General features: G+C 33.5%; 5 protein-coding genes across 7 annotated transcripts; 2 read left to right on the top strand and 3 right to left on the bottom strand.

Moving 5' to 3' along the window:
• Positions 1–22,105: 22,105 nt before the first annotated feature.
• LOC132613634 (uncharacterized) lies at positions 22,106–27,638 on the top strand. The gene is made up of 4 exons (XM_060327743.1): positions 22,106–22,884; positions 24,888–25,034; positions 25,134–25,793; positions 26,280–27,638. Exons 1-4 carry the CDS (start codon positions 22,552–22,554, stop codon positions 27,372–27,374), a joined length of 2,235 nt encoding a protein of 744 aa, XP_060183726.1. The 5' UTR covers positions 22,106–22,551; the 3' UTR covers positions 27,375–27,638.
• Positions 27,639–28,591: 953 nt separating this feature from the next.
• On the bottom strand, positions 28,592–39,220 carry LOC132614414 (uncharacterized). 3 transcript variants are annotated; one of them, XM_060328867.1, is made up of 11 exons: positions 39,083–39,214; positions 38,250–38,340; positions 36,875–37,025; positions 35,080–35,140; positions 34,812–34,944; positions 34,427–34,550; positions 33,863–33,919; positions 33,653–33,749; positions 31,797–32,004; positions 29,275–29,335; positions 28,592–29,170 (listed from the first exon to the last, which is right to left on the bottom strand). In XM_060328867.1, the coding sequence occupies exons 3-11, from the start codon at positions 36,983–36,985 to the stop codon at positions 29,105–29,107; spliced, it is 918 nt and encodes a 305-aa protein (XP_060184850.1). In that variant the 5' UTR covers positions 36,986–37,025; positions 38,250–38,340; positions 39,083–39,214; the 3' UTR covers positions 28,592–29,104. The 3 variants fall into 3 exon arrangements, with proteins under 3 accessions (XP_060184850.1, XP_060184848.1, XP_060184849.1); XM_060328865.1 differs by lacking the exon at positions 38,250–38,340 and having other exon boundaries at positions 39,083–39,220; XM_060328866.1 differs by lacking the exons at positions 38,250–38,340; positions 39,083–39,214 and adding an exon at positions 37,521–37,723.
• Positions 39,221–42,437: 3,217 nt separating this feature from the next.
• Positions 42,438–44,126, bottom strand: LOC132614316 (uncharacterized protein At3g28850-like). The gene has a single exon (XM_060328727.1). The coding sequence runs from the start codon at positions 43,816–43,818 to the stop codon at positions 42,676–42,678; it is 1,143 nt and encodes a 380-aa protein (XP_060184710.1). The 5' UTR covers positions 43,819–44,126; the 3' UTR covers positions 42,438–42,675.
• A 6,383-nt stretch (positions 44,127–50,509) lies between these two features.
• Positions 50,510–51,769, top strand: LOC132613543 (mavicyanin-like). Its single transcript, XM_060327605.1, has 2 exons — positions 50,510–51,003; positions 51,365–51,769. The coding sequence occupies exons 1-2, from the start codon at positions 50,826–50,828 to the stop codon at positions 51,628–51,630; spliced, it is 444 nt and encodes a 147-aa protein (XP_060183588.1). The 5' UTR covers positions 50,510–50,825; the 3' UTR covers positions 51,631–51,769.
• A 3,723-nt stretch (positions 51,770–55,492) lies between these two features.
• LOC132614976 (RING-H2 finger protein ATL70-like) lies at positions 55,493–56,635 on the bottom strand. Its single transcript, XM_060329533.1, has 2 exons — positions 55,998–56,635; positions 55,493–55,822 (listed from the first exon to the last, which is right to left on the bottom strand). Exons 1-2 carry the CDS (start codon positions 56,481–56,483, stop codon positions 55,754–55,756), a joined length of 555 nt encoding a protein of 184 aa, XP_060185516.1. The 5' UTR covers positions 56,484–56,635; the 3' UTR covers positions 55,493–55,753.
• Positions 56,636–72,089: the final 15,454 nt, after the last annotated feature.

Raw genomic sequence — 72,089 nt, 5'->3', positions numbered from 1 at the left:
GTTGGATTCCCCCCTATTTTTCCTTCCCCTAGGTATAGTAAAAAAAAAAATTAAAAAAAAAATTAGGAAAAAAGGTAGAATGGCCCAACCATTTCATTTTTTGCGGTACATGAATGATGTTGAATTTGTTTTAATTAAGAAAAAAAAAAAGAGTGGGAAAGGAAAGTGGGAGTATTGCTCCATTCTGGTGGCCTTTGAATTGAAAATAATTGAGTTTGTTCTTCTTCTTGTTTCTTGAATAACAATATAATGCGTTCCATACAATTTTGGAAGAATTATTTTTGAAAAGACCAAAAGTTTGATCATGTTTTTTTTTTCCCCGAATGAAAACAAATTTGCTGGCCATAAACATTACCTGGTCGGCCTGATTTTTTTTGGTTCAGTGTTCACCTTTTTGTTTAAATGACTTTCTAAGATTCACTAATCTATTTTTTAATCAATGAGGACATGTGTCATAACTTAGATTTAGTAATCGAAATTGAAGAATCGATTTTAAAGCGTAGTACATGGTATACTTTATTAATTTTATTAAAATCTGGAGTGTTTGGGGGAGAACGTGGGAGGTTATAGATTTACGAAAGTATGTGTGTGGATAAAATGTCGGTTATATATTAGTAAAATATTTTGTTGGTGTGAATTTTTCAATTAAAAAAAATGCTCGCTTTTTAGATAGTGTTTACCTACTCTTTTCTTTAATGCTCAGGTAGAGCAGAATGTGAACAAATGCATAAAAATTTACCATATGTACAATATCTATTTATTTTCGACTTTTAGTTTATGATCCCTCAGGATTATATTGTGATGTGAGCAAAATTACCATCGTGATGTAATTTATTAATTTTTCACTTTTGGCCAAATGATGCACGTGAATGTACACTAGCAAATATACCTGAAACAGACACAAGAAACAATTTCTTTGGAATGTGCGATCATTATTTAAAAAATATTTATACATTGGACCACTTAATTATAATGTAATATATGTGTATTTTTATGATAAACGTAGTAATTGATAACCTGATAACATAACAAATAATGTACTAACACAATTTGACTAATTACAATTCATTAATAATGCATAAAATTGTTACACTGTCAGTATACTATAACTCAATATATAGTGACCATGATTATAGTCTATAGCTTTCTATAATGAAATGGTCCCCCAATTAACATCGTTTTCTCATTTAGGCAAAAGTCAATTTCATATTGTTTCAGGATTTGCCTTTGTTTATCATTATCTTTTTTTAACTGTAAACTTTATTGAAAGTTCAACAATTTTAGGCACATCACCAATGGCATCTTATATTCCTTCCTTTTATTTATTTCTACAGATTTCATTCTATATCTTATTCAAACTTTTCTCATCATGTTTACGTAATAAATAGTGCTTCTAATAGCATCCCGTAAAATGTATTGCCTACTCATGTTGCATATGTAGATAATGATTTCATAAAAATGAAAGAATAGCTGGACTGGGAGTTTAGAAGAAACTATATAAGATCCAGATAGGAAAGAAAAATACATGGTATTGCGAGTCAATGGGACTTTTTTTTCTGTTTAACCATCAGGTATTTCAAGCTCACTTATTTAATTAATAAGGTTTTCTTGTCGGGTTAACCCATTAAGGGAGTACGTGTTTCCTATCAAAAAGTTCTTAGAGTTAGAATCCGAAATCTTTAGACTTGGTTAAGAGCCTGTTTGGATGGGCTTAAAAAAAACAGGTTATAAGCAAAAAAAAAAAAAATATTGAGGTAGTCCAACTTATTTTTTTTTTGGCTTATAAGCTATTTTTTTAAGTAAAATTTTCACAAATAGCTACCTTTTAGCTGCTTCTAACAAGCTATAAATACAAGTTTATTATTTACAATTCGTAGATGGTTTTTCCTATATTTAGGTCCTGGACGCGTCACATAAATATAGCCAAAATATAGACTAAATACACGGAACTGTTGAGCAAATAATGTCTCTATTTAAGGAAAACAAATCTTTTTCAAACTAAACAGAAATCTGTTTTTAATGTTCCATAAATCACGCAAATCTTATTCTCTTCCATATCTAATCACATATCTCATTCAACATCTAATTATTCACATAAAATTTGAATTCAAAAACTCTCTTCATATTTTTTCCCAAAATATAACTAAAAAAAATCTCTTTTTAATGTTCCATAAATCATGCAAAGCTTGATTTGTTCAGCAACTGAATTACACGTTTCACCGTGTAATTGCAACTTTTTTATTTTTTATATTTTCTGAACTTTTTAGTTATTTTTCACATATATTTTGGCTATATTTTTAATTGTATTTTGATTATTATGTTCAATATTACTTATTCTGGTTTCTGTTGACTATATTTAAGATATATTTTTCATATATTTTGACTATATTTAGAAAAATTTCAGGAAAAAAAAAAGTTGCAGTGAAAACGTTGCTACCTCAATTATGAACTCAATTATGACTATATTTTGGCTATATTTTTTAATTATATTTTGATTAATATGTTCAATATTACTTATTCTGGTTTCTGTTGACTATATTTCAGATATATTTTGACTATATTTTTCAAAATTTCAGAAAAATAAAAAAAATAAAAAAGTTGCAGTGAAAACGTTATTACCTCAATTATGAACTCAACTTGAATTCGATATTTCAACAGATGAATTTAAATATATATTCGTCGTTTAAAACGCAAAAATAACAGAGAATCTTACATATTTTAGGAAATAGAGTTGAATTTTGGGGGTAAAAGGTTGAAATTAATGAGCAGTTAATACAGAGTAAAAAAAGGAAGTGAAAGAAATCAAAAACTGATTTGAAAAGCACGAAATTAGGGGAGATGGGCAGTTAGAAACGTGTATATTTAGGAAAAGGGGGGAGAGAGAAAGTGTGCAACTAAAAAATAGGGCTGTGAGGAGTGGTAAGTTAATTGGTAGAAAAGTGGGTAGCTATAAGTTGTAAAAATATAATATTATAGCTACTAAACTTAATTATTAAAAAGTATAGTTATGTTCCATAAATATGTAACATAGTAAGCTATGCCAAGTAAAAATTACTTTTTTTTAAGCTAAGCCAAACGGGCCCAATTATTTTTTTGGGCTTATTTTAAGCACTAAATGACTTTAAATTGGCTAGCCAAACACTCAAAAAAGCAGAAAGCAGCTTATAAGCAACTTATAAGCCAATTCAAACGGGCTCTAAGGTTAAAAAACTTAAGTCAATCAATTCCCAAAAATATGGATTTCATGATTTCAACAGTTGAAAGGAAATTATAAGAATACTAATGAAGCAAAGCTTTGACAGGTATTGTCATTATTTGTTATTTGAAACGGAAAAGGCTCAAATATGCCATCCAATTATAAAAAAATGGCTCAGTTATGCCACTCGTTAATAGTTTGGCTCATTTATGCTATTGAACTATAGGAAATGACTCATTTATGCCATCGAACTATAGGAAATAGTTTATTTATGTCACTCATCAATAGTTTGACTCATTTATGTCATCGCCCGTTACCAAAATGACTCATCCATGCCATTTTTCATTTACGCCGGTTTTATAATACCAGATATGACACGTGACCTCCAATTAGAGGTCTACGTCGTTTAATTAAATCAGCCCAATTTTAAATAACAAATTAATAAAAAATCCGACCCATACACCTTATCCACACACAACCAAAATCTAGTTGGAGGCCACGTGTCATATATGGTATTGTAAAACCAGTTTTAATGAAATATGACATGGATGAGTCATTTTGGTAACATGCGATGACATAAATGAGTCAAACTATTGATGAATAGCATAAATGAGCCATTTCCTATAGTTCGATGGCATAAATGAGTCATTTCCTATAGTTCGATGGCACAAATGAGCCAAACTATTGACGAATGGCATAAATGAGCCATTTCTGATAGTTGGATGACATATTTGAGCCTTTTCCGTATTTGAAAATGGTCTGCATAGATAGCACATTGATAACTTTTAGGGTCCCTAGATTCTAATAATCTTGTTGAGAAGGTAACAATGAAATAATAATCCATGTTTTTTGTCACATGTTGTACCTTTGTTCAGGATTCCTTGACTTTGGACAAAATTATTTTGTAACACATCATATGCATTGTTCTTCTCCCCTAACTCCCCACAATAGAGAAAGAAAAGCAAAAAAAAAAAAAAAAAAAAAAAAAAGGAACAAAGCTACCATTTCATGTTTTGTGCATGAATGATGGTGGAATTTTTTTTTAATAAAAGAAAATTTGGAAAGAGCCACATGCAAATGCCATAGAAATTATATTTTTTGATGTTACAAAACTGACCTAATGTGAAATTTAAATCAAAATAAATAATATATCTCTATAGAGAAAAAAATACATTCCAAAGTTAAAGAAATTAAACATTTGGAGAAATATGTTGATCTATGAAAGCTTAAATTATACCGATGCAAATTTCTGCCCAATTTGAAAAAACATAGAGACGTTTATGCTCTTAAAAAAAAAGAATACAATTTGGAAGAGGGGGAGAGGAAATGGTTTCAATGATCACTTACAATTTTGACTAGAAGAAAATAACTTTTTTAGGTCTCTTTTATGTTACTTTTAGATTTCTTATGTCTAAAAATGAAGATATCTTATAAAAAAGACATAAAATTAAAAAATATTCGTAAAAAACTACAAACTAATTGACTCAGAGTTATCTGCGCAAAGATAAATTTCTTGGATTAGCCACTTTAATAGATCTTCTATTTTGGTAGGAAGAAATTACCTGACGTCTACCATTTCCTTACACTTAACACCTAGGTATTGATATGAAAAAAATTATATTTTTTTTATTAGATTCTTTATCAAGATGAGACAAAGGGATATTTTTTATTTTTTCTTATCTACCGGGTGTTCAGTTCAGGTTGACTCTAGAATTTTATTAATTTCATCAGTTCAACTTTTAAGTTTTTACCATTAAACTCAATATACTTTTAATATCATGCATTCAAAATGTAATTCTTTTCTATAGTTTGAGTGATTTTCACACATATATTTATATATGTATATTTCATATTTAAAATATTAGGTTGGATTGAACCGTTTAAAATAGTCCACCCGCAAGTGAAAGTACCTGAAAATGACGTGGATTGGGAATCTTGTAGAATTTGGACAGGTTTGTCAACATGCCAAACAGTACCGGTCTTAATCGGCACTTTAGGGGTCACATTGTATATATGGAATCAATTATATGACTTCCAAAAACCTTATATTCTATAGTAAAGTTTTTGGCAAACGCTTCAATAATTTGTGGAAAACAAATTTGCCTAACACCCACAAATGTCCACAATGACGTGATTCCTTTTCTTTTTCTTTTTTTCCTAAGTTGCCAATTGAAATAAATGACTAGATTTGGAGCCCGTTTAGGATTAATTCATTTAAGGTAGCTGATAAATTTAAGCGTTGAAATTTACTTTTGGTGCTAAAATTGATTTTATAAATAAACTGTTAAAATATGTTGAGTTCCATATTTTTTTATTTTTGGCTTTTAAAATCAAATCACGTCATTAAAAAGTGGTCGGATATATCATTTCCGAATTTAGTGATCTTTAGAGTGAAATATCAAAAGATAAATATTTTTTTATGCAAAAGAAAGGAGAGTAACGTTGTTCACCTATTTCTAATAATTCAGTGATCGTTTAAGCTAGTGGCGACAAAATTAGCCCATGAAAAAAAAAAAAAAAAAACTCGCCCAGTTTGAGGGGTCTGAAGGAATTGAACTCGGAGATATATGTGGAATAATACATACCTTCTTCTCTAGGATCGATGTGTGCTACTACCATCAATCGCCGAACGATTTCTTACAAAATCACTTGTAGAGTCTTGAAATTTATCCACAACAACAACACTGTAATCTAAAAGAATTTTCAGCTCAAATGTGATGGATAGAATGACCTCAAGTCCTTATGTTTTTATAGTAGAACCAAATGAAAAATAACTCTTACTTCATAAAGAGTTTCATAATTGACTCCCACTTTATGGTAGATAGCATAACACTTATCTTAATTAGAGAGTTACATGTTGGTTCATTCATGAACTTGTAACTTATGTATCCATTATGGGTGTACGTTAGTTCAAACAGGGTCAATGACCCACCATTTATTGGCTCAACTCATTCAGCCAATCTAAAAATTGGGTTGATAACTAGCCCAAATTTTGACCTATAAGAAACCTTATCAAAATATTTTCAAAGAGGACAATTATTTTGTTTGAAATGTTATTTATAGTCATAATAAAAAAAATAGTAGGTACTTCAAAAATTATAAGATAACAAACAAAAAAAAAAAACTTAGTAAGAATTGAGGGGTTAGTTATGACCTGTCTTTTAGAGGGGTTAGTTATGACCTGTCTTTTAGCTCATTTCAACTCAAGTAACTTTGGACATATCATTGACCAGCTCATTTATTAACCCAATCCCTTTTGACACCCCCCCCCCCCCCCCCATGCTGGCCAACCTACCCATTTTGACACTCACTGTCTTTATCAATTTAACTAATATACATCACATATATCTTTTACATACTCTTTTATCGCTTAATCATGAATACATGGTATATATTTTTTATCTTAATATACCACTTAACTTTTATTGACTAATATGATTTGGTTTAACCACAATTTGTTGGTAGTTCTTTCTCAAATTGAAATTAATAACTATTATCAAATAAAAAAGTAAATATAAACAATTTGTATCTCTCATTTTTTTTTTTTAAGGAAAAAAAGGGATTTTAATGGAAGTGGCCCCCAAAAGTGGGGTTAACTTAGCATGGAAGAGGAAGTCTTTAGGCATACATGAAGACAGACAACGACATAAAAAACATACAAATTATACAGTAAAATAGAACACCCGTGGTCGTGTTGATTTTAATTTAATATTCATATATTACTTAATAACTCCCTAAATTTAATTTAGTGGCCTATTTAATAATCCTTCGGGGTGCATGAATCAAAACTTGGATTTATTAATCAAAATTGAAGAATGATTTTAATTTATAATATGATATACTTTAGGGACATGTTCAGGTACATATGTTTTACATAATCGTGTGTGGATAAAATATTGGCTATATTTACTATTTTGATTAAAAATAAAAAAACTCCGTATTGGGTGTTTACACTAACCCAATAAATATATGGTATATTTTTTACGTATATTGTTATTATTAAATTATAATTAATTAAATACTATTTTCAACTTAATTTCTCGCTTAACCATGATAAATTAGTGTCATTTGGTATAAATACTGAGTGCAGATACTTTTTTATCGAATATTTTAATGATTTGGTATTCTTTCAATTTACATTACCTTGATCTACTCTTTTTCCTCTTTCATTTTCTCGAGGAAAAAGCTCAGAATAGTGCAGAATGTGAAGAAAAACGAAGTTAGCACTTACCAGTTATATTAGATACGTGATTAACAGAGAAAAGAATTCTTATGTGATGGCAGCAAAAAGCACAAGTGAATAAATTAAAGAGTATATATTAATATTTTCAGATAGAATTAAAAAAAATAGCATTTATTTCTTTTTTCCTTTTAACTAAATGATGTATGTGAATGCAATTGCAAGAATCCAAATATACCAGAAACTGACATAAATTAATCAGCAAGGGAAAAAAAACAAATATATCATTTTCACAAACTACACTGAGAATAGATCTTCCCCGGTTGCAAACTTTCAATCAAATTGATAAAGTTATACCACCAAGGATGTAGTGTAGTGGATGAGACTCCTTCTCTCTTAACCATATATCTCATGTTCGAGCTTTGAGTATGAAAAATTTCTTAATAGGGAGCGCTTCTCTTAAATGAGCCCTATATTTGTATTTGGGTATGATTAAATTTGAATTTGCGGAAAAGTCCCATAATGGAGGAAAAATATCGACATCAACGATTCAATTGAGATAACCCTTTGTGAAACTGGTTGCAACTAGATTAACGTGTTATTGCTTCAAGAGAAGATGCTTCCATCAAAGTTCACTATGAATAATGAATCTATAGGTATTTTCTATGAGATTTGTGGACACTATCTAATAGTAAGATATCTAGAATCCACTTTGTTTATGTCACGACCCAACCCGTCATGACTGGCCCCCACACTAACTCCTAGTGGGCGAACCAACACACAATCATCTATTCATTCAAGTCCAATTTTATATTAACCAAGTTAGTCATTTATTACTCATTCAAGCATCAATAAACAAAATAAGTCATGCCATAAAATACTGAAATAAGTGCGGAAGTTCTAACTATTACAATTCCCCAAAATCCGAAAGTCATCGTACCGGGACTCTAATCTAAAACATGTCTAAGAATGAATCTATCTAATAAATATCCATAATGTCCAGAATAGGAAAAGACATCATAAGAGGAAGATCTTCGGGCGGCCTGGCATGGATAGAAGCTCACCCTAAATCTGTCAGCAAACGTCCTCAACGCTAGATGTGAGGGCGGGTAGCAGTCTTCGTATCACAATCTGCACTAAAAAAGAATGCAGTAAGGTAGTATCAGTACAAACACTATGTACCGGTAGACATCATAGGCCGACTATGATTAGTATCATGCATATCTCATAGAATCAATAGAATAAACAAGCCAACCAACAGACACGAATATCAATAGACCATAACAAGTCAACCAAGGATAATCACAATCAAGTCACCAAGACATCAAGAATCACAATCGACGGAAACCACAACAGAAATAAGTTTACCACAATAACCATACTCACTGTACATACATGCTAACTGATGTCATTGCTCAGTAGTCATGACCTGCAGGGGACCCATAGTGTTCATGTACCACTTGTTCCGGATCCACTCCTCGGACCCGAGCATAAACCTCCGCTCCAGAACGAACCTCGGACACGGACCATATCATTATACCTCTCGTTTTCGGAACTAACCTCGGACCACGAGCCCATAATCTAGGTCACATTTGTGCCTTACCGTGCCTCTTAACAGGACAGTGTTTCTTACCTTCTCATTATCAATGTTTAAGTCACCATTTCATATCACAATATCACCGAGAAGATTATATTAGCTTCTCATCACAAATACATCCACTGCAGATTTAATACACAGGAATAGTGGCACAAAGCCTACACAATCACTCAATCGCATTCACATAGGAATTCAACCACACAATATCATGCATGAAAACTAGACATGCTTTCTCCTAAAGAATTCACAAAACATACAATCAACTAACCAAAGTCTAACTCAAGTAGACCGTAACCTACCTCAACCGTAAAGCTGGAACAACGCAAATCACTCCGCTACAACTTTTCCTTTCCTTAAAGCCTCAGAACGCTCAAAATCTAGAAATAGAAGGCTCAATAAGTCACAATATCTCAAATCACAAGTATCAATGCAAGAATACCCTTCCCTTTACCCCCATTCTAATTGGTGGATGATTTTCTAGGTGTAAAGTAGCCTATCAAGGGCCTTAGTAGTCACTAATCACCAAATTATAACAATATTATGTCAATATTCCCACTACAAGCAGTTTTCATGGTCAAGATACCATTTTTATAGAACCCTAGGTCTCAATTCACTTGGTTTATGGCTCTAAGGATTCAATTCATTATTAAGAGGAATTAACCCAAGCCTTTAGATGATAAATAAGAGATAATAACCATGACCCATCAAGTTTAGAAGGTTTAATAATTTCTAGGATTTCTGTTACAATTCCACCATTAAAGACCCACAAGAGTGATGATAATCATGAATATGATACGGAATGGTTGGAAGGAATAAATGAAAGTTACTTCTCAAGAGTTTTCTTCCCCTAGCTTTAAATTTCACCCAAGGTGTTTGTGGGGAACTGTGTTGGGGTATTATGAATAAAGAATATTAGACTAAATCTTTAAAGCATGGATTCTGTCCCACCGTCGACCGTTGCAGCGGTCCCGCTATAGCGGACCCAACATAAATCCGCTCACCGTTATAGCGGTCCATTCCCCGCTATTGCGGTATCGCCGTAGCGGGCAATCGCCCGCCACAGTGGCCACAAGAGAAATGGCTGGCCGCTGGGAGCGGTTAGCCCACCGCTACAGCGGTACCGCTGCAACGGTACTCCCACCGCCGCAGCGATGCCATTTGGGCAGTGAGCTCGACTTTTGTCCAGTTTTCCCCCCTTTCACTCCACATTTCATTCGAGGCCTCACAAACACAAACAAAACATGCACACAGACATAAAAACATCCTACGAATCCACCCATAGCCTCAGAATTCCCAGCGGAGTTCTAATTTCCTACGTCACCCCCGACAGACTCAATCAAAATTAAACAGCAATCACAAGCAAGTCAAATTTGAGCTCTTAAGCTTAAAAAAATCTAGTTCTTACTGGTTCGTTCTATCCTTGGGAAGGTTCTGTTTGGTGGGATGACCCTACCTTTCCCATAACGATCGAAAGGGTCGTTATAGTTTATCTTGACGAAATGAGCGAAATAACTATTCCAACACAATCGAGATTTTTTTTTAAAAAAAAAATGGAAGGAGTTACTATAATTCATGATCTGGCATGTATAAAACTTCCTAGCAAATGTGGCTTAATAAATAGGGCTGGAACCCATGACTTCTAATTAAGAATTAAAATATTTGTATCACTCCACCACAATCATTGTTGGAGATTCACTTATTTAATTTGTTTGAATAAATCTCGTCTTTCTTTTGCCTCCTTTTATCAAAAAATCCACCAAAAAGAAAATTGAATCTAATTAGGCCAATATAGGGGGTAAAGAATATGAGATAGGGAATATGAATTCTTTTGCATCTCGATTCAATTTTTGAAAGAAAAAAAAAATGATTCATCGAAGAAAAAAGTCAGAAACAACAACCACATTCCAGCTAACATTTCGATTTTATCTTTATTGTTAGCCCAATAAGCTATTCCATATTGCTGTAGGCTCCTATTATTCTTTATCCCATACTTGGGAATATTCTTTTCAGTAATAACCATTTCATACATGTCAACTACTTTATCGACGTTTAATTAATATTCCTTTCATTAAATTTTATATGTCATAATTTTGATTCGACGCAACACAATCAAAGTTTAAGAAAGTAACGAAGTTTTTTTTAAAAAAAAAATAAAAAAAAATCTTGTTCTTTTAAATTAGTTACTAAAATAACTTTTGAATTTTGTGGTCTTGTTAAACATGTAGAAATATGTAATTAAAGAGTTATTAAATATGTAATTTAATGAATGAGCTTTGAAGATGCAATATTTTCAAATCTTGAGATATTTTCCAAATGGTCATCAAATTCGTGAGATATTGTCTCACCTATTGACATATATGGTTTGTGAATTTTATCGTCAAAAGATGCATCATGTTAGAATTCATCGACCATTTTAAGGACCGACATCTTTCTTTTAAGATAACAAATCAAAAAAGGATTGTTTCTGACTTTGAGTGTATATATATATATATATATATATATATATATTAATCTCATGTATAGAACTAAACACAATTAATACCTACTTATACCAGTGTCATTGTGTCAATAGGTTAATCATGTAATTTATGGAATTCTTGGTAACCTAATCCAAATTAACTTCCCTTTTTTTCTTTTTTTTTTTTAAAATGAAAGTGGGACACTCAAAAGGCAGAGCAAAAATTTAAATTTATGGTTTTGAACTTGCTGTCAAACCCATAGCTCATTTTAGTTACTAGGTTTGTAATTAAATTTTAGGGGCCGACATCAATAATAGTCAGCAAATGTATATTAATTATAATTACAAAAAATATACATAATTAATGTATATCTTTTGTATATTTCTTAGAGGCTGTAATTATTTTTGGCCAAGCGATCAAATATGTAAAAGCTCTAAATTTTATACATACATAGATCCGGAACTTAAACTCTATGATTTTAACATTTAAAGTTTTTATCAGTGAACTTATTGTATTTCTAAAGTTATGGGCTTAAATCTATCATATGTTGCAATTTTAATGAATTTTTACTCAAAAAATTACCCCCCCCCCCCCCCCCCCCCCAAATCCATTTTTACTTGTCCTGTATTGACTTGATACTCCCCTTAAGGAGTTACTTCCTCCATTCCATAATAAGTGATTTTTAGGTTTTTCAATTTAAAGAAGTGGTGCTTTAGGATTTCAAGAAGACTTTGGGCAGATTCTTCCAAGATTACCCTTATTTATATAGTCAAGATTCATTAACTATCTTTTTTTTCTCTAGAAAGAAGTAAAACTTAATTAGGGGTAAGTTAGTAAAAACATTCCTAATTTTCTAGGAGTGAGCAATATGTAAGGAGTGTGCATGAGCTTAAAAAATAATTTATTATGAAATGGAGGGAGTATAATAGAATGATAATTTTACTATATCACCCCTAGTTATTACTAAGTCATCTAATTATTGAAATCAATAAAACCTACTTTTAAAAAATGAACTAACATCACTATATCCTCTAGAATTCGGTGTTTTTAAACGAAAATTCTGAAATCCTTACAATAAAACCAAAATCAAAAACTATAATATATTTACAAATAATTGACCTTTTTTTATTTTTTTAAAGTTTCTGCATTTAGAAAATATTATTTATCATAAAGTTTTTAAAAAAGCGGCGTGGCTTTTTTTTAAAAAATATTAAGGAAACATAATTTTTTTTTTTAAAATACATAAAAAAGGTCAACTATTTGTAAAGATATTATAGTTTTTGATTTTGGTTTTATGGTATGGATTTCAGAATTTTCGTTTAAAAACACCGTGTCCTAGAGGACATAGTTATGTTAGTTCAGTTGTGGGCCACTAAGAACCTTGAACTTTTCAACTCAATAATTAATAATAATGGTAAAATTGCTATGATATGGTAAATTATATCTTGGTTTTCTAAACTGGATAAGTAAAAATAGACAATTATTTTTAGTATACAGGACAAGTAAAAATGAATAGGCGGAGTACGTTCTATATTAAAAGTATTTAATTCAGATCAACCCGACCCTACAATTCTAAATAAAAGTTATAGAACCCTCGTCCGAACGAACCTAAATGTGTACCTCCGGCCCTAGGCACAATAATAATTTTGTTATATAAGGAGTAATTTATATGAACAAACTGAGAGAGGATAATTGAATTTATCTGCATACATATATTACTATCGAGGATATTTGACAAAAGATATACTCCCTCCGTCCCAAAATAAGTATCACATTAGCAAAAATCACGCTCATTAAGAAATTAATAAATACAATGCGGAAGTTACTAAACTACCCCTTTTTATTATTAGATGTTTTTTGGGAATTGAGCAATATTAAAGAAGACTGCTTCTTTAATGCTAAGGGCATATTTGAAAACACATGTCAATTTTTATCTTAAATTCCTCAAGTGACACTTATTTTGGGACAAATTATTTTTGTTAAGGTGCCACTTATTTTGGGACCAAGGAATTTGCAATAATTCGTTAATTACTTCGGACAGCACATAATAACCCATCTAGAATAACTGCTTTTTTCTTTTCTAGTTAAACATTAACGAAATTGGCATTTAATTTGATGCCTTATTAGTGGAGTCCCAAGTCTATAATAGCTGTTCTTTTTATTTCTAAGTTGACTTTGGAAAAATCCCATGAAATAAATGAAGGAAATAATCAAAAGTCTCTCATTCATTAATATATAGTCTATTTAGTCGCTTTCCATTTAGGAAATGGCCCCCAAATTAAAATCTTTTTCTCACGTAGACAAAAGTCAATTTCACATTATTCCAGGATTTGCGTTTGTTTTTGTTGTTTTTAATACTTTTCTGTCTTAAAATAAGTGTCACTTTCAAAAAATTATTTGACCCAAAATAAGTGTCATTTTAGAAATTCAAGACAAAAATTGAGAAAAATGCCTAAAATGCACCCCCAATATTGCCCAAATTTGCTACGACACACCTAAACTTTACCGGTGACCTATTATCCCCTGGACATATTTATAGTGTGTTTTATTGGCCTTTTTTGTAATGAGCTGGACCTGAACGTGAGGACACGCACAAGGGGCGCGTAAGGTGCATATTAAACTTGGCTGACTCGTTATTTTTTTGCCACTTGGCCCTCCCAACGGCTATTAGTTTTAATCCTCTTTATTTATCCATAATTGACCCATTTCATCATCACTTTGCCAGATTGGAACTCCATTGAAGCTAAAAACTTGAAACTCTATCTTCAAATTAAGCGATTGATTCAAGAGGTAAGTTACAACTTGTGTAAATTTCTCCTCTTTTTTCATTTTTTATCTTATATTTAGTAGGTTAGGGATTCTAAGTTCCCCCAAATTTTGTATACATTCAGTTATGAAAGGGGTAAAATCAGAGCTGAACAGGCTCTGTGCTGATAATGATGACCCAAAAATGAAGCTCGAGGTGCGATGTCATTACGGTGAATTGCTGAAAATGAAGATTTCTTGGTCTCCCAACAATCCCGGACGAAGATTTTGGTCTTGCCCCTTCTATGGTGTAAGGAATCGTAAAAATTGTTTGCTTATGTTTTATGTTTTGTTATGACATTGTAATTTCTTTGAGTGGAGAAATTATCCAATTGATCAAAGATCTAAGTTCATTCTTCACAAATTGGTGAAAAAAATGCAAGAAGAATTTGTTTTGAAAAAGAAAATGGAAGAAGAACTTGCTTTGAAGAAGAAAATGGAAGAAAAATCTTGCATTGAAGCTGCAATGGAAATGAAAGGTGAATTTGGTTGCATTGATAGTGAAATGGTTTTTTGGAATATGTTTTTTGTTCTAAGTGTAAAAGATTAAGAAATGGGCTGATATTATAATGGTAAGGGTGTTTTAGGATTTTCCCAAGGGCGTGGGGGTGCACCTGACTTTAAAAAACTAGAGGTGACATTTTAATGGCCAACAAAACACATTATAAATATGTCTAGGGGGGTAATGGGTCAGCCATAAAGGTTAGGTGTGTCACAGCAAATTTGGGCAAACACTGGGGGTGCATTTTAGTCATTTTCCCCAAAAATTGTCAAGTGGTTACAATTATGCCTTAGCATTAAAGAAGTAATCTTCTTTAATATTGCTCAATTCTCAAAAATCGTCTAATAATTAGGAGTAGTTTAGTAAACTTCACATTGTATTTATTGATTTCTTAATAGATGTGATTTTTGCTAAGGTGAGATTTATTTTGGGACGAAAGGAGTAGCATAAAGTGTGATAAAATGAAGTCTCCTTGCTGAAATTTGATTGGAAAGTTCAAGAATGAGAACATATCAAGCCTTCTTTTCCCCCTTGGACAAAGGTGCAAAGATACACCTCATCTTTGCAATTTAGAGCAGATATATCCCTTATTAAAAAAGTAGTGCATATATATCTTGCCGTTACACATATGATGCAAATATACCTCTATCATTAAACAAATGTGCAAATATGCCATTTTCGCTGCCATAATTTTTCTAAAAATCAAATACGTAACATCTGACCAGAATTTTACCTATATGAGATTTGTCTACATTGATGTATAGTTTGTTGCTTCCTTTGAAATATATGGTATTACTTTTTTCGCGTTTTGCCAACGTGAAATTTTCAGTGAGTGTCACATAATCACCTGAGGCTGCACAATTGACTATACTAATTGTAATAGTCTAGCCACAGTAATATCATCTGATTTGACACAAACTCATGAAAGATAAAGCAAAAGCACACACTATGTAATTAAGATAAAAGACTATCCGAAAAAGCAAGAAACTAATCAGTCTCCACAAATATTAAACATTGTTCTAACACAAACTCATATCTGTAGGCATGAATGGTTACTCAACCAAACTATCTTTTATAATGAAATAGTCACTCAATCTTGACTAATTAAGTATCACATAAATTATCTAAACAAGTTTTTTTTTTTTTTTTTTTTTAACGAAAGTTCACTCAATTTTACATAAATATCACAGTAAACGTCTCATTCTTTCCTTCTAGTAACCTACTGTAATACTTATGCGAAGTTGAGTAACTTTTTTGTTACAGAAAATAGTTTAATAATTTTTGTAATACTTGATAATTAAAGTAAAATAGTATTTTTGTTAAACAAAAAAGTTTAACAACATTCATACAATAAATTAAAAAGTCGAGTGACCTATATTTGACTTATCTTGCTTGACGGATTGAAACAGCATGTAAAGCTGAACTTGCTTTTTGGCATATTTAATTGTTAAATAAACATAAGTGTTAAAGGTGTAACGCAACCCAATAAATAAAGCAAGACTCACATTCCAGTTTCAATACGTTTTTTCCTTACGTAGACATTAATGTACCAAATTAATATTAACGTACCACAAGATTGAACAAATTTGAATCTATTATTTATTTGAATTAAGTGCTGATTTACCTAAACCACCATCCATGTTTTTTGTTTGTTCATATCACTCGTCCAATTCCATCCACTAATACAGGAGAAGAAAAAGAATACTCCCTCCGTTTCAATTTATGTGAACATTTTCGGAGTATGAGGGTCAAATTTTATAATTTTGATTGTAATTTTAACATGAATTTTCAAGTTTGTAAAAATAAAAATTATATATTCAGAAACTACATAAAAAGTACAATAAGTCAGGATAATCTATAATTTAAATAATTTAGAAAAAAAGTAACGAAAACGTGATGAACGAACTACCTCAAAGACTCCCTAACTAATAATAGGTAACCGATGGAGTATAATTTATCAATATCCGATATAGTACTGAGTTTTAGTTTGTTTGGTAAAGCTTTTGGGAAGTCATTTTCTTTTATTTAAAAAGTGCTTATTTTAGAGAACTGAGGTGTTTAACCAAGTTTTTAGGAAAAAATAAGCGCTTTTGAGTCATAACAAAAACATTTTTCAGAAGTTGAAATGATAATTTTCCGCAAAAGTACTTTTTGAACTTTGGCCAAGTACGAATTATTGCTTTAATATTGATAAAAGTATTTTTTAAATTGAATAGCCAAATATAAATTGCTACTCTTCAATTTTGTCAAAAAACACTTGCAACAAAAAATATTTTTTAAAATACTCAAATTTTGGAGGATTGACCAAACAAACTAAAAATCTCACTAATTATTGCTCACAGAAGAATGTTTACTATTTAATTTTAAATAATTAATTCTTAAAGCATCCCTGCAACAAATTTAATACGAGCACCTTTTGATTTTAAATATGTCAGCAATCGGACACATTTAGACTATTGTTTATAAATAGTAAAATGTAAAGACAAATTCGGCACATCATATCTGAAAGTCTTGTATGAACAAAAAAAAAATAGTCTCATCTATATCTCTAGCGCAAAAAAGAACGAAAATCCAAACAAGTCCATGGTACAAGAATCTGGTAAGATTTCAACTTATCTTAAAAAGATATGATTTTTAACATATAAAAAATTGAAGTAATCTTTAAAGTTTACATGAATTCTCCATATATATGTAGTTCAGCTCACAAAATGGAAGACAACCGAAAAAGAAAGAAAAAGAAAAACAGGAAAATATGTGTATCTTTCTTTTTTCTAAAAAGAATGGCGAGTTGAGGGAAACTTAATTAATTTTTTTTATATGAATCTAGATTTTTTTACAAATTCTTTGAGAGAAAAATTTATATATTTAAAAATTACACAAACCTCTTAAAATCAAATATTTTTACTTGAAAATTCTAGTAGGAAAATTTGACTATTTAAGTAGTAGTAACTAGTAACAGCATAAAACAAAACGAATTAGGATAGATGAAGTAATTAAGGATAAAATGTGTCCAAAAGGAGAAAAATGTTTAACTACAACAACAACAACCTACCCATTGAAATCCCACAAAATGGGGTCTAGGGAGGGTAAATTGTACGCAGACCTTACCCCTACAATGTAGTATTTCTTCCGTTTCAATTTATATGACACCGTTTGACTAGTCACAAAGTTTAAAATAAAGGAAGACTTTTGAAATTTGTGATTTAAAATAAACCTTAAACGTTTGTGTGACATTAAATCATTTCATTATAAGGTAAAAAAGTAATTTTAAAGTTAAGTTATTTTTAATTATAGAAAAGTGAATTTTATTAAACAGACTAAAAAAAATTATGTCACATAAATTGAGACGGAAATAACACATTTACTAGAAAGAATTGATTAGGTAACTTTAGTGTACTTCCTTAGAGTCCGGAACCAAAATGAACCAAAAAAAACATAGTGAACCAAAATACCAAAAAAAAAAAAAAATTAGTACCAAAGTACCTTTAACTCAGTAAAATACTGTGTTATAGGACTTAACTGTAACGGCTCAGTTAAGTCCAATACTAGGTGTCTTTTTTTTTTTTTTCACACTTTTTCCGTAATTTGGGTATAGATTAATCATGCTTCAAGATTCCGGAACTTCAATATTTTATATAGAACCCTACTTATTTTTGTGTGATTATTAAGGTAGGCTCAATACATCAACGATAAGCAAAACTTCGGGTCGTCGTTTTAGTGGTTAAAAAGTGGTCGAAGTCCATTTTTGTTTGAAGACTTGTTGTCATTAGCTTAAAGTTTTTTATTTTTAGGGTTTAGATTTAAGTGTGTTATTTTTTAATGCGTAACTTTATTTCGAATATGTTGCGATCTTTTTAAAATAAGATTTATTATTAACGCAATAGATTAGGGTTGTGGGTAGGTCGGGTGTATGACTCGAATTTTTTTATTAATTTGAATTTAAAATTGGGCTGGTTTAATTAAATGACGTAGAGCTCTAATATTAAACAAGCCCAATTTTAAATCCCAAATTAATAAAAAAATCCGTGCCATACACCCAGCCCATCCATAACCATAATCTAGTTGGAGGCCACGTGTCATATATGGTATTATTTAATACCGGCGTTAATGAAAAATGGGCACGAATGAGTCATTTTGGTAACGATGATGGCATAAATGAGCCAAACTATTGATGAGTGGTATAAATGAGCCATTTCCAATAGTTTAATGGCATAAATGAGCCAAACTATTGACGAGTTACACAAATGAGTCATTTCCGATAGTTCTATGGCATATTTGAGCCTTTTTCATAAATATTATAATACTTAAATTGACTAGATTTTATGCACATGATTCATTTATTGAAATAAGTGAAATTTCAGAGTAAATATTCTCTCTATCCAAATTTATCTTATATTTTTCATTTTCAAATCCTTGCTTTAAGTGTTTTTTTGGGGACCAATTTTCGAAACTAAATCAAATTTAGATATTTCAAAATTATAAGAAGAGTATTATAAGATTGTTTTCATCAGGTTGATTTTTGAGAGGCAAAGTGCGAGAAGAAGGATCATTTGAGTAGCATGTACATAAAACATTATCATATTTCAAATTATCGGCCTTTGGTTGGTCATACCCACGCTTATAAATGTATGTGTGTGTATTTATATATACTAACCCTTATACACCTTCAATATACATGTATGCGTGTTAATAATTACTCAAATTTAAAGAAGATAAAATAACAAAGGATATATACTATTACATGTTATTTTTATAAAAGATCTTATTTGCTTTCTTCAACAAATACAATGATCCGTAATATTAAAGTTTAAGTAAGTAACTTTTAATAGAAAGTTAAGTTTGAAATTTAGAGGTATATTCATAAAGATGTAAAGATTGTTCGTTCCTATGTGAAATAAAATGAACTTGTTATCTTTTCGAGAAGGAATTAATTTATATGCAAAAATCCAAAATATTAATAAAAAGGGATAAAAGAACATCCCTAAAGTTTCTATAAATAAAGGAAATACATTTTCAAAATGGATTGTCTTCCATCCTAAAATCTAAATTAATAAAAGAGGAAAATGCTAAAGGAATCAAACATGAAATCGACCATTTTAAAAGAAGTTTCTAAAATTAATTGCAGTTACAATTCAATTCAATACGAAATTCACTTATAAATGATAAAGTGATCGTTTACCCCTCGTTCCCTTTTACTTGTCCAGTATACATCTTACACTTCCCTTAAAAAAGTACTATTAATCAGTACTTATTTTGCTAGATTATTCATCTTTATTGTATTTTGAAAATTTAAATTTGTTTACTAGTACTCCAATAAGTTTGAGGGTGGTTATTCAATGATAATTGGAGGAAAAAAAAACTACTTATTTGTTGACTTGCTTCAAATGAAGAAGTAAAAGAAAATTTTATTTTTAATATACTTGACAAGTAAGATAACCGGGAGTAATATTTTGTGTTGAATTTTGTGTTTTTAACCTAAGAAATAAGAATCAACATAGAATGCATTAATTTTGATGAACACATCGAAGACTATAACAAGTCTCCGTTATCAACTGGACTAAACAGATTCCTATAAGCTAGGTTACTATCATGCTTTAGAGCTTTAGGACCACTTATCGAAGAGTCTCCTTTTTTAGATGCTACTTACTAGAGTAACTCCATATATAAATCAGTGTTTTAAAAGGCGTTTTTGGGGCGAGTCCTGGGGTGGGGCGTACCAAAAATGCCCCGGGACGATGGGTCGGGGCGAAAGTCCCAAAAGGCGTACGCCCGGGCGTTTGGGGCGAGTGTTTTTTTGTTGGGGCGTGTTGGGGCGTAAGCCCAGAAAACTTCTTCAAACTAAAACGAAATTTGTTAAATAAGTCCTTAGTATAATGCCCAAATTCTCAAAAGTCAACATGTAATTACTCAAATGTTTTAAAAAGGAACTGAAATATTAAATTTAAAAGTCAAGACCTTTTTTCATTGCTAGAATGCCTAATATATGTTCTTTTCCAATTATTTATCTTGTCTTCTACTATATCAAAAAGTAACGAGCAGTCACTTGTACTTATAAGTAGCGTATAATAGATTGTTCTAATTAGTTTTTTTGTGGAGGTGGAGCATCTATATATAAATATATATATATATATATATATATAGACGTATAATAGATTGTTCTAATTAGTTCTTTTTTTGGGGTGGAGCATATATATATATATATATATATATATATATATATATATATATATATATATATATATATATATATATATATATATCACTTATTTATAGTTTTCTTCAAATTTTTACGCTATTTCACCTATTTAAAAGTATTTATTATAATTATATCATTTTATAAAATACTAAAAATTAAAACCCCATGGGACTTACGCCCCGTGCCTCGGGGCTTACGCCTCACTGAGGCAGACGTAAAATGTCCCGCCTTACGCCCTCGCCTTTTAAAACACTGATATAAATAAACATATTATTAAGCAAAAATAAAATAAAATAATTTCATTAGAATTCTACCACAATTCTTTTTTTTTTTTGTAGGTCAACAAAAATATTTCATACAATAATATGTATTCGCACGGAGGAATCACATAATTTCGCCTCCCCCTCCTCCTCCCTATGTTGCTAAGCAGTAAAAATTCATTGCTAATTTTATTTAATAACGAATTAATAATAATTATTCATTTTTTGAATTAGTGACAAATTTTACATCTAATTCTTGTTTTATCTTTTTGTAGCCGGGAAGTTGAAGTACTCTGACTTCCTTTAAGCGAGTTATTATATCTTATCCAAATGTGAAATTAATATTATTTCTCAAATCTCAAAATATTATTAATTTTATAAACTCTTATGTCTTTTTTTTGTTTTTAATTCTAAAATCCCTCTAAAACTTTGAAGATACCTAACGCAAATAATACCGGGAACCCAATGAAAGTTCAATGTACCTTTGTACCTAAAAATTTGTTACTATATTTTAACCTTATCCTAAAAATATGAAACGTGAATCCAGTTAGAATTCTTTGGAAACTGTTATCTTAAAAAGATTAGTTTTTTTTTTTTATTATATTTACATTTGAAGTAAATTAATCTTGATATTAGCAATGGGTGTAGTACTTAATCCAAATCACAAAAAAAGGGAAACTCATAATTATAGTACCAAACAGGAACAATAGAGGAAAAGTGGTTATTTGACGCTTTACAATTTTTTTTTTAATTTTATAATTTTTGTACGAAATTTTTATTTTTTACATATAAAAAATCTAATTTTTTTTTTTAATTTAAATTATAAAAGTCTAAGAGATTTTATTTCCTCAGACACGAGCGAACACTCTTGAAATTCTATTGTACTATAAGTCTATAAGAGACGTTACTTCTTAGGTGTTTTTACAAATGCAGGCCTCTCTCTCTTCTTTCTCTCTCTGAAAAAAACACAGCGTGGTTCTGCATAACTCAAAAACAATTCTTATGTTCTTATTCCAAACCAACTTTCAAAAATTCTTTGATAAACACCTAATAACCCTTCAAAATCTTCTCTTGTTTTTTTTTTTTTTTAAATTCTTGATCCCAAAACTGTCAAAGAAACCTCTTTTCTTCATTCTTGTGAATCTTTTTTGTGTTTCTTGAGGACCCTTTTGAGTATTTATTTGTTTTGTGTCCCAAAACTTTCCAAGAAACCTTCTTTTTTGTGTTTGTTGAGGACCCTTTTGAGTATTTGTTTGTTTTGTGTCCCAAAACTTTCAAAGAAATAATCTTTTTTGTGTTTCTTGAGGACCCTTTTGTGTATTTGTTTGTTTTGTGTGAATTTATAAAAACAGAAAGATGGTTGTGAAAATGATGAAGTGGAGGCCATGGCCTGAAATATCTTCAAAGAAATTTGAGGCTAAAATCACTGTTAACTGTCTTAAAGGTCTAAACTTTTCTCAAGATTTTCAAAGATTGGCTGTTGAAATTAAGTGGAAAGGCTCAAAGAGTAATCCATTGACTTTGAGTTCACTCAAGAGAAAAAGTGTCAAGAAGAATTTCACAAAGGAAGAGTGTTTGAATGATGATGGTGTTGTTTATTGGAATGAGGAGTTTCAAAGTCAGTGCAACTTTTCTGTTTCCAAAGAGAAGTCATTTCATCCTTGGGATGTTTCTTTTACTGTGTTTAATGTAAGATATCTCATGCTTTTACCTCTATTTTTTTTGGGGGGGGGGGGGGGGGGGGGAGTATGAATGATTTTGATGTGGTTGTTGTTCTTTTCTATCATGGGATGTTTGGTTGTTTTGAGAATTGAAAATTTAATCTTGGAATAGTGTATGAGATAAGAAGAACCTAATTTCTTAATCTAACTGATGTTACTGAGAATTGTGTCCCATCAACAAGTTGTTGAGAATTGATCAAAGGCCTTGACTTCTTGTGTGGAAGTTTGACTTTTTATTGGCTATGAATTTGTGTCTTTATTGTCTTGTATGTGTAAGGAATTGGGAGGAATTAAGCCTTTCTTGATCAGTGTCCTTTAAATTATCCTATCATGAATCTTGATCATATAGCATAATTTTTTTAATCTCCTTAAATTAGTAGAATTCTTTTTTTAAAATTTTTTTTTATGGTGGTTCTGTATATATCAAGAGTGTTTGTGTTTGCCTCTGCAATAATATGTTAGCAAGAGATACCTGATGAAATTCATCACCAAATTTGTTTTTCTTTGAGTTTGATCACAATCATAGGAGTGAAATTTTTGGATTAGAAACAAAGTTAATAAATAGTGAATTTCCCCTTGATGTTCTTTCTTTAACATTACAGTAACCTATTTTCCAATGAATTTCTGTCTGAAAAGTTAATTTTATTTAACCATGAATAGTCTGAGACTCAGATAATGAGTATACTATTCTTGAGTCTTGACATGCTATGGGAGTAAACCCGTCAACCGGTTCGGGTTAACCGGTAAAACCGGAACTGGAACCGGTTAACCGTATATTAACTACCGGTTCCGGTTTCTATTTTTTTGGAACCGGAATCGGTTAAACCGGTAAAACCGGTCGAATATTTTTATTTTTTTTTTAATTGTGTAGCCGTTGGGCTGTTATATATAGTATACTTAAACATATATATATATATATATATATATAAGTTATATAACCTAAGTATATTGATATATATAAGTATATTCTTACTATATTTTAGGTATATGTAGTATAACTTAAGCATATAACTTAATATATATAGTTATAAGTATATATAGTATACATCTAACTTAAACATATATATATATATATATATATATATATAAGTTATATAACCTAAGTATATTGATATATAAGTATATTCTTACTATATTTTAGGTATATGTAGTATAACTTAAGCATATAACTTAATATATATATATATATGCTATATTGCTGACTTGCTGTTAGCCTGTTAGTAAATATATAAAATTTACTTATAAACTTATATAACATATGTAAATATACCTACAATATACTAATATATACTATACAAAAAAAAAAAAAGAGGTTTTGGATGTGTTTGAACCGGACAGGTTTCGGTTTCGGGTTTTTAACCGGTAAACCAGAACCGGTTAAACCGGAACCGGTGGCCGGTTCAAATTTTTTAACCGGAAACTGGCCAGTTTGTTAACCGGTTACCGGTCCGGTCTGGTTCAAACCGGTTAACAGGTTTATATGGGAGTCAAAAAAGCTAATTAAGCTTTCTGGGGTTTAATGATTAGCTTTGTTGGACTCACCTTAATAGCGTGTGGTGTGTTCTAATAGTGATGTGTAATATAATTATATAAATGGTACTTACTAATTTTCAATCATATCAGTATTAACTTTTCTACATATGTGGCTGGTACATTTTGTGAAAATATAATAATATTGGCATATTCTGTATACTTTCTTTACCATTTTGGAAAATTATAGTTTAAGACTTTGGAGAATATGCCTTTCTTTAGTTGCTTTGTTTGTTCATCCAGCATATTTCCTTTTCTAATTAAGAAGGATGTTTGATTCAATCCAAAAAAGGAAAACAAAAAAGTTGAGCCTTTGTTTAGTTGCTTTCTTTGTTCATACAGCATCTTTTCTTTTCATTCATTGTTATATTTAATTCCATACTTGTAATATTCTCTCTGTAAGTTGCTTGACAGTACTTATTCATGTTTCTTCTAAAACAGGTTACAAATAAAAGATCAAACCATAAAGTCCCCATAGTTGCTGCTGCATCGTTGAACATTGCAGACTTTGGTTCAGCAGCTAGGGAAAAAGAAGAAAATGAAATAGTCATTCCCTTGGTTGGCATTAAGAGCGACCTTTCACTTTGTGTAAGCAAAACAAATTTGCTTGACTTACTTTTGTTCCTTTTTCTACATCATTAGTCCCTTTTTTTTGGTTAACATGGTAGATATATATATATATGACAGGTGTCTCTCAACCTTGTTGAATTGGGAAATGCTAACGAAGCCTCAGAAAGGATGCCAAAGTTTGCCATGTCTGCCCCAGTATCTCCTTCGCCTGCAGAGATTTCATCGACAGACAGAAGTGAGCTTTCTGCTTTAAAAGCAGGCCTGCAGAAAGTTAAACTTTTCAAGGGATTATCTACTATGCGACGAAAGAAGGTGTGCCATGAAGAGGAGAGCAGTGATGGAAGGAACTCGGTCAGAAGCGAGGATACTGATCTTGGTTACCCAGTGGACACAGATTCACTTGGTGATTCAGAGGAAGGTGAATCAGAGGAAGTGAAGGAGGATACGAGCTTGCGGAAGTCTTTCAGTTATGAAACACTTGCATATGCAAACCATGCTGGTGGATCATGCTACTCAAACACTAGTGGCAGTGAAGATGAGGAATTGATCTATTATAGCCATCACAAATCTGGTGCAACTGGAGGTCATAATCAATATTCACAGCAGAGTTCAAAACACAAAATTCTCCCTTGGAGGAAGAGAAAGTTAAGCTTTAGATCTCCTAAAACCAAGGGCAAGGGGGAGCCATTGTTGAAGAAACATTATGGAGAGGAAGGTGGGGATGATATAGATTTTGATCGCCGACAGCTTAGTTCCTCCGATGAGTCTTCTTCAGGGGTATGTCCCTATCTTCTCTTTTATTTTTTATCCAAGATCGTTCCTGCATCCAAATAGATTTGCACGGTTGAATATTATTCGTCACCTCATAATTAGCTTCCAGAGATCGATAACTTTCTTCACTACCTCACATACTTCTATAGTTCTAATACTCCCTCCGTTACAATTTGTTTGTCTTAGTTTGACTTGACACAAAGTTTAAGAAAGTAAAGAAGACTTTTAATCTTGTAGTCTTAAACTAAAGGTATGTATAATGTACGAAATGCCCTTTAATCTTGTGGTCTTAAACATGCCATGAGGGATGTTGAAATTAAAGAGTTGCCAAATAATGAAAAATGCATTATTTTTTAAACCAACTAGAAAGGGAAGTAAGACAAACAAATTGAAACAGAGGAGTAACTATCTTGGCTAAGTTGACCCAAACCAATTTTCCTACATTTGATGTAGTTTGTATCTCTATTAACAAAACCTCTCCGTTGCTTGCAGTGGAACAAATCTGAGGAAGGTTCAACTGCAAATCGATTTGCAGTCTCCGAGTTTGGAGATGAAAGTTTTGCTGTTGGTAGTTGGGAGCAGAAAGAGATAGTAAGCCGTGATGGGCAAATGAAGCTGCAGACCGAAGTCTTTTTTGCTTCAATTGACCAACGAAATGAGCGAGCTGCAGGTGAAAGTGCATGTACAGCCTTGGTTGCTGTGATTGCTGATTGGTTCCATTCCAACCCTGAAGAAATGCCCATCAAGTCCCAACTCGACAGTCTTATCCGTGAAGGTTCACTAGAGTGGAGAAATCTCTGTGAAAACAAGACGTACATGGAGCGTTTCCCCGATAAGCATTTTGACCTCGAAACTGTGGTCCAGGCTAAAGTACGCCCGCTCTCAGTAGTCCCGGAAAAATCATTCATTGGTTTTTTCCATCCGGAAGGAATTGAAGATGAGGGATTCGATTTTCTCAAAGGCGCCATGTCCTTCGACAATATCTGGGATGAGATTTCCAAATCTGTTCAAGACGGTCCTAGTAATGGCGAGTGCTTCGTTTATATTGTGAGTTGGAATGACCATTTTTTTATCCTCAAAGTTGAACGAGATGCATACTATATCCTTGACACACTTGGTGAGAGGCTTTATGAGGGATGCAACCAGGCTTTCATCCTTAAATTCAACAGAGACGCTACAATTTTGCAGCTACCTAGCACGAGTCAACTATCGGATGATAAACGGGCTAGCACTAAAAAGGAGCAAACTGATACGAAACAGGCTACTAACGAAGGAAAAATTGTCGTTAGCACAAAGAACACCAACGAAAAGATGGAAGAATCAACCATTCCTGAAAATGAGGAAGAATTGAGCGTTGTTTGCAAAGGTAAAGAGGCGTGTAAAGAGTACATTAAGAGTTTTTTGGCGGCGATCCCCATTAGGGAATTACAAGTTGATGTGAAGAAGGGGTTGATGGCATCTACACCCCTTCATCAGAGGCTGCAAATTGAGTTCCATTACACAAAGAGCTTTAACACTGAGTTGGAATCACCCTCGGAAGAATTGACTGATAACAGCTTGGCGTTACCATCGTCAACAGCAGAGTAACCGCTGATCAGTAAAATCCGAGTATATACTTAACATCACTAATCCTTCTTTTTGTGTTTCTACATCTAATTTAGGAATGAAGGGCATGTCTTATATCCTTTTTTTTTCCATACATGATTGCTAGTTGCAACTTGCAACTTGCAACTGGCTTAATGGCTCTTCTTAATGTTATCTTAATGTAAATTACTATGGAAATGTCCATGAGTATAATACTCTCTTGTTCTCTCAAAGAGGGGAGGACATAAATAAAAATTAGTTTCCTTATATTGCATGTAGAACAGAGGATTCCACTCTGGACACTAGTACTGGCAACTCTATTTTACTATTACAGTATATTGACTTGTGCACATGAATTGGAAGCTTCAACTCAACTCCTCTCATATCATATAAAATGAAATAATTCTAGGGTGCATAGAACATTTGTTTTATGGCCTATAAACTAGGCTGGAGTATGAAGCATGAAAAGTCCACTATGCCAACAATGTTTTCCTATCTCAGAGTTTATTCCTTGTCCTGTTGTCCACAATCTTCCTTATCATCATAAGGATGGCCCTTCAAACATAAAAAAGGGTTTACATTGCTCACCCTAAAAAGTGTTCTTGAACGGATAACCATCTTTCGGCTAATTTCAACATCCTCCATCCCTTGGGACCAACAAAGGTAATACAAGAATATTCACTTGTTTTCCATCAACTACGACAATATCAGTCGAGGGACATGTATGGTTAGAACCTTCTGTACTTGGTGAAATCTGACATATTTTAACCAAACCGTTCGCATGGGCTCAACGTGCACTTCCTTGGCATCAAAAGGATAGCCCTTGACATATTAAAAGAGGTTTATATCTCTCACAGAGTGTGGTGTGACGATTGAAATTTTTTTTTCTAAAGAAACTCTTTGTCGGAAGCACTTTATCTCCCCTACTGGGCCTATGCAGCGTGACTTTGAATTAGTCGAACTTCAGCCATACATTTTGATACTGATAATGAGACGGACTGTTAGGATGAATTGGGTCTAAAGAGCACGTCTCGCCAATTTTTAACAACCAGGAACTAACATTTGTTATTTGGACCATCAAACTCATATCATCTGCCAAGGGTAGTCCCCTTGCATCTCATTGCTCTAACAATGAAATGCTAAATAAAGTGTCTAACTTAACCTGAATATTTTATGGAAGATAAATTCACACAGAAACAAAAACAATAAACGAGTAAATGGGAGGGAGAGCGGAGTTACGCATTCATACTCATTCAAGGAATAAAATGGCAGATAAGAATTATACTAGATACACTGGTCCTCACAGCAGCTTAGAGGTATCAATATTACCTTGTAAGATAGGTGGTCTCTAAATGTTGCGAAAAAGGTTCTAACAATCCTTATAAAAGGAATGACCACTTCATTGTGAATTGCAATAAGCTACATTATCAGCTATGGAGCAATACGACGAGTTCCCAAATAAATTATTTCCTGAGGTAAACCAGTGTTCTTTAAAGCGGAGATTTCACTCCATTCTCTGCATGTGAAGCCTGTAAACATGCCTAGATTTAGGGTAGTGCACGATGGTAACAACAAATGTTGAGAAGCTGTCGATATTAGGAGTGTTGCTGTGGATGTTGAATGGAGATTTTCTTGACACGATTCCTTATAAGAATGTAAGGAAATAGAGGTCATTTGTGCTGTTTGTCAATCCAAGAAAGGGAAACAGTGTTGCGAGGAGCAACGCATGCAATTCAATCGCTTTCTGTTGAACAGAGATGAGAGGCAAGCTTGACTACTCCGTGCATGGATGCATCATTCTACAATTTAACAAAAAGATGAGAGGACACAGGACAAGGCAAATGACAAGCAATCTAGAGTAGGTGAATGAATCAAACTAAAAGTTTATCAAAGAAATTCTTACCAGATAGAGAATGTCAAAAGCTTTTCGGTAGCTTTCTAGAGAATTTTCCACTCTGTCATTCCTGCAACAATCACTTTAAGTTCAGCGACTATACATATTAATATCTGTCAGAATATCCTGCTTGGTCTTAGATAAAAGCAGGATAATTAGACATTAAGGGTGTCTTTGCTATGATGGAGAACATTTTCTACCGATATTCCCATGTTTGATTGGTCAAAATGTTTTGGAAAACATTTTCTCAAGGAAAAACAAGCTCCTTAAAAATGAGGAAAATGACTTCCCTAATGGAAGTAGAGAAATCTCTATGCAAAAAGAGGGGCTTTCACCATTTGTGTTTGTCAAAAGCATTTATCAGGAAAAGATAACATATTGAGGATCTGTAAAGTTAACCCAATAACAAGTTAACTGAAACATGTCTGCAGTTGTTTCGTTTTACCCTTAATGACATGGAGGTCAGTTCAGTGCACTTTCTATCACATGTCCTAAATGAAGTTGCAAATAAGTTGAAAAGCATAGCCAAACCAAAAGTCCCATATGAATTGCTGTTTATTTTTTTTTATTTTTGAGTGAAAAAGAAGAAACAATGTTACAAAATGTTTTAATGCAAAAATCTGGAAGTTCTTGATGTAAGAAAATATGTTGTCAAACCATTAAGTCAAAGATTCTGAGAAGGTATATCTATTCAAACTTCAGCAGTCAATCAGTGAACAACCTCCTAATAATCTCAAACTCTACGAAATCCACAATTTAACAATTTTCTCATGTTTCCAAAAGAGTGAAAAGTATTATATTGGAAGCTTATTGACCTATGAAAAAGTTAAAATATGAGGTATGATTATGAAGCCTATATTAGGCTGAAGACCTCTTCCACACTTGACTACAACATCACAACTTGAAAAGGAGAAGAAAAGTAGGTTAGCCTGTCAAGGGTTGAATCCTAAAGAAAGCTGGAACAACATAGGAGCTTATGATATGGATCCAAGCTGCACGTTGAAAAGCAGCCACTGAAAGCTTTATATGAGTAGTGTTTAGGCTACAACATCTCAATTCACCTGTTACCATATATTTCTTCAACACCAAGATGATTTAAAAATGGATATGCATGAAAAAGGACGGTTTAGTTAAGAAGTCATATTTTGCAAAACTACTACCTGTCGAAAATAAGGGAGTGTTTAGCCTAGAGGCAATTATCCTCCACCCCCAGCCATCAGGTTGGGGGTTTGAGTCACCAAGAGAGCAAGGTTGAATAAAAGGCACTGTTGGCTAATAGGTTTTGACTGTGGAGTTTACCATCTCAAAAAAAAAAAAAAAAAAAAAGGGACGAAGAAGAAGATTCTGCTGGACATTGAATTAGAAAGACTAACATCGATAAATAATTTGATATTGTTCTTTTCTTGTGAAGGGGTATTCTATCAATTCACAATAGATTAGGCAAAACTAGTCACTCCAATCCACTCTTGCTATCCTCACCCTACCAACGACTACTTTGGTACCCACCTTCACTCCTACTATTACACATATCTTCATATCTTATGGCAATCTAATAAGTATTACTGAAAAAAGTAATCTGTTGCAAATTGTCCCCGGAGATTTGGTTCGTGATGGTAGTACATCATGGGATGTGTGTTAGGCGCAAGTTACAAGTTTGAATCCCGTTGTGCATCAAGTCTGGTATTTCAGTGGAGAAGGGTAGAGGGGCTATCCATCAAGTTTCAAATTTGGATATAACAAAAAGTAATTAGTTGCAAATTACTACTTTGTGGTCTGATAAAATCGAATTTATAATTGAAGGCGAGCCTTTGAACAACAGTAAAATTGCTCCTTTTGTAGCTTGTAAGCCACGAGAGTAGAAACTATCTCTTCGTAAAAAAGCAAGGGGAAGGCTTGGTACTATATACCCCCCTCTCTCCCTACCCCAGACTAGTTAGGGAGGGCACTACATGCAATGGGGTAAGTCCTTTCTTTACCATTGAATTATGTTTCGTAGGACAAGGAGTTGTCGACCATCTAACTAGAACTTTTCAAGATTTCAGAGGATAAAAAAGTGTGTTGAGAGAGAATTGATGCTCACCAGTGTATTTCGTGCGGTCGCAAGTTCCTTTACTTCAGCTTTTAGGACTTGTCAATCCGTAAGAGTTAGGCTAAATGTTTGTAGTTGGAATAAAGCTATGTATGTCATCGATATCAACTCATTTCATCTTAATATTAATGACTTGGAAATTTTGAACAAAAATCTAAATTTGGAAACTTTTCTTGGAAAATCTCAAAGCCTTATGACTGAAAAATATTTCAAATCCAATTGATAGTGGAACACCATTCCTACTTCAATTATGGGATGTGCTTACCTAATTTCTCTAACTATCGGGTTTCAACAATTATAATTACAATCCATTTAGCTTGCACCAACTTGAGGTGAGATGAAGCAAAACAAATATGTCTTCATTCTATAAGCCGTGTCGTGTTCTCTGATACCTCAGTTTGGTTTGAATTTGATGAATAAGGAGACATGATGAGACACTTACAGAAAACCTACGGATATTCTTGTTTCATAGTCTAAGCCGTCAGACATTCCCAAATCTCCAATGTGGTCACCAAGAAGTAGCACATTAGTTCTCTTCTTCAATTCAGATTTCTCATCACCCAGTCCGTTCACGTTATCGCAGTGATCATGAAGTGGTGCAGCCATGTCAAGTGCATGCTCATTCTTGTTGAGTACATGGATTGTCTTACCTGTAGGTATCAGTTAGCGTTCTTAATTCTAGAAACAAAGATGTAAATGACCAACAATACAAGAAAAATCCGTGAAATTTGCTTGTAAGCCTCCATGTTCCAGTATAGACCGAATATGTCTAAAAGCTCAGTATCTAGCAGTAAGTACTAGGATCAAGATGTTCAACCAATGATCAGATATTAATCACTTCGTTACAGGGCTTGGACTCCACTCCTAAACTAACCTATACTACATACAGAAGTCCTAATTATATAGTCCTTTAGTGTTCAGGTGATTTCATGTATTAGATTTCCACACTTACGTTACCCTTATGAATGTTCAAATATATGGAGGGCCAAATCGTATTTATTTAGTCCTTTTATGTCGAAAAAGTTAAAACTCAAAAAATCATAAAATAACTCGTCTTTGTTTGTTTCAATCAATCAAATCAGTCAATCAACAATGCCTTAATGGCTTAATGTCCTAATCTACTTGGGGTCGTTAATTAGAATCCTCTGCTATTTGGACACATTTCATTGCAATATTTGGTAAGCGGTTTGGCCTTTAAGGCAAATTAGGAGCTCTCTCAAACTAGTGGCTCTCTAAATCTAACACTTACCCCCTACCAAGAGTAACAACAATAACACCTTCTCAAAAAAGAGTAACAACAATAACAAACAACAACTATGCCTTAATCCCAAACAAGTAAAGGAGGATATGTGAATCATCATTGACCATGTTTCTCCATTTCAGCTTAAAAAAAGTGAAAAACAAATTAAATAATAATAATAATAATGACAATAGTAAAAGTTCTCTATATTTTTAGAGGCATATAAATCTATGATAAGGTCAAAATACTCCTAAAAGGACTGGTTCAAAATCAACGTATTAACAGGACTAAAATCTATCTTTTTCTTCGATTGTGTCCTATCTTTAGCTAAGTCTGTATTGATTCCAAGAAATCTTAGGTCTTTTGAGATTACTTCCTTCCATATTATGTTACCTCGTCCTCTTTTAACACCTTCACTCACTATAATTCTGTACCTACGTACCGTGTCAATATGTAGGTCATTGCAGGACATGACTGAACTATCTCAAGCGACCTTCTCTCATTTTATCTTCAACGCGTGCTGCTACATGCACCTTCTGGCGAATGTGATCATTTTTAGTCTTATCTAATCTTGTATGACCGCACATCCATCTCAGCATTCACATCTCTGCAACACATCTTGTGGATATGTTAGATTTTAGCTTTTCTTGATGACTTTAGACTTTCGCTTTTAAACTTGACCTTATCAAAAAAAAAAAATGTTGGACTTTATCTGTAATAACAAGGATACCCTTTTTCTAAGTTACTAATCCACATTACAGAAAATAGCTTGTGGTTGGCTGTTTTATTACCCTTTTAGTTTAAGCTCTTTATATTGTCAGTGTATATGAAATTAAAACTCTTTATCGACTTGTTCTTGCACGGAGGCATAATTATAGCAAACTATACCTCCATTGAAGCTTCCACTTACAGCCAGTAGGCAATTCCCAAACTTTAGAGGAATGGCTAAAAGTTGGTAGGCTATGCAGATTTACACATAATGAACCAAGTATCAGCAGAAACTGCTTCGAGCACTTTTTAAGTAAGTAAAAGCACCTCTAAATGGGGATAGGTGATACCTTTAAATAACTGCAGGTGACCATTTTCGTCAAACACCATCCTGTTGGAGACAATTCTAACATTCTTGAAAGATCTATGAAGTTTCTGCTTCAGCACCTGGCAAATCAAGAAGATGAGAGACATCATATCTAAAGCCAAAGTGGACAAACATAACAGGATCGCGTACACCTATTATGCATCAAGACCACTGACAATCCTTAAGAACTAACCTCCTCTATTATGTCAGCTAAACCTGCAGAGAATATAAGAACAGGAACACCTTTTTCCTGCATATCAAACAGTGCCAACTCATTACCAAAGCAGTACATGAAATCGTATAAGGTTAAAAGGAAATTCTTCTGAAAAGAACTATTCTGGGATAATTTGACTAATAACTTCGGCATTAGCATGAATTTTGCAACTACAGAAAATGTAATCCAAAGCATCATTTTTTGTAATGTAATTGTTCAATTTCACTTTCTCTAAAACAAGATTTCAGCTATGGTTGAGCCTGACATTCTAGGAGTTTCAAAGGTCAAATAAACAAAAACAAAAACAGAAGAAAAGAAAATAATCAAGGCATGTCCTCTAAGGTTCTTAAATGCTCAGAATGGCCCTATTATTTATACTCTAGGCTCTAGCTCTTCGCTAAACTAATACCATCAAATTTCTTTCCAATAGATATTTTAGATGACACGAGAAAATGCCAATGGATCATATTTGTCTCATTGTCCTTCATCAACATCATCCCAAGATGTCTCAGAAAACAACAGCTGATAGTGGTTATATTGTACCTCCAAAAGTTCAAAGAGTTCAGTTACACCATCCCTGAATGCAATTGCGGCTTTAGTCACGGAATTTTGAATTGCATTGTATGTAAGGCCTCCTTCAATGAGAAGAGCATGGGTTTTTCCCCACCTGAAGAAAATAAGTTAGACATTAATCAACACACAGGCCACGGTACTACAATCTCTTTAAAATTCACCAATCCGATGATGGTCTCCATTTGCTGATACTAAGGGAGCTGGATATACTACTACTCTTACAATCTCCAAGAATATAAATATTATCCTTGAAACTTCATATTATGTATTTCACTTGTCAAAAACTCAAAATTCAATATATCACACGAGTCTGGACCCAATTCTAGGCCTATCAGTAAAAATTCATAACACGTACCACTCTTCCATGAGCTTGGTTTTCTCATCAAGGGGAATAGCCGGATCAAATTCTAAGGGATGATAATAATCGAATAACTTCTGCCTCCTGTCATTGAACTCAGGATCCTCCTGCTGTAAAAGGTTGTGACTGCCTACAAAATTTGTTTTTTTGACAAGTCATTCACTTGGAACTAAGAAACATATATCAAATTGTATTCTATTGAATAGCAGTCTGTTCCAGACAAGCTATCGTAATAGGATAATGTTGTATGAAGTGGATAACCTACTTTGGCCTCGACAACCATCGATCCAGTATTTTGTCAATGTGGCATCAAAATCTGCAATTACCTATTATGTTGAAACAATTCAGCAAGTAAAAGGAAAAAACAATTAGAACAACATGAAATAAGCATGGGCATGTGTGTGAACATGTTTGAGACTGTAGCTAAGACAAGTACTTTACAGTAATAGATGCCAATAGTTCTGGAAATAGGTCATACAGCTGTTCCTTGAGGTGTTAGTTATTGGACAGCTGATTTAGTTAGTGCCAACAGTCAGTTGTGATATGTGAAGAGGACAAGATGCGGGAAGCGCGGCTGAGGTGGTTTGGACATGTGAAGAGGAGACGTACGGATGCCCCTGTGCGTAGGTGTGAGAGGTTGGCTATGGATGGTTTCAGGAAGGCAGAGGTAGGCCGAAGAAGTATTGGGGAGAGGTGAATAGACAGGACATGGCGTAGTTTCAGCTCACCGAGAACACGATCGTAGATAGGAGGTTGTGGAGGACACGGATCAGAGTAGAAGGGTAGTAGGTAGTTGAGCGTTGCCACACTTTGTATCTTTCTTGTAGCTTCTTCTTCTTTGATTTCTGTTATTATCTGGTATGTCTTGTACTTTGACTGTCGTATGATTTTGTGGTAGTTTTATCGTTGCTTCTTTCCTGACTGCTTTGTCATGCTTTAGTTTGTATTTTGTCATTGCTTCTTTACTTTTACTATTTCCTTTTCCGGTCTGCTTTGATTTGCTTTTCTCTGAGCCGAGGGTCTGTCGGAAACAGCCTCTCTACCTATGGTAAGGGTAAGGTCTGCATACACTCTACCTCCCCAGACCCCATTTGTGGGATTACACTGGGTATGTTGTTGTTGTAGTGCTAACAGTCAGTTAGTTGAAGTTAACTGTAATTAGTTAGACTGGGTATGTTGTTGTCTAGGTGACAGCTCATCTCTCTTGGAGTTGTAGTAGGTTGGTGATGTATATAGATACACCATACATGTAATTACAAAGCTATGAGAAGATATTTTCAATTCTGCATTTTCAGACTTGGACCTCACATTTCTCTTCTTCTCCTCTTCGATTACTTACTCAGTTCATAGATTAGACCATGTTCATCTGCAATACTCAGCGATTGCAATTGAGATTGGTAAAGCTAACCACTTTCATTGTAGTTTCCATAAGGATCCGTAGCTTAATATATGTCAGTACAGGCTCAATTAGCCACTTACAAGTTTTACTAATCGCAAATTTAACATCGTAGCCAAGAAGCAGGAGAATGTTAAAGCTACTTCATCATCACACACAAGATAAAGAATGAAGCTTTAACCATGAAAACAATAAGTTATTTAACAAGCAATACAACAATGTCTTCAACTCAAAACTCATCATTCCCCGCGCAAAATATAATAGTCCCTCCGTTTGAATTTGTTTGTCTTAGTTTGACTTAGCACAGAGTTTAAGAAAGTAAGGAAGACTTTTAAATCTTGTGGTAAACCCAGATCCTATGTAATAGCTCGCAAACCACACAGGAGAGATAACCTGCACTAGGCTAGCCCCGTGCGACAAGCTTGACCCAGAAGGAAAATCTCCTGCTGCCGTAAGCAGGGGGTTTCGAACCTGAGACCTCCATTATGAAAGCTCCTGCTCAACCAATGAGCCACCCTTGAGGGGATAATTACATATACTCTAGAAATTAGAAATTCAACCAAATAAGTCATATGAACAAACACATGTAGCGCATAACTTTGCATTGCTCTCAATATAATTCATCACCCAAACAAAACACAAAAACAGAACAATATAAGAAAACCTGGAGCTTTGTAGGACCGGCTTGTCGAATTGCAGATATTTTCTTTTGCAACAAATTAGTATTATCCACTACAACTTGTGACTCTGATCGATTCACAACTACTTGCTCCATTTTTGCCTGATTTTTACCGCTTTGACTGCAACACCACACTCTACACACACATACACAAAATGGGTAATCAATTAAACCCGAAAAAGCTCAAGAAAAACTGGTTATTCCCAGGGTTCATCCTAACTGTATACATATGGCGATTTTTTTTATTTTTATTTTTTTATGTATATACAGTAGACGGTCGGTCTTCTTTTTTATATTTTTGAACGCCCTTTATTAAAATCCCGCTTCGCCACTGGTTACTCCTTCTGTCCCAATTTATGTGATATAATTTAAATTTCGAGAGTCAAATAAAAAAATATTTATTGTATGTCCAAGTTGCTAACTATGGTGAGTTATAGTAGTAGTTCTTGTATGTCCGAATCACGGTCAAAATAAAAGAATTTGACTATTGAAATTTGAATTGTGTCATGTAAATTGGGATAGAAGGAGTACATGCATTTAGGAAGTGATAAAACCGACAAATGTATTGTAATTCGTGTGTTTTATTGTGGTGATAACATTAGGGTATGTGTATGTGAAAAACTTTACTCACCTGGGATTGAAGGGTAAAGAGAAAAGGGGAGGAAAAGGGTTGGTAAAGGAGGTCCTATAAATGGGGAGAATGTGATTATAATGATGAAGTCGATAACCCATAGAGAAAAAAAGGAGTGACTGAAATGTTCACTCTGTTAACAGTTGTAGGCTAGTAGTACATTAGTTTTGTAGAACCACTTTTATTCCACTCTTTTTTCACGATTTTTGTCAATTACTGTAGTACTAGTATGTTTTTGGAGGATTGGAAAATAAGAAAGGGATTTTACACAAATACCTATAGTTGAATTTATTATTTATGAGGATATCCAAAAAAAAATCAGCTAATGTTGAATATAATACAAGTATTTTACTGCCTTGTACACTAAACGAAACGAACCCTTAAGCCATTTGATGCATATGCTAGATATGGGGAGACTACGATGCAAAGAACGTTTATGTGGTGAATAATAAAAAAGGGATTGTTCTGCGTTGAATAGTAATATAAAAATTGTTATGATTAAGCTCACGGTGGATTCAAGATTTTTACTCAGAGGTTTCGAAAAAAACAATAAAAGCTAAATAATGTTGTTCCTGGAATTAAACTTAGGATGCTAGAGACAATTTTGAACACCCTGGACTACTTGAGTTAACGTTTTGCATTTGTTTAGGGTATTTAAAAGTATATATATATATATATATGTACATAAACACAAAAAATTTATCCTATATAGACATTGTAATTTTTTACCGAACACCCTCATTGGGCTGTAGATCCGCCCCTGATTAAGCCAGGATACATAATTTGCCCTTGAGCTTGAGTTCAAATTTCTTTAACATACCTGCCAAATGCTAAAAACTTACTAGCACCGGATGTTTGCATCAAACCAATAAATCACTTAACCTTAGTAATGATTAATGCATGTATATATTCCCTTCATCAAATTATTTAACCCAAAAAACTCAAGGAAAAAATGGTTACTCCCTCCGTTTCAATTTATGTGATACAGTTCGGATTTCAAGAGTCAAACAAGAAAATATTTGACCGCAATTTATTCGTATGCCCAAGTTGTTAATTATTGTGAGTTATAGCAGTAGTTTCTACATATGTAAATTATTTTTCAAGAAACTTATAAATTGTATGTCCGAATCACGATAAACATAAAAAAGGTTTGACTCTCGAAATTCGAACTGTATCACATAAATTGGGACGGAGGGAGTACATGCATTTAGGAAGTGATAAAACAGACAAATGTATTGTAATTCGTATTATGTTTTTATTTTAGTGATAGCATTAGGGGTATGTGTATACAGTGGTGAATTTAGCATTTTCATTTGGGTTACGAAAAAATAACAAAATCTAAATATAAAAAATAATGTTGTCCCTGGGAATCAAACCTAAGATGCTAGTGACAATTTTAAACACCCTAGACTGCTGACCTAACCTTTTGCATTTGTTTAGGGTATTCAAAAGTTTATATATACAACATAAATACCGAAAATCTACCGTATATATACAATGTAATTTTTGCCGAACACCCTCTAAATCCTCCCCTGTGGGTATGTGAAAAAATAATTACTCACCTGGGGTTGAAGCTAAAGGAGAAAAGGCTATGAAAAGGGTTGGGAAAGGAGGTCCTAGAAATGGGAAGAATGTGATTATAATGATGAAGCCGATAACCCATAGAGAAAAAAAGGAGTGGCTGAAATGTTCACTCTGTAATAGTTCTAGACTAGTATTAGTTTTTTAGAATCACTTTTATGCCACTCTTTTTTCATCATTTTTGTTAATTAGTACTCCCTAATTTAAGAATGAAATGAAGATTTTCAAAATTTATTATTAAAAACAAATTATAGATATTTGTGTGCTTATAAATCATCTTATAAAGAGTAAAATGAGAAGTTTAAAGTTAAATTATTACTATAATTCACTTTTACTTGTCCAGTGTTTTAAAAATAGATTTTCACTTTTACTTGTCACTCTTTAACATATCAAGAAAAGATAATTACTTTTTTCCAGTTTTACCATAGTATTAATTACTAATTTCAAATCATCTTTCAAATTCATTAAAAATATACACCAATTAATATGGACATCATGGTAAATTAAGCACTTCATTTATTATTTCTTAAGGGGTGTGCAAAGATCATAGCGGACAAGTAAAAGTGAACGGGGGGGAGTACTAAATATAAAAATGTATCATTCGTTTTTAGATTGACGAAAAAGAAAAGAGTGTTACATAAATTGAAATGACATGAGTGTTATATTTTTGGAGGATTGAAAAATTTATAAACTAAGCAACAAGGGTTTTGGTGGAGTCAGAAGCGATAGTTGGTAAGTATTTCTCCATCATTGATTAGAGGTCTTGAGTTTTTGTCTTGGGTGTGAAACCGCTTTTCGTAGGAAGCCCTTACTTTAGAGCCTGTTTGGATGGGCTTAAAAAAAGCAGTTTATAAGCTGGAAACAGCTTATAAGCCAAAAAAAAATAAGTTGGGTAGTCTAACTTATTTTTTTTTAGCTTATAAGCTGTTTTCAGCTTATGAGCTGCTTTAGATAAGCTAAGTCAAACGGGCCCAATTAATTTTTTGGGTTTATTTTAAGCACAAAATGACTTTAAGCTGATCAGTCAAACACTCAAAAAAGCTGAAAACAGTTTATAGGCAACTTATAAGCCAATCCAAACAGGCTCTTAATGTGAGACTTTTCGAGGCAAATTTGAATTTAATTGGGTCCAATATAAATACTCGATGCACAATGGAAAATCAAAAAAGAAATCATAACGGAAAATAGAAAGGAAAGATTTTGGTAAGAATCGTACTTTGCATAGCTTAGGACTATTTCACAAACCTCCCTCGAGGTTTTCGTTAGTACACATGACTCCTATATTTTCAAACATTTTATGAACCTCTCATTTTTTATATATATTTAGGGATCGTTTAATTTAGGGACAAGTTGTGCAGGATTAGCAATATAGGCATTAGTAGTGTAGGGATTTTAATGCAAGAATTATAAGGTACGAATTATATCTTATTAAATGTTTGATTCGATATATTAAAAAACTTAGTATAAAATGTATAACTTAAAATATTTATTTACTTTGTAGACAAAAGAAAAGTTTGTTTACTATTGTGAGGGTTAATTTTGTCATTTTAGTATTTTAATCAAATGTATTGCTAATAATCACATTCTTATTCCGCATTATGTCCTACGTAAAATAATACACACATTTGTACATATTTACGCATATGTTATATATGAGATAATTCAAAAAAAAAAAAAAAAAAAGCAAACAGGGATTACTAATGTTGAATTTAAGACAAGTATTAGTACTATCTTATACACTAAACGTAATGAGCCCTTAAGTCTTAAGAGGTCATTTGGTTCATAAACTAATTATGTGGAGATTATGATATAGAGAATATTTTGTGAGGTGAATAATAATGAAGGAATTGTTATGAAGTGATTAATTAGGGATTGTTATGCAATAAAATAACAAAGGGTTTGTCATGCACAAAATTCTTACTTGAAGGATATTTTCGTCTTTAAATACTTTAATTTGTGTATTATTAATACACGTATTTTTTATGAGAAAATTATACTGTATGTTAATTGGGGTAACAATGCTATCAAAATTGACCCTTTTTTTAATTTTTACAAAAAAGATCCAAACTTTTCTCTCTCTCTCACTCTCTGCCTTCTTATATGTTTGTATATGTTGATATAAGTGTATGCATATGTTTGTATATTTTGGACTATCTTTTGTAATGTAAATTTTGGGAATGTAAAAGACCAACTTGTATATTTCTGAAATTTTTCCTTTTTTTTATTACACATCCTATCTCACATAAAATAATGCTACATGCATTACCCACCTACAAGAATCATAAAAAGTCTTCTGAATGTAAAGTATATTTTGAAAGTTAATGTTGCTCATTTCATTAATGGTTTATATGAGAATTGCATTCTTTTATGCTATTATTCAAGTTTTGCGATTTTATGTTACAAATGAAAAGTTAAGCAACATCAGTGTTCTAATTTAACAACCTAGAAATAATGTGCCTGCTAATTAACCGAATCAAAACAAAACTGAAAAGAAATCAAGATGGTTCAAAAAGTTTAATTTTGGTTATATATTATAATTTAATTGAAAAAAAAGGGGTGTAATCCAACGTTTATGGTCAAGACTTGGTAGAAGTGAAAAGTTTATAGCATCAATCATGAAATGAGTACCTTTCTCTTTTATATTTACAAGAAATATTCAAACTTTTGCTGTAAAAGGTATTAACGTTCAATCTTTCTCTTTTGGCGCTATGTAAATTATAAAGCTAAACATGTGGTCCTTCTCTAACAGCACCAAAGAAAAACAAACAAGCACTGATGAATTATCATAGTTGGTAAATTTCACTAGTTTTTGTTTTATAATTGTGATGTTCAGAACAATTTGCACTCACATCGACTAATGTCACAGGACACCAGTAACTTCCACCGGCACAGGTACCGAATAACTGTGTGGTAAATTTTACTAGATTCTGCCCACAAATATGCAGACTTCTATAGCTCCTTGCCTTTTGTAGTACTGGTAAAGAGCAAGTTTTTCTTGGGAACTATTGGACAATTATAATTACCCTTCTAATAGAAAATGCTTTATCATTGAAATTTACCTCTAGTTACCTTATAGGTGATTTGAATGTGTAAATATTTCTTACACCGACAGAGTATAGAACTTAAACTCAAGCAAAAGACTAGTTTCCCAAATAAAAAAAGACCAACAGATTTGGTTTCACAGCTTACATTTAAAAAATTGTTATCACAATCTATTATACAAGTAATGAATAAGCTCCCCCAATCTTTCATTCCAAACACCTAACAGTCAAGAAACTTGACAATATCTTTCCATATTTGCAGATGGTATAGTCTTTCTACCACAAGATCAAGATGTAATGGGAATAGGATTTGAACTCAAACACAGAGACAAAAAGAATGTTACACCCTCAAATATGAGGAATACAAAAGAACAAACAATCAATTGAATTATTTAAAAACGCTTTTCTTGAGCCGAGGGTCTATCGGAAATGACCTCTCAAAGACAGGGGTAAGGTCTAAGCATCCCCCAACCCTACCTTTCCCAGACCCCATGGGTCACACTGAGTATGTTGTTGTAATCAATTGTATTATTTCAACAGCAGTAAGGGCATACAATCAATCCATTCTCATTACATTCAGGGCATTTCATTGACTCAACCTCATCTTCAACAACAATTTTCTGGCTGCCATTGCATTTGAAACACATAATAAACCTCATTCCAGCACACCCTTCACATGGACATTGAAAATTATCAATAGGAATTCCTTCTAGAAGTGGCCTAAACTTCCCTTGTTCATGCAATGTCACTACTTCTTCAGCTCCACCAATATATCTTCCTTTAATAAACAACCTTGGTGGCACCACTTTCCCATCCATAATTCTCCATAACTCTTCCTTAAACTCAGAATGCATCGAAATATCCCTCTCAAAGAACATAACACGAAAATTCTCTAACAGAAACCGAATACTATGACAGTCCTCGAACGTTTTTCGTATCCCTCTAAGACCTGTTGTGTACAGAATCACTGAATCACATCCTCCTGGTGGACACTTTTCTTCAAACTCCAATAAGGGGTCTATAGTTTCCTCGATTTTTCGAGTTTTTAAAGGCGGTTCCTTTTCTTCATCATCTTCTTCTTCTTTTCTTTCTTCTAGTGGTTTGAAAATCTTTTCCTCAATCTTGGCTTTTCTCTCTGCTTCTTGAGCTTTAACAACCATGACTGCTTCCTCAAATGCAGCAAGAAGATTTGGATCAAAAAGTGTACCCGAATCCAAATCAGGCCGCCTAAAATTCAACACATCAAAGTCTAATAAAGGGGTAAAAGAATTCCCATCAAAACTCTCTTTTTTTGGCTTCAATGGGCTACAATTCTCAACATTTTCTCTCAAAGGTTGAGACTTTTTCACATTTGTAACAGGCCTTATGTTCTCTTTATCGTCGATTTCGTCTTCTTCAACCTCCATTTCTTGATCTTCGAGGTCTTTCATTAGCTCAGAAACATCAATAATCTCTGCTTCTTGATCTTGTACAACATTCTTTTTGGGATCTTCATGGAGTTGGATAGGTGTTAATGGAGATTGACAACGAAACTGAGAATTTGTTGATTTTGGTGGTGAAGTATACTGAATATACCCATCTGATGCATTTGAATGAAGGATTCTTTCTGGTTTCAAATACCCAATTGTTTTGATTGTCTTCAGTTTCTTGAGTAGTTTCCCTTTCATGGTCTTCATTTTCTTGAAATTCTCAACAAATTTATTTCAGATTTTCAAATTCTGAAAATGGGGTTTGGAAAAAGAGTCAAGATTTGCAGATTCTGAAATGGGGTTTGGAAAAAGATTCAAAATTTAATATCAATGAGAGAAATTGGGTACCAAAAATCTTGGATTTTTAGTAAGTAAAATTGTTGTCTTGATGGGTAAAGGGTAAAGAGGAGAAAGATGATGTTATGGTTCTTAACGGCTAGAAACTGTTGGGTTGTACTTTTTAAATTTGAATATTATTTGTTGGGGTGTGGAATTATTATCCTGATTTAGGGTATATGGTAGCAAATTATACTCACCCTTATAGTATCTAGTCCCCTATGGTAAATAATTTACACGAACATGTGCTTTTTTGTGTTATACTTTGTGGGCTAATTTGGAAGGAGGGATAAGGGATAATTAATTTCGATATTGAATTTGAAATGAGTTTATCCCACATTTGGTTGGGAAAAATTGCGATATAACTAATCCCGAGATTAGTTATCTCGAATTGTAGGAAGGTGGGATAACAATCCCCGAATAACTAATCATGGGATAAATTGTTCTCCAACCAAACGACACCTATGTGTACAAACAGTTACATCGCATATTATTACTGAAAAACATTTGAAAAGACAATTTGTATACTAGAATAAAGCAATTCAAAATCCATATTAAGGTCCTGTTTGGAAAGCCACCCATGTAATTGGAATTTGGTGTAATTACACAGTTTCGCATGTTTGTTACTTGGTTAGGTGGGAATTGAGTGTAATTGAGAGGGTGTAATTACACTCTCCAATTTTCAAGGGGGAGTTGAGAATTGGGTGTAATTACACCTTGTAATTACAAGGTTACTTTTTAGTTTTTTTTTTTCTTTTTTCTTTTTTCTTTTATTTTAATTTCTTTTCTTTTTATATTTATTTATATTTATATTATTTTAACTTTTTAATTATTATTTTTTAAATATATTTTCCTTTTATATTATTTATATTTGATTTCTTTTTTTCCTCACTCCTAACCTTACTTGAATTGCTTGTCTATTTTATTTTATTTTATTAATTTAGCATAACTGTATTATTATTCTAATTTTTTGAAGCTACACCTCTTAGTATTAGAAAGAATGAGCCATTAACAAACTTGGCATCTAATGACTGATGTTATTAAAGTAGAATTTTGTAGTGATTAGTGAATGAGGTTATAGATATTTTCTCTTTCTTTTAAATTATATTTACTTAAGTTACGTTGGAAATTACTTATATATAATGTTGAAATTTGACATAATAATACTATGTTTTTTTTTTTTTTTTGGATTTTGAATTTAGGTTATATTTTTTATTTTAATTTATTTGCTTTAGTACTATTGACTTGTTATTTCAAATTGAATGTTGTTTATTTTTCACCTACATTTTATAGATTATTTTTATCAACCATTTGAATAGTGTTATGGCATTATATTTATAAATATTAAGTTTTTTTTGTGAAACATCAAATCCATGATGTTCTAAAAAAAGTCTAATTTAATTTTTATACTTAATTAAAATTAAAATATGATTAATTTGAAAAACATATATATCAATTATTTTTAACAATATTAGCCACAAATATATGATTATTAATTAATATATTTTCAAGAAATAACATGTTATTAAATACATAATTTAATATCATTTATAAAGGCACATATTTTTCAAAATATAATTTTTTAAATTGAACTAACTGTTTAATTACACTTGTGCAACTAAGGAGTAAGAAGTATGCTTGTAATTACGTGATGACAAACAAATAGGTCGTTGTAATTACTTATAATACTGTGTAATTATTTGGTTGTGTAATTACTACCCTAGTAATTACACCGATTCCAATTACCAGGCGGCTTTCCAAACAGACCCTAAGGATTTGTGATCAAGAAAGATAAACAAAAACTTAAACTAACTCACCTCGATTAGTGAAGAACACTCTCAACTAAATTTGGTGCATATAAATATTTAGCAAACGAAAAAAATCACGGATTCCCATATTAGCAATAGTGTCTTTCGTACCGATTACCACCAACGAATGAGGTGGAATTGACAGTACTTCAGCCTTAATCAGATATTTCAGGTTTGAGTTTAAAAATGAAAAATTTCTAGTAAAAAGTATTTTTTCTTGAAATAGACTTTACGCAGTGTGAATCTAAATTAGTCGGGATAGTGGATTCCGAATAGGTAAAAAAAATTGTGTTTTCCCTGCTGTCAAGTATACAACATGACGAAGATTATTTGACTTTGTTAGGACTTTAGGGGCTGTGGTAACGGTCATAATACTACTGAGGGACCTTTCCAGCCTTTTAGTCTAACCTCTTTTAGGAAGGACCCAATCTGTCCATAAAAAAACTATATAACGTACTAAAAGATAAATGTAACTATAAAGTTTTCAAAAAGAAAAGCTACCAACTTATGGATTTCTGCTAGAAAATGTGCTATTCTGATTGAAACTTTTAACATAGGATAATTCAAGTATAGTCGAAGTTCAAATTCTTTTTTTGATTGACCATAAATATTACTCCTACTACATGTCTCATAACAACCATACAGAAACGATTATTGACATGAAAAGCTAAATAATGGCTACCAGAAGGGCTATTTGGCGCACATGCCTGACAACAACAAAACAGGTGCAGCACCTGTCGGTCGTCGACTGGGTCTTTTGATAATATCACAACTTTCTTCACGTGAAATTTCTCCGAAAGTGTTTTCACATTGTTTGAAAGCAGAGGGCAATGGGTGGAGGTATAATGGTTCTTGATGAGATTTTGAATCCAAGCATGGTCTACAGTCCCCTTGTTCCATCAAAGTACATATATTTTTAATTATCATATGATAAACTTTTTTGTTCTAGATTAAGATTTTTCTTTTCTCCACTCTTGTAGGGGTCATTACGATGTATATCTGTAGAGTATTACCACCAATAGGCAAATTTTGCATGTTGATCCAGCAGCTTTTGCGACCTCTAGTGATCGAGGAATTATTGTTAATTTTGGTACAACTTTACTTTCTTTTGCCGTATAAGCTTATGAACCAGTTATCAGTGCTGTAAGTGTTCTTCTCATTATTTGTTCTAGGATTCTCAAATTAATATCCACAAACATATTTCCATGTCAAGGGAACTTATTATATTTTCCTATTAACATGTTAGTATAACCTAGAAAGAAGGCTTTGAATGCCAATCCTATTATGAATGTATATGGTCAGTGGTGATATTCCTATCTCACAAGCTAACTGTCATCATTTCTGGTGGGGATTCTAATTAGCCTGTACTAATCGTTATCCAGTTCAGGTTTTAAAATTAAGTTCTCCCTTCCTGGTAAACTTAAATTACTTTAGCAATTTAATTGGTAATCAAGTAATTACAAATATTAACAACATAGTTAAGCAAACAATTATAGAGCAATCAATATATATAATAGTCAAGAAAATGTAATAATTAAAATTCTGAATCCACAAAAAAAATGTCTAAACCCTAAAAATGTATTTGGTTCACAAAGATATCCTAGAGCAACACGAAATATTCAAAATACAGTATTATTGAGTAAAAATGGAGATAGAAAAGCTATCTATATGTGACAAGGAAAGTCAGCTAATTACAAATTTTTTATTGTGGAGACAAAGTCGATTCCAATTTTTCTTTTAGTTCATTATATTAAAGGCTATCTACATGTGCAAGGAAGTCTAGTTAATTTACCAATTCTCTTGACTTTTCTTTCAACTTATTCATCTGCAGATAATTGTCGCTTTTTCACGTTCAGTCAGCTCAATTAAATCAGGGAAAATGTCGTGCTATCGAGTTTCCCCAAGGTTCTTTGTTTTGTTTTCAATGAATGTTTAATTGTAGTTATTAAGTACCTAAATGGTCTTTACACACCTCTTTGGTGACTTGAGCATGTTCCCCTATTTCTCAAACAACATCAAGGATACTCCAGTTTCTGTAAACTTTGATTGTGATGCATCCATGGATGTAAGACCGGCTGACTACCTTGCGCATATGGGATTCTTGGTGAGTGTTGAAACCTGCATTTGTATTTAAACATCTTCTACTTTTCATGTCACTTTTATCTACTATTTTTATGAACTACAAAGATAAGTGACTCTATTATATGTGTTTAACAGGAAGGTACTGCTATGCAGTGTGTTATCTTTGAAAAAAGTGATCTAGGATTAACAATCTTGAAAGGTTGGTTTATGGATAAATGGTTACTTCTCGTACTTTGTGTTTCATTCTACGTTTTAGCTTCTTTAGTCGGTGCTTAATGTTGTATGTGATAATCTGTATGCATGTGTGTTTGAGTATTGTGGGTGCTTAGCAATTTTCACTAAAGTTTGGAAGTTCCGGTACTTTGCATTCTGATGTCCTTTTTATTATTTGAAAATGTCACAAAATTCTCACTTATGCTGTCAACTATTTTTCTTCGGTTTAGCAACAATATATATGTGATTTTAAAATATTTTTACTAATTGACATGGGATACACGTGCGGCGCACAGGATGCACGTGCGCCGCACGAGATGCACGTGAGCCGCATGAGATGTACTTGGTAGATACTGTAAGTGTTATTGACCATCGTCACATAAGGAAGTTAGAGATAATCTATATATTTCAAGTATTTACTAATCAAGGTTTTGATTTAGTAGTAAACTATTCTTCACCTAAACATCAAGCTGAATCATTTGTTACTAGGCATCATGATTCACTCTACACGATGGGTAATGTGATGCTTCAATAGTGATCAGATGTGCAGAAATACTTCATTTCATTTCTTTTTGTAAGAAAAGTGAGTAAAGTTGAGTTGTCTCATACATGCTCTAGTAAATCTGCTTGAAGATATCATTTGACATAATGCTTCAGAGGTTTTGTATCCTTAAGTACGTTTTGTTCTTTCACAATTCTATGTCTACATGCATTATATTTTTATTTTCTATTTTTCTATGTTGATAACTTTTAACCCCAGTGTATGCATTTGCTTTTCAACAAAAGCTAATACCTTGATTTGAAATCAAAAGAGGTGCAGGACCTCTCAGTCTAAGGACCCGCCCATGATGCATAGAGTAGAGATTTTTAGATTTGATCGACTGAGTCTTTTTGTAGCATCTCAACTTTCTTCACATGGAAATTCTCCGAAAGTGTTTTCACATTGTTTGAAAGGTGGGAGCAATGGTGGAGGTATACTAGTTCTTGGTGAGATTTTGAATGCCAGCATGATCTACAGTTTTCTTGTTCCATCAAAGTACATATTATTTTTTAATTACAATATTATAAACTTTTTTGTTCTAGTTTAAGATGTTTCTTTTCTCCACTCTTGCAAGTGTCATTACAATGTATATTTGCAGAGCATTACCGTCTAAGGTACTTGTATAAGCGAGGGAGGTAGATTGTCATCCGGTTCGTAGAATGGCTACTAGAAGGGCTATTTGGCGGACATTCCTGACTACAACAAAAAGATTATTGACCTTCAAGGCTTCAACTTTAGGGGGAGAAGAATATCTAATACGAAAGATAACGGTAGAACCTCCTGAGAGTTGTAAACAACGGACATATATAAGATACTTCTTCCGCCCATTTTTACTTGTCATGTTTCGCTTCCCGAGAGTCAAACTGCATAATTTTTTTTTGTTGAAGAATAAAAACTGCATAAACTTTGACTGACATTTAAGATATATTTTTAAATCATATTAATATGAGAAGAATTGCAACTTATAATACTTTTTGTATAGTTTCCGAACATCTAAATTTTAGTTTTAAAATATTGAACTATAATTTAACTCCGAAGATTAGTCGAATTGACTCTCAAGAAGCGAAACGTGGCATGTAAAAATGGATTGAAGGAGTAAATTGCAAATATTATGGTTATATTTGGACCTTTTCCTTAAAACTAAAACAAAAATGCAAACAAACCCATAGAAAGTATCATTTATAAGAGGCTTTAACATCTTAAATCTTAATTTTTTTTTGCGTGGTTTACCCTTCATTTGGGGTGGTCTTTAATTTTTGCCCTTCGCCTAATACCCCGAATTTGTGAGTTCGAACCCCAGCTCAGAAAAAAAAATATATATATTTGCAAGGCAGAATTTTGCAAGTCTGTCCATGCAAGGCAGAATTTGAGCTTTAATGGACAGAATTCTGCCTTAAGGTTTTGCCCATGTACAAATTCTGCCGAAATTCTGCCTGAAAATCAAAAGTTAAAGTCCACCATTTTGAGGGGCAAAAATTAAAGACCATGATAGCAGCCATGGAAGCTTAATTCCATTGAAGGACAAGGAAATTTTATGTCAAGATCAACGGGCTTCAATTACCAATTAAAAACTGTCTTGTGATGAAAGAATAGGTCCAGCCCAATATGAATATTTTGTTCAACTCTTACATCTATTTGGAGGCCCAAATTAAAGACTAAATCAGATGGAATAAGGCCCAAATTAGCCCCAAAATGGAGAATTTCCGGCAGCCCCAAATCTGCCCATGCCCAAACTAGCTCTAGAATAAAATATTTTTTGCGCTTCTTTTTTGGAGTATGAACTGTAGGATTTTTCATAATGTTTGAACCGTATATAGTGCTCGAGGTTTTTTGGGTTTAGCTTGGAGTATTTTTATTCAAATTTTATTTTCACATTAAAAAGCGGTTAAATAGATTTGAAATACTGATTAAAGCTTGATTAGCCGACCAAGACCATGACTATTTGCCCAAAAAAAAATAAAAAAAATCATATTTTTGGATTCGAATTGGAGGGCCTTTTTTGTCCCTTATGGGACATCCGATAAAAAAATAAATTGAAAGGACTTACTTAAGAAGTATGTTAATGCATTTTTGGAATATCTATTGACCTTCAATTGTGGCACAAACAGTTACACAATCTCTCAAAACTTTTCATTTTCTTCATCGCCATCTGTCCTTAACCTCTCAACCGCTACATCATCATTTACAAATCATCTTCTGTCATCTCTTCTATTTTTCCCCCCAAAGAAATAGCAATGGAAAAGAAAAATCACCATATCTTGGTAACATTTGCACTATTATTATTAATATTGCATCAACAATCATTCGCTACGCAACATTTGGTTGGTGACTCAATTTGGACTATCCCTCCCACAAATAACTTCTATACTAACTGGTCTTCTTCCCAAGTTTTCTTCCCTGGAGACACTCTTTGTACTTCCCTTAACTTTTTACTACTCCCTTCGAACCCATTTATCTGACACCTTTCAGATTTCGAGAATCAAAACGAGTTTTTCTTTGAATGTGGTTATTTCATATGCCTTTTAAATATTTTAAATTATCAATTATTGTGACTTATAATACTTCTACGTAGTTTTCAAATATGTAATTTTATTTTAAGAAATTTAAAGATTTCATATCTAAATTGACGATCAAACTTAAAGTTTGACTCTCGAAATCCGAACGGTATTACATAATTTAGGAGTACGAGAGAATAACTCTTTTAGTTCACATAATATATATATTTGTGATGATTGTTAATGTTATCTTTTTTTGGGGCATAAACTATATGCAGATTTTGACTTTGATCCAGAATTTTACAATGTGATGCAAGTATCAAGAAGAGAGTACGGTTATTGCACGGCTAATCAGCCTTACAAAGTATTCAGTGATGGTCCAGTGAATATTACATTGATGGAGGTAGGGGTATTTTATTACATATGCAGCATTTTAAACTATTGTTCATTAGGCCAGAAATTTAGTGTCACTGTCCTTCAAAATTCGTCCAATAACTCTGCACCAACTTCCTCGCCATCGCCATCGCCTTTGCCTTCCTACTGAGGCGGATTCAGGATTTAAAATGATCAGTTCGATTTTAAGGTTTTTAGCATTGAATTCATTGCACTTCTAAAGTTACAGGTTTAGAAGTTATATTTTGTTGAAATTTTAGTAGTTTTCATTTCTCGATAGTAAATTAGAACCAAATTTGTATTTACTGGACCATGTCGCTCGCTAGTCATTCATAATTTGATATTAAGAATAATCTTACCTATCGTGGAGTTCTCCGTGGATGGTTTCAATCTTTCGTTTAATTTGTTAGTGTTATATATACTTTCGTTTTTAAGAGTATGGAGATCTGTGTAGAAGAATTTTTTTTGGATGAAATTCACAAATAATCACTTTTCAGTCTTTGTAAAAGAAAAATAGTTATTGTCAGGAGTTTCAAATTCTCCAATTGAAATTTTATGACACGACTGAAAAGTTCTCAAGTGTGGGCTTGTGGCTAAGAATACACGAGAACTGGGCATTCACAAGACTGCTTTGATTCTCATCATACTATGCATCCTTATTCATAGTAGAGTGTAAGGTAGGTTTGGGTTTCTTACAAAAAAAATTAAAAAAAACTGCTGAAATAACACAGATGATTTTGTAGATGAGCCAATTGTAACCAAGTTGTGAATCGCCTTAATTAGATATTCGAAATTCATTCACTGATTAATTCCGATTTTCAAATAAGTTTTTTTATCAGTTAGATTTATTCGGGATTTTCATAAATGCAAAGTAGGTGATCTACTAGTTAAATGTATTCATTAAAGGAAAAATGTACAAATATACCCCTCAACTTTTTGATTTAGAACAGATATGCCCCTCGTTAAAAAATGGTGCATATATACCCCTGTCGACTGTCGTTACACAAATGATGCAAATATACCTTTTTGCTGACAGATTTTTTTAAAAATCATTTAGCTTGTTTTTTAATTAAAAAAATGTCACGTGGCTTTAAAGAAAATAAGTTTAACCATTTTTTTTAAATCCAAGTGGTACTTTCTTTCTGGTGGGGTTGGGTTTGGTTCATTTAAAAAATGGAGACTTATTTTTTTATAGCCACGGAGATATTTCTTAAAACGAATTAGACAACCCACTAGAAAAAAAAAAAATTAACACGTGGCTTTAAAAAAAAAAAAGTCTACCAAAAACAATGGGTGGGTAGACTTTTTTTTTTTTAAGCCACATGATATTTTTAATTAAAAGATAAGCTAAATGATTTTAAAATTCCGTCAGCGAAAAGGGCATATTTGCACCATTTGTGTAATGTAGGCGTATATATGCACCACTTTTTTAACGAGGGGCATATCTGCTCTAAATAACAAAGTTGACGGATATATTTGCACCTTGCCCGTCATTAAAAAATATAAAGCAGAGGTTATTCCTTAAATATGTTGTGTTTTTAACTTTGGAAGTCATCTAGGTGTGTCTTTTTGTTTGCTTGATAGCTGAGGCTCGACAATGCATGCGGCTACGGCTAGCCAATTATATCATTTCATAAAAAAAATATTATAAATATTAAGAGATCCCTTAGGTATACCGATAGAATAGATATGATCAATTGATCGTGTTTAATTTCTTATGAAATCTTATGAGTTCACCAAAATAAAATATAAATTATTGAGAGTTAGCATCCTCTTTCAACATTCAACTATTCGGCAATTCGATTTTTTTAGCCCAACGGTAGACACATAATATACTAGTGGATTTATAGAGAAGGCGGAAGTTTTGTACTAAATAAAATATATAATAAAGGAATCTAAACAGCTTTAGCCAGCCAAGTAAAAAATGAAGGGGAAAATACAAATATATCCTCATACTATACGACTTAGAACAAATATACATTTCCGTTATAAAGGCCTATTTACACCCCTATTTTTATACAAATTAAATGGTTTAGATATGCCCTTGACAGATGGAAGTGAAGAAATCAATTTTAAATTTATTTTTAAAATTTTCACAAAGTTCAAGGACAAACTTAGATGTTTTCTCTAATTATATCAACATCCCCAATCTTGACACTCCAATGTAATTTCTAAAAATGTCACAACCAACGTCTTGATCTTAAAACATTATGCCCATATCTCTATTACAGTTGTGTAGAAATATTATAGTGCTCAGTACTACTGCATACTATTGGGCAGCGAAGCTCACACTTGTTCTCTAATTATGACGGTCCACTATGGCCTCTTACCTCCTCCCTTTTCACGTGATGATTCAACATCAATCCGGACTCTCAATAGTTGCTAATATCCGTATCTCAGTTCCACAATCAACCAAATCAAAATTCACTAAGTAGATAATGGAGTAATAAATTACAAATCAATAATAATTTAATATACAAGAATGAACACGTACAGAGATAATTAATGTATTTCTAGCATGTAGATAGATCCAAGAGATCTTTTAACAACTGAGATTGTTACAGATTTGTCATCGATCAACACAATTTAAAATCTTAGAGATTGTCAGAACTATAATATCTTTGCCGGAAAAGGGCCCAAAATACCCTCGAATTATTGAAAATGGAGCAAAAATACCCTCCATCCACCTTTCAGCCCCCAAATACCCTTATCATCCACCTATTGAGTCTAAAATACCCTTATCACCACCTATTGGGTCTAAAATACCCTTATCACTAACAAAATCTTTTCATTAAACACGTGTCATTTTTCTATTGGTTGGATTATAAAATTAATTAAACTAATTAACTTTTGCAATATTGACCAGATAGTGCCCCCACCCCCCGGTGAAATTTTTTTTTTTTTTTTGAAAAAAAAGTTGACATTTTTTTTTTGCACCCCACCCCGCACCCCGCACCCCCCCCCCCCCGACGCAAAAAAAATTAATATTTTTGAAAAAAAAAGTTTTGACGTTTTTTTTTTGGGTTTTTTTAGCTGGGAGGGGAGGGGGGCGTAGGGTGGGGGTGGGGGGAGGGGGAGGGTGCGGGGTGGAAAAAAAAGTCAACTTTTTTTTTTCAGCTGGGAGGGGGGGGGGAGGTGTAGGGTGCGGGGTGGGGTGCAAAAAAATATTGTTACGCTTCTCAACTTCCTAGTAAAAAGCACAAGTACTTTGAAATGTCTTGATAAATTAAAATGTCTGATGTAATTGAGTTACCAAAAAAAAAAAAATATCTCACCCTAAAAAACATGGTATATTTTCAACCAAAAATCTAAAAGGCACAAGTGTAGACTACAATATTTTTTTTGCACCCCACCCCGCACCCTACACCTCCCCTGCACCCCCCCCCACCCCCCAAAAATCTAAAAGGCACAAGTTGACTTTTTTTCCACCCCCTACGCCCCCCTCCCCTCCCAGCTAAAAAAACCCAAAAAAAACGTCAAAACTTTTTTTTTCAAAAATATTAATTTTTTTTGCGTCGGGGGGGGGGGGGGGGTAGGGGGTGGGGGGCACTTGGGTTATCTGGTCAATTAGTTTAATTAATTTTATAAGCCAACCAATAAAAAAATGTCACGTGTTTGACCAGAATATTCTGTTAGCAATAGGGGTATTTTAGACCCAATAGGTGGATGGTAAGGGTATTTGGGGGCTGAAAGGTGGATGGAGGGTATTTTTGCTCCATTTTTAATAGTTCGAGGGTATTTTAGGCCCTTTTCCGTATCTTTGCATCTCCAGATCTCTAATTATTTGCCTTGGAACTCATGAAATATGAACCACTTATTTTAAAATTTGCCAGCTCAAAGCCAGATACAATTGACTATATGAATGATTTGCCTTATTCCTTATTTATTTCTCTGATTACAACTTTGCCTCTTTATTTCTCTTGTGTTTGTCATATATGGGAATTAATTCATATCATTGCGTGGCAGTTTTCAGTGTATGTGGAAAAAGGTAAAACACATGTGGACCAGAGCAAAAACAAAACTGACGAAGATCAATGTTAACATTAGAATTTTGCAAAAGTTCCATTTTGTAGGACTTACTATATTTGTACATTTAAAGTAACTTAAAGTGTGTAGTACTTTAAGGACTTACTCTATTTGTATATTAAGGACTTACTATATTTGTACATTTGTGGAAATACTTACTAAATCTGTACTGGAACGTGGCAGCTTCACAGTGGACTAGTTGAGGTGCACATAAACTGATCCGAATGCATAATCGTCATAAAAAAAATTTAACAAAAATGAAAAGAGATCCCTATCTTCTTGAATTTGCTGATGAGGAGCAATGGACTCAAATTTTCCTGGTTGCAAAGGCAACAGATTCAACAATAGGTTCAGTGGTTCAGCAAAATTGATGTTCGAGTCGAATTCTATATATGCAGAAAATAAGTATAAATAGAGGGTAATCTATTTTTCAAAATTCACTTTTATAACAGTTTTGACTCACAACACTTAAATTCTGGATGCGTCACTGACCTCAACCGAAGGAGATGGGAGTGGAGAATTTCTACAAATAGGGCAAGTGGGATGAAGCCTAAGCCAAGTGTCAATACACATGAGATGAAAAAGATGGCCACAATGAGGCAATAGCCTAAGCATATCATTGTCTTTATAATCAGCCAAGCAAATAGTACATCCAGAAGAAGATGCATACTCCCCTCTGTTAGCCTTGACTTGTGCATATAGTAACTTTGGATAGCCCCTCAAAGTGGCTTCATCAAGACCTTGTTGAATAAAAATCAGTCCACTTTCAGTTGTTGTTGTGGTAGTGGTGGTTGGATTATTTCGAGATCGCATTCGGATGCATAAGTAAGAAGCATAGGTTATGACTATGAGGATTATAAGGATTCCAAGAGAAAATATAAAACCATAGCCATAGTAATTTATTTTTTCTTCAACTAATTGATCTTCTGGACCACCTAATTCACTCACTTCTCCACCTTCCATTATTGTGATTTTCATATTTGCTTGAAAAAACTTTCTATTTGCTTAATGAATTATGGAGAAGTGATGGAGTTTTTGAACTTTTGGATGGTATGGAAGATGAGTCTGAGGGAAAAGGGAAGATACGTTTACTAGTTGTGGGAACTAAATTTTTATATGTATGAATAAAGAGCTTTTGATGTCATGAAGGATTAAAAAAAAAAAAGCAACTTAAAAGGGATTGGTCAGGAAGAGGCTTTCTTTTTTCCTTTTTAATTTTGTTTTTCTCTATCTTTATTTATTTGAAGCGTGGAATTTGGTTTTGGTGGGCGGAAGGGGGGGGGGGGGGGGGGGGGGGGAGGGGGACGGACGGACTGAGCTAGTTGATCACATTACTCGTATCTTTCTTCCCAAGATTGTGACATGGCTAGTTGGTGCCACTACTAAAAAAATATTATTTCAGCGTTTTCACATGAAAAACTTAGAAAATTCTCATTATGTGTTTTTTCAGCGACCTGGTTCAGGGGATGAGGTGAAAAAATCATATTTTATAACACAAATTTTTCATTGAATGTCGGTGGAGAAAACCTCTGTTTTTAGTAGTGTACCCTTTGATAAATTTTGACTAGTTTGTTTTTTTTTTTCTTCAATTTTTTCATCATATCTTAATACAACAGATATTGATTTGAAAATTTGCCCTGCCTTCTCATTCCTAGAAAAACAAAATTTATATACATAAGTTTAATCTCCTACTCCTGAAATCTCTCCTAAGAATATTCTCAGAATATAGCATATCCCTATAAGATCTCCTAGAATATCATATCTCTTACAAATATAGATACATAAAATAAGGTTACTATATTTACACAGATCTTGCTTAATACCCCCCCCCCCCCCCCTCAAGTTGGGGCATGAAGATTTTGAATGCCCAACTTGCAAAGAAGGTAGTCAAACTGATGCTTTCCTAATGCCTTTGTAAAAATATCAGCGACCTGCACATTAGAGGAAACATATGCTGGATGAATGTTGCCCTTCATTATCTCGTCTCGGAGAAAATGACAATCTATTTCTATATGTTTCGTTCTTTCATACAATACTGGATTCTTTGCTATGTGTAGCGCTGACTGACTATCACAATATAGTCTTATTGGAGCAGGATGTGGCACCCCTAGACTGAACAAAATTCCCTTCAGCCACTTCAATTCACAAGTTGTGGTGGCCATCGATCTATATTCAGCTTCCGCGGATGACCTGGACACTGTCTGTTGCTTTTTAGTCTTCCATGATATTGGTGAATCGCCTAAGAGCACAAACCACCTAGTGAGAGATCAGCGTGTTAAAGGGCAACCTGCCCAATTTGAATCACACCATCCATATAGCTTCAAATCACATGCACTACGCAATAGAATACCTTGTCCAAGTTTTCCTTTCAAAAATCGAACGACCCGTAGTGCAGCTTCCCAGTGTTCTTCTTGTGGACAATGCATAAATTGGGATAGTACATGTACACAATAGGACAACTCTGGTCTAGTGAAGCACAAATATATGAGACGACCTACCAGTCGCCGATACCTTTCTGGATTAGCAAGTGGACGTCCTTCAGCTAATGTTAGCTTGTGGTTTGATTCCATAGGAACATTTGCAGGTTTGGCTCCTAGTAGTCCAACTTCTGAAATAATATCCAAAGCATACTTACGTTGACATAGGAAAATGCCTTCTGGATTCCTAGCAACTTCGACACCCAAAAAATATTTCAAAGCGCCTAAATCTTTCATGTGAAAGCAATCACTCAAATAGCTTTTGAATTTTTGGATGGCGCCATGATTATTTCCAGAAATTATCAAGTCGTCCACATAGACAAGCACATTAAGTTGAACATCATTCTTCTGTAAAGTAAATAATGAATAGTCAGAGTATGATTGCGTGAAACCATACTCCTTCAAGGAAGTTGATAACTTCGCGAACCAACATCTTGGGGCTTGCTTCAATCCATATAGTGATTTTCACAGTCTACACACCATATTAGAATGTTGTACTTTGAAGCCTGGAGGCATTTTCATGTACACTTCTTCTTGGAGATCTCCATGTAGAAAGGCATTATGCACATCCATTTGATGCAACTCCCACTGCTTTGCTGCAGCTACAGCTAAAAATGTCCGCACTGTAACCATTTTGGCAACTGGAGCAAATGTTTCGTTATAGTTAATTCCCTCTCTTTGATGGTTGCCAAATATCACTAGTCGTGCTTTGAATCGCTCCACAGAACCATCAGAATGATATTTTATTTTATAGATCCACTTGCATCCGAGTGCTTTCTTTTCGGGTGGTAATTTTTCAATTACCCATGTCTCATTCTTTTCAAGAGCCTCGATTTCAAGACGCATTGCCTCTCTCCACCTTTCATCTTTCACTGCTTCTAAGAAGGATGATGGCTCATGATCTGTAGTAATAGCTGCAAGAAAATTTCGATATCGCAAAGAAAATTTGTCACAATTCACATAATGTGCTATTGGGTAAGGCGTACCTGAGGTATGCATTGGGGCAGATGAACTAGTGGAAGGACTCAATTTCCGAATTGTATTAGTAACATAATCACATAGACGAGCAGGATGTTGTTTTATTCGATTTCCACGACCCAATTGAGGTTCATTATTTGTTCTTCGCCGCCCTCCGCATCTTGGGTGGCAGGCACGTCTCCTTCTCCCATTTCTTGAGCATCTTGCACATCATTAACTTGAGAATCTTGAATTGTCATCACTGATTGGTGTTCTCCATCAGCATGTACTACCACACTTGTGCTTTTATTTTCATGCTCTCCATGCTCAATTATAATATCACCCTCAAAATCATCATCCACAGATCCATTATCAACAACAACTTTCTTAATATTCTCATAAGAAGTAGGAACTTATTGGACAAATGGGAATTCATTCTCACAGAATACAACATCTCTGGAAACAAAATATTCTTTTGTTTCAATATCATATAGTTTCCAACTCTTTTCCCGTATGGGTACCCAACAAAAATGCATCTACGACACCTACTCGAAAATTTATCTCCTTTTCTTCCCTGGTTATGAGCATAGCACAGTGAACCAAATACCCTCAAGTGCTCATAAAAAGGAGGTTCTCCATTTAAAATCTCATATGGAGTTTTTCCATTTAAAATTGAGGAAGGAGTTCTATTAATCAAGTAACCTGCAGCCAACACACATTCTCCCCAAAATTTAATTAGAAGATGTCCCTGAAAACGTAGTGCTCGTGCTATATCCAGGATATGTCTGTGTTTTCTCTCCACTCTACCATTTTGTTGCGGGTTCCAGTACAAGAATTCTGAAAAACAATTCCCTGTTCAAGATAATAATTTTTCATGCAAGTGAATTCCGTTCCATTATCACTTCGAACAATTCTAACTTATATATTATACTGTCTTTCCACCATGGCAAGAAAATTCAACATCATGCGTGACACCTCATTTTTATCAATTAACAGAAATATCCATATTGCACGGGAATAATCATTGACAATTGTCAGAAAATACGAAGCACCACATGAAGATAGAGTTCTATATGGACCCCATAAATCACAATGAATAAGTTCAAACTTGTCACAAGCTTTATTTTCGCTTAAAGGAAATCTATCTCTAGTCTGCTTAGCTCGTTGACAAACATCACAAGCTTTATTCATAATTTCACTATCTTTATTGGGAACAACATTGGAAACTAACTTGGTAACCCTTAAAGAAGGATGTCCTAGACGCTTGTGCCATAGATCAAGTGAGTGTATCCCGTTGGTCTTTAATGCCATTGCTTGTGGTACCCCCCGGAAATAATAGAGTCCATCCCTTCGTTCACCCGCACCAATCAGCATCCTCGAAGTAAGGCCCTGCATAACACACAAGTTTTTAGTGAATTGAACAATACAATCGACTTCATCTATCAATTGCGATACAGAAATTAAATTGCATTTTAAACGAGGCACAAAGTGAACATTTTCAAGCTTCAGGTTCTCGTTAAGTTTTACAGATCCCTCTTTTGTAGCAACTGTATGTTGTCCATCTGGAAGTCCCACAGGACATCCAGCCACTTTTCGCAAGTTCGTCATGCACTCCAAGTTTGCGATCATATGGTTTGACGCCCCTGTGTCAATTATCCATAAGATTTTGTCATGTTTACTTGTCATCCTCTCACTCGTACCAGTTTTGTGGTTGTTCACAATATCAAGTAAAGCCAGCCATTGTTCATTTCTCAATCCAACACTGGCCATGTCAGTTTTTATGCCAAACATTCTCGATTCTCCAGCACCTCCTGTAGCGGTTTAAGCAGCATCAGCACGTACTGCTTCTCCTCGACTGCCACCAGTGCCTATTCCAGTTCGTTGCTGTTGTGGCAGCCCCTTACCTTTTCCACTAGTCCGTACTTCGGCTTTAGGACGATCACCCCACCAGTCCGGATAGCCGATAAGCTGAAAGAAAAAATTTGTCTCATGTTCGGAACTTTTACAGTGGGTACAAGTCATTGATTTGTCCTTCACCTCTCCACGTCCCCTTGTCCTGACATTTGTCTGAACAGTAAGCCCAATAACCTCACCTCGTTCTTCCTTTGCACGAGAGATGGTATTCACCCTCTCCTGCTGGATTAAAACAGAGTATATTCTGTTTAGAGGTGGCAACGGGTCCGCAACGAGCATGTTGGACGTCACAGTCCCGTAGAGCGTGTCATCCAATCCCATAAGGAACTGATGCACTTTTTCTTCCTCCCGTCGCTTTTCTAACCATGATCCTATGTTACACTTGCATCCTTCACATGTACACATAGGAATTTGCTCGTAATTTGCGATTCATCCCATATTGCCTTCATCCTTCCATAGTATGCTATAATTGTCATACCACGCTGCTTACATTCTGCCGAATCTGATTTCAATTGTTGAATTCGAGGCCCATTAGCAACAGAAAACCGCTCTTTAATTTTTGTCCAGAGATCTTTTGCATTCTCCATATGTGATATGGTTGAACGCAAAGTTGGTTCGATAGTATTTCGGATCCATGACACTAGCATGGACTGAACTGTCCACCAGTCCTCCAACTCAGAAGACCCTTCTTCTGGTTGTGTGATGGTTCTATCAACAAATCCCCATTTCCTTCGAGCGCGCAGCGAGGTACGCATTACACGAGCCCATTCTTCATAGTTTTCTCCTCGCAATTGTACTTGCGTGATCAAGTTTCCTGGGTTGTCGTTTGAAGTCAAATCGTAAGGTGAGATTTTCTTTTTGGTTGGTTCATTCCTTGTGATCCTTTATCCCTTGCCATAGCTATTTTGGATCAAAGCTCTCTCCCCCCCCCCCCCCCCCCCCCCCCCCTTTTTTTTTTTTTCAAACCAGACTGGCGCTGATACCATAATACAACAGATATTGATTTGAAAATCTGCCTTGTCTTCTCAATCCCAGAAAAACAAAATTTATATACATGAGTTTAATCTCCTATTCCTGAAATCTCTCCTAAGAATATTCTCAGAATATAGCATATCCCTATAATATCTCTTATAATATCATATCTCTTACAAATATAGATACATAAAATAAGGTTACTATATTTACACAGATCTTGCTTAATATATCTAACAACGAATCATTAAAGAAAAGTTTTCAGTGTTCGCAAAATATGAGAATTATATCTTGCGTAGTTTTTTATGTTTCCGGCTTTTATCTAATGGCAATTGGTTGAAACGATCAATTTAATTTTCCTCAATATATAAAACAATGAAGCCTATCCATTTAGGAAGTTGACTCATTTAGTGTCGCTGTCAGAGAGAAAACTTTCTGTTTATGTTTGAAAATTAACTATAATGGTGGAATTGAGGAAAACTGATGCAGGAAATGTAGTTTTGGAAGGGTGAGTTATATTAGGTCAATATTGTTTAAGCTTATAGTTTGTTTTTAGAAGCAGAAAAAATCAAATTTTTCTCATAAATATTTTTAAAATCTTGATCAAACACAAATTGTTGCTCTAATGTTAGCAAAAGAACTTTTTTAGTTGATTAGCTAAATGGAATTTTGTGCTCACTCTTCAAAAAAAATACTTTTTGGAAAAGAACTTCTAACAAAAAACACTTTTAAAATAAACAGATTTGTAAACTCGACCGAAACGACTATTAATGACTCAGCTTTTGTGATAGGTAGGTTGAATTATTTGACATAATCTCTTTGTTATTTTAGGTTCTTGGAAGATTTAAGAGTCTTGAGTACAGTTGCGATAAGATTACATAAGTTTATTGGTACCAAAAATTGTGATCGTAGGCATGCTCCATTCCAAAATATTCCAATAATAATGCATGTCATATAATTTTTTAAAGGGCATACACATATTTAACTTGATATAAAAATGGCAATTACAGGTAAAACCGATAGCAATAATGTTAGAAAAGGCAACTCGTTGACTTTTTGTCAACATATGGTGTCACGAACAGAAAGTTGTTTTCAATAGAAAAAATAAAATTTGGCCATGTCTGTCAGTTGATTCGAAAATTTCGGAATTAATTCATTACTTTGCCTGTCGGTGAGCTGTAGCAAAGCCAATTCATGTCAAGAACATTTTGATTTTTTTAATACAAATAATACTTCACAATTACAATTACAACAAGAGAGATAATGGTCAAAAACACATCTCAACTATCACTTTTTTGTGAATTTTCAACCTGAACCATCAGGTATTTGCGTTTTCAACCTAAACTATTTCCAATTGTTTATCAAAACACACCTTAATTAGTATAAGAACAACAAACGTGACACCTGATAGGTATGTTTTTTTTACCATGATCTCTTAGAACAACCAAGAGAGAGAAAAAAAAGATATAAGAAGACTCAAAAATTTCTATCTCACCGCTGAGATTTTACTTTGACGGCACTGTACTTATATTTACAAATAGTTGGTTGAAGTTCGAAACTTTAAATCGTGTAAACGGTAATGATGATAGTGTAGAATCTAGAACGGGGTTTAAATTTTTTACATTTATAATGTGTTGTGTTGGGCTATATATTGTTGAAAAAATCCCTTAAAATAAACCTCCTTAAAACCATATTTTAACCCTCTGAACATTTTTAGTTAGCCATAACTAGGCCTGTGAATGAATCGGTTCGGTTCAATTTTGGCCATCATCGAGTTGAAATTTCGAATTTTAACTTTCTAAAATTCTCAACCAAACTCGATACATTCTAGGTTCAATTTGATTCGTTTTTTATTATTCTGTTCGGTTACACAAATCGATTTGTTCGGTTTGTTCGAAATTTAAACAAGCAACTATTTTCATTTTAGTTTTAGAGTAAACATAACAAAAAATAACGAGACCCTAAATTTGTAACCTTATAACCAAGACATTAACCAAGAAAAAACCATAAACTTGCAAGCATAATAGCATATAAATAGCAAAACAAGAGTTTGACAACTTGTGCAAGCATACAAATCCGTCAACACCACATTACATATAAAAAATTAATAATCCAGCATCTTGCAACTTGCAAGCAGACAAGCATAATAACTTAGTTTGCATCCTCAAAAAAACCAAAAAAAAAAACTCTAATTTGTACAGGCTAAGATCAAAGAACAAACAAAGCCATGGGTGGAGGCAATGACCAAATGGCAAAGATGGCTCGTGAGAAGAATGCTGAAAAGATGAAAGACCAAAAGGGAAGTTAGCTTGAAGCCAACAAGAAGGCTATGAATATCCAGTGCAAGATGTACATGCAGACATTCATTTGCACCGCTTTTGAAGTTAAATAAATATTAATTCACTATTAAGTATTAAGCGTATATACAGTTAGACTATTAGAGTATTAGTCATATTAGTCATTAGTGGCATATAATTTTGTTCGGGTCGGTTCGGTTGATAATTAAAGTCAACTGTATCCGAACCGTTAAACCATAATATTTTACAATTGCATTTGTAAATCGAAATCGAATTGTATTATTCAAATTGAATTATCCAAATTATTTCGAATCGGTTCGAAAATTCGGGTTGAATTGATTTGTTCACAAGCCTAGCCATAACCCCATAAGTCCTTCTATTTGTGCTCTTTAAATAATAATAATAATAAAATTGCAGTTTCACTTTATCTTTCTTCGAGTTTAACTTTTCATAACAATAATAAAATTAGCATATCTTTTACTATTAGATAAGCCTTACCTGCGCAGAGCACGGACCCAACTTTTTCGATCTTCAGTTATTGCATTTTGATTTGTATAAATAGGATATTTTTGCCCCACAAAATTTAAGTGTTGACTCATTTTGTTAAATTAATTTGCATATCAAAATATGATGGTAAATTCTAGCGGATCGTTAGAAGTTCTGATGGATTAGCAAACACTTGCCTGGTAAGTTCTAGCGGATCGTTAGAAGTTCGGATGGACTAGCAAACACTTGCCTTGTCACAAGTCCTAGCGAATTGTCACGAATTTAGTATAAATTATATCATAACTGTGGAACAAAATGGCTTGCGAGTTTTGGTGGATCCCTAGAGTTCAAACGGATGGGCAAAGACTTCTCCGGCCATATGCAAGTTTTGGCGGATCCTCAAGCCTTAAGATAAATTGTACCATAACTTTATTACAAGTTTGGTCACTAAATTCTGAGGGATAGTCACTATGCAGGGTTTCTATTACCATCAATTTGCCTTTCATTATACCACATAAATGTGCACATCTCATACGTAATAAAGCAAAAATTTCCAATATTTTTATTATAAATAAATAATTTAAATATTTCAGGATTTACTTATTCCAGCAAGACCGAAGGTAAGCAACGCAATACCGAAATTAAATTTTGTAAGGTCAATGAAAGTAAAGAATTTCTTAATTTAATTTTGTGAATAATTTGCTAATATTCTATTTCGATATTTGTTATGAATCACAATTATTTGTTAGTACTTTTGAAATTCGACTTCATTTTTTTTTGAGTTCAGAAGAATAAATTTTGTCGTGACTTAAATATTGGTGAATTATTCTGTATATTTATCAGAAATAATTTCTTGGAAGCCAGAAGATGGTTGTGACACTAAAATTTAGAGTAAGAAATACTGGCTCACTGATGACTCTAGACTGTAATTCTAAATAAAAGAGTCTATAATTATAGCAGTATGCAATTTACTAATAAAAAAAATGATAACCACAATTTAACTTCAAAACAATTGAATCTAAAGAACCTAAGCTCTAAAAAATTATCATTAGTACATTTGCACACGGAACTAATGATGAAACGGAAAATTAAGTTTGTAGAAAATCAGAATTAGTAATTTAAAACATACAGTAAAAACAAAGTTAAACATATACATATGTATTTCCTCCTTCCGTCTAAAAATATTTATCGCATTTTTCATTTGCACGCCCATTAAGAAAACATTTATAATAGTAGCATTTTGACTATTTTACCCTCTTCACATATTTTATCATGTTCTCTATTTTCAATAAATATTTACTCCATTAATGATGAAACCTCTTAAATATTAGTATGTAAACTCACAAAATCAGTCCATTGATGTAATTAATATAAGAGCAAAATGGAAAAAGTTACTTAATTTTATTTTTGATAAATAAAATAATAAATATTTTGAGATAAATATTTTTAATAAGAACGATAAATATTTTGAGACGGAGGGAATAGAACCTAAGACAGCTAATACGAGAAATAGGCAAGTTAAAGGATAAAGTTGCCAGCCACAGCCCACAATCTCATATTGAGAAATGGTCCCCCCTAAAAGAGTCCGCGACTTTTGTAGCACAAAAAAAAAAGTTGAATCAAACTAGCACAAAAAAAAAAAAAACACATTAGTAGGTTTCACGCACAAATTTCGTGTGTGAAAGGACCAAACTGCAAAAATGCAACTTGGGCCTTTCACGCACGAAATTCGTGCGTGAAGGAGGTCTTCTGTTTTTTTTTTTTTTTTTTTTGGTGTTACCTTTCAAATCACGTTTTTTTCCATACTTTGGGCAAAAATTAGTCATGTTTCAAAACCCCAAAATATCAATATTCTATATAAAACTTAATATCTTTTTTCGCGTACAATAATGTCGGCTCATTACATCAAGTCCACCTAAACGTTTGGATCGTAGTTTTAGAGGTTCTAAAGTGCCCCGAAGTAAGTTTTGAAACTTGTCATATTTATAGGGTTTTGATTTAAGTGTTTTATTATATTTGAATGTACAAATATAAATATTTGATTTAATAATAATTCATCCAATACGAAAGGTTTATACTAATTAAAAAATAATTCATTCCATTTAATTACAATACTAATTCAAAGCAATACAATAATAAATTACAATAACAATACAATCTTCAAGTTCTAGAGGCTCTATTACTTCGAGACGTGCTTGTACTACCACGACCTTGTTGCCCACACGAACGCTTGTCATGGCCATATTGCTTACATGTAGAGCACTTGTGAGAGTAAGTTCTTTCACTAACATCCATTTGATTGGGTCTACGACTCCATGAGTTAATGCCCAATTTCCTGATGTAATCCTTGTTAGCAACCATAAAAAACGGCTCGTTTGACCAATAAGCTTCATTACCAAGTGGATGGAATTGGCCGGAATATGCTCTAAGGTAACTGTGGACCTTGTATTCTCCCGCCACATAACTTGTTACCGTTTTTCTCATTCTCTCGAAACACTTGACAACATGAGAACACGGCATGTGGTACTTTTGCCACTTACCACAAGTGCATGTTCTTGTTGCCTCATAAACGGCATGCACGTTTCCACCCTTACCGTTGTAATAACCCGTCCTAACTTCATACATATGTTGAATTGGGTCATACTCGGTCATTTGGTGATGCTCACATTTTTGTCTATAATGCTCCATATTTTTGAAGGGCTTTGGCATCCATGTCCCGCCGTCGGCTAATATCGCTCTGGCCTGCCTTGTCCTAACAACAAATCGCTCCACAACCTGCTTGAAAGTCATTCTCACCATTGCGGTGACAGGTAGTCCTCGAGCAGATTTCAGCAAGCCATTGAAAAACTCTGAGCTGTTTGTTGTGAGCATGCCCTATCTTTTGCCTCCATCAACATGAAGCATCCATTTTTCAACTTCGAGCTTCATCAACCAAACGTATGCGGGTTCACTCACTGCCCTGATCAGATCCATTTTTGCAGCCCATTTTCGTTGTTGATGCTCCATCGCAGCCCCCACATCAATTTGTTTATAGTGCCATTGTGAAACTTTGATTGCAAATTTGCTTTCAAGGGCCTTAAACAATAGCGATGGTAAACAAAGGGAGGCTGCCACCCCGGTAAATTATCCATATTGTGCAATATGCCTTTATGTCGATCAGACAGCACGCATATTCCGGTACGATCCTTAATAATATGGGTTTTCAAATGGGTCAAAAAGATCCCCCATGTGTCGTTGCTCTCGTTAGCGGCAATTGCGAAAGCAAAAGGAAATATTGACCCATTGGCATCCATTCCTATTGCAATTAGGAGCTTGATGTCGTAGGCACCATATACATGCGTACCATCTATGGATATCACTGGTTGGCAGTGAGCAAAACCATCAATGCATGGTTTGAATGTCCAAAATACGAAGTTGAAGATTTTACCCTCTATAAGCCGCCACTCTACAACAGTACCATGGTTAAAATGTTGTAGAGCTGCCATATACCTTGACAGCGATTGAAACGAAGTATGCCAATTTCCAAAGACCATCTCAAAAGCGCGTCTACGCCCGAGAAATCCCTTTCTGTTGCTTATAGTTTTACTATATACGGTTTGAACGTTTCGAATACAATATTTGATGGGGATCCTGCACAAGTTTAAACAAACAACATTTAGTAATGATCTTTTAATTGATATAAGACATATAATGTACTAGGTAGGATAAGTTACCTTGGCGTTTCGGCAACGTCTTTAAGTAACACTTGAGCAATCATGTTTGTATCTAAATTATAATGATCTGCTCGATTTTCTTCCATATCACAAGTGTGTCTTTCGCGGAATTTTGTGATAGCCCACATACCATCATGCACAATAAGATAGTCAGCGGGAGGGTGAGCTGGTATGGGCTGAAAAGGTCTCAACCTAGTCCACACTCATATTTGATATAGTCATTTAAAAAATATTTTATCAGTCGTTGTTTTAAAAAAATATATTTTGTGTTTAATTACACACACTTAAATATATTACCTGAAGGAGCGAGCAAAATGCAGGGACCTCTACCCTCGTGCCTATAGAACATCGGCATAATCCTCGATACATGTAGCCCAGCACAGCAGCGCCCCAACTATAACATCCTATCTCGGCGAGATTGTCGATATACCGAAGTTACCTCAAGCTCAAATGCGAACCCGAAGTGTTCGGGAACATGATGACCCCGAATATGATGAGTAGGTATAGATGTGCGCGTCGGTCAGCATCAGCCTGAGACGTGTCCTCTCCAATCGGATGTTGCATGTCTGTGAGGCGCAAGTGAGCGTAAAGGGCCGACAACAAAAGCCGATTCTGGCCGGAAATGTGCCAATCCAGAGCCGTGAAACCGGTGAGCCTAGTCAACTCATCCCGGTAAGGCGGCAGCACAGGAGGCTCCTCAATATACAATGGGCGTCCATCAACCTGTAGCCCATAAATGACCTCCACATCCTGAATGGTAATGGTAGCCTCACCGGTGCGGAGATGAAATGTGTGCGTCTCCGGTCGCCACCTCTGAATCAATGCAGTCACTAGCGACCTATCGTGCTGTACCCGACCAACTTCGACGCACCGATAGATACCGCCCCGCCGTAGTATATCCAGGACACGAGGATGTGGGGGGGGCGAGTAGCTAAGATCTCCCATGCTGAGTCCCTTAACCGGGTACGAACCTGAGACTCAGGCTGCAGGTCGGATGTCCATATACGTTGCGACCTATGCTCGGGCTGAAGATATAGTAACTCTGGGTCGAAGGGCCCCGGATCAAGAGGGTGTTGATCCATCTGTTTTAGGCATTTTAAACCAATCATTAACAAGTAGTATTAGTTATGTAATCTTTTATAAAATTTTTTATTAAGGATTGTGGTGACCCATCTGTTTTACGTATTTTAAATCAATCATTAACAAGTGATATTAGTTATGTAATCTTTTATCGAAAATTTAATTAAGGATTGTGGTGATCCATCTGTTTTACATATTTTAAATAAATCATTAACAAGTAATATTAGTTATGTATTCTTTTATCGAAAATTATATTAAGGGTTTTCAATCCTAAGCTACGGGTTATGAATCCTAAACTAAGGGTTTTCAATCCTAAAATATAAAGATTAAAAATTAATAAATCAAATAATTAACAATTAGTATAAATAATTAATAAATAAACAATTAACTAACTAATCAAATAATTAACAAGTTATTATCATATATTTAATAAATAAACAATTAAGTAACTAATCAAAAAATTAATAAATTGTAATCGTATATTTAACAAATAAACAATTAATTAAATAATGAAACAATTAAGAAATTATTAACAAATAAACAATTGGCTTAGCAAAAACTAAATAAATAATTAGCTAGTCTAACAATTAATAAATACTTATGTCGCTAATCGAACAATTAACAAATACTAAATAAACAATTAATAAATAATTAACTAATTAACAACAGATAAACAAATTTAAAAAAAAAGGAAAAAATGGGCAGTCCCAACAGTGCATACGGACTGCCCAAAAACGCACAAAACAAATTCGCAAAACAGGAAATCCACCACAATTACACAATGACCATGCTTAGGGTAATAATATATTTAGCAATGTAATAAAAAATTCGTAGTGAAATATCTAGATTGAAGGTTTTTTGGAGTTTTCAAAATGACATCTGCGCCGCTCTATTCCAAAATCTTATCTTAGAAACTTGTTCCTACACTTCAATATACCAAGAATATTGAGTTTTGGATTGAAAAAGAACAAGAAAATAGCGTTTTGGGGGTTGGGGACCACCTGAAATCGCTGCTAATGGCGGGTGGGGGCATCACTGTCGGGTCTGTGGTGGGGAAGGAGGGGGCGGCTTTTTGTTGCCCTCCTTCACGTACTAAATTCGTGCGTGAAAGGCCCAAGTTGCATTTTTGCAGTTTGGTCCTTTCACGCACGAAGGCCCAAGTTGCATTTGTGCAGTTTGGTCCTTTCACGCACTAATTTAGTGCGTGAAACCTAGTAATGTTTTTTTTTTTTTTTTTTTGCGCTAATTTGGTTCAACTTTTTTTTTTTGTGCTACAAAAGTCGCGGATTCCCCTAAAACATATACAGCTGTGTCAAAGGGCTGAAAGGTCCGCACAATCAAAGATTAATAAGCATACACAATAATTAACTTATAGGACCAATCAAAAGTCAAAACCAAATGTAAATGACTAAAATACCACCTACAAATCAACTAATGAGTCAAAGCGCACACGTCGATCCTGCTGCTGGACCACCTGTCTAAACAGTAGAAACATATATGTAGTTATGAGAAAAAATGACAACCTCCCTTAAGTTGGGGGTGGGGTTCAAGGTTGTCTCTTAAATATATTTTTGAGCAGTTTTGTGTTTTAAATTTGTTAAAAGTGGACACATTTTTAGTGGAAACTCACTTTGAGGTGTAGTTTCTGTTACTTTTCGCCTATTTCTAAAGGTCGGTGCAGATTTTAGAGCTGGTACAACTCTATTATTGGGAAAATTACAGCCCAATATCTTTGGGTAATCTAGTTTACAAGCAAATGTATAGGTGTTGTATTTTTATACTTAGATATACATATAATATACATACTATATACTATATCTATAATATACATATCGGTGTATAGGTTTTGTGATGCAAATCGCTCATTTGTGAGTTTTGGGGAAACCCTCTTATCTCTCCAAGTTGAACCCTCTTGATTACTTAGGTAAATTTTACTTGTATGAGTTCAATTTCTCTTTCCCTTTGGATTAATATGATGATTATTGCATTTTAATTGTTAGATCATCACTTCTTTTCTTCTAAAATCTATTCTTCCTCCTTTCTATTTGTTAATCAAATTCTTGTGTCTTATCTTGTTTGTTTAATTGTGGTTCAATTTATTCTTCTTGCATCTAGAATTATATCAAATTGATGAGGCCAAAGTGTATAGGTTTTTCTTCTCGTACTCTTTCAAATTATAGTAAAATTTAAGATATCGTCCACACAGATTGGAACCACCTAGGCTACAAACTTGTAATATTTTGACTACTATTTGAGAGAATCAAATTGGTGAAAGGTGAGTTTGGAATTATAAATTACTTAAATTAAAGCAAACCACTTCCGGAAGATTGATATTTTAAAAGAATTGGGAATCGGCGAATTCACTTGATACATCATTACAATAAAATCTCAGTTTCTACACGTATTTTCTAAAGAATAATTGCTTATTGCTAATACAATTATATTTTCACACTAAGAAATAAATGATTAATAACACTCTGTGAGGTTATGTCAACTAATTGATTTAAAACTAGTGACGAATAAACTGAAATGTCTTGCCTGAATTGTGCTCAAGGGTAGTAAAAGCTTCGTGAGAATATTTTTACTAAAAATCAATAATGTTGCCCACAACAGTTCCTCCGTGAGAATTAAAACTGAGGCAAGCAAGATTACAGACTTGAAATAATAATCTTAGTAAAAATCACTCTC

Source organism: Lycium barbarum, chromosome 10, assembly GCF_019175385.1.
Source record: "Lycium barbarum isolate Lr01 chromosome 10, ASM1917538v2, whole genome shotgun sequence".
NCBI classification, from domain to species: Eukaryota; Viridiplantae; Streptophyta; class Magnoliopsida; order Solanales; family Solanaceae; genus Lycium; species Lycium barbarum.
This window is presented reverse-complemented; position numbering and strand designations above follow the sequence as displayed.

Bases quoted from the DNA above. Each gene is read 5' to 3' on its own strand.
- LOC132613634 (XM_060327743.1), top strand. From the start codon at position 22,552: ATGGTTGTGAAAATGATGAAGTGGAGGCCATGGCCTGAAATATCTTCA. The intron at 25,035-25,133 runs GTAAGCAAAACA...TATATATGACAG, and splicing joins AGAGCGACCTTTCACTTTGT to GTGTCTCTCAACCTTGTTGA. The intron at 25,794-26,279 runs GTATGTCCCTAT...CGTTGCTTGCAG, and splicing joins CCGATGAGTCTTCTTCAGGG to TGGAACAAATCTGAGGAAGG.
- LOC132614414 (XM_060328865.1), bottom strand. From the start codon at position 39,183: ATGGGTTATCGGCTTCATCATTATAATCACATTCTTCCCATTTCTAGG. The intron at 34,945-35,079 runs GTAGGTTATCCA...CAAATTTTGTAG, and splicing joins CGATGGTTGTCGAGGCCAAA to GCAGTCACAACCTTTTACAG. The intron at 29,336-31,796 runs GTAAGTGTCTCA...TGATTGTTGCAG, and splicing joins AGAATATCCGTAGGTTTTCT to GAATGACAGAGTGGAAAATT.
- LOC132614316 (XM_060328727.1), bottom strand. From the start codon at position 43,818: ATGAAGACCATGAAAGGGAAACTACTCAAGAAACTGAAGACAATCAAA.
- LOC132613543 (XM_060327605.1), top strand. From the start codon at position 50,826: ATGGAAAAGAAAAATCACCATATCTTGGTAACATTTGCACTATTATTA. The intron at 51,004-51,364 runs GTACTTCCCTTA...AACTATATGCAG, and splicing joins CTTCCCTGGAGACACTCTTT to ATTTTGACTTTGATCCAGAA.
- LOC132614976 (XM_060329533.1), bottom strand. From the start codon at position 56,483: ATGAAAATCACAATAATGGAAGGTGGAGAAGTGAGTGAATTAGGTGGT. The intron at 55,823-55,997 runs GTCAGTGACGCA...CTTTGCAACCAG, and splicing joins TCCCATCTCCTTCGGTTGAG to GAAAATTTGAGTCCATTGCT.